This window comes from Vigna umbellata, chromosome 5, assembly GCF_029865625.1.
Source record: "Vigna umbellata cultivar VRB3 chromosome 5, Vumbellata_1.0, whole genome shotgun sequence".
Taxonomy (NCBI): Eukaryota; Viridiplantae; Streptophyta; class Magnoliopsida; order Fabales; family Fabaceae; genus Vigna; species Vigna umbellata.
This window is the reverse complement of record NC_142169.1, coordinates 23747193-23808140: the sequence shown is the minus strand read 5'-3', so window position 1 is coordinate 23808140 and position 60948 is coordinate 23747193. Positions and strand designations below refer to the sequence as shown.

The 60948-nt window shown below is 32.4% G+C and overlaps 6 protein-coding genes and 1 non-coding gene across 13 annotated transcripts; 3 read left to right on the top strand and 4 right to left on the bottom strand.

Annotated features, from left to right (window-relative positions):
- The first annotated feature begins 3066 nt into the window (after positions 1 to 3066).
- Positions 3067 to 15435, top strand: LOC124826616 (transposon Tf1-107 polyprotein). Of its 6 annotated transcripts, none has more exons than XR_015779970.1 (4): positions 3067 to 5617; positions 5719 to 6188; positions 6271 to 6359; positions 14982 to 15435. XR_015779970.1 is itself a non-coding variant. In XM_088092174.1 (3 exons), the coding sequence occupies exon 3, from the start codon at positions 8527 to 8529 to the stop codon at positions 13075 to 13077; it is 4551 nt and encodes a 1516-aa protein (XP_087948300.1). In that variant the 5' UTR covers positions 6023 to 6188; positions 6271 to 6359; positions 7583 to 8526; the 3' UTR covers positions 13078 to 14286. The 6 variants fall into 6 exon arrangements, 2 of the variants coding, with proteins under 2 accessions (XP_087948300.1, XP_087948301.1); XR_015779972.1 differs by lacking the exon at positions 14982 to 15435 and adding an exon at positions 14300 to 14950; XR_015779971.1 differs by lacking the exon at positions 14982 to 15435 and adding an exon at positions 7378 to 7526.
- Positions 15436 to 16028: 593 nt separating this feature from the next.
- On the bottom strand, positions 16029 to 18900 carry LOC124826617 (DNA-3-methyladenine glycosylase (MAG)). 2 transcript variants are annotated; one of them, XM_047299490.2, is made up of 6 exons: positions 18493 to 18897; positions 18340 to 18411; positions 18123 to 18246; positions 17457 to 17527; positions 16628 to 16685; positions 16029 to 16533 (listed from the first exon to the last, which is right to left on the bottom strand). In XM_047299490.2, exons 1-6 carry the CDS (start codon positions 18835 to 18837, stop codon positions 16367 to 16369), a joined length of 837 nt encoding a protein of 278 aa, XP_047155446.1. In that variant the 5' UTR covers positions 18838 to 18897; the 3' UTR covers positions 16029 to 16366. The 2 variants fall into 2 exon arrangements, with proteins under 2 accessions (XP_047155446.1, XP_047155447.1); XM_047299491.2 differs by lacking the exon at positions 18340 to 18411 and having other exon boundaries at positions 18493 to 18900.
- Positions 18901 to 21320: 2420 nt separating this feature from the next.
- On the top strand, positions 21321 to 22783 carry LOC148197975 (Aha1 domain-containing protein). Its single transcript, XM_088115065.1, has 3 exons — positions 21321 to 22266; positions 22371 to 22450; positions 22544 to 22783. The coding sequence occupies exons 1-3, from the start codon at positions 21373 to 21375 to the stop codon at positions 22635 to 22637; spliced, it is 1068 nt and encodes a 355-aa protein (XP_087971191.1). The 5' UTR covers positions 21321 to 21372; the 3' UTR covers positions 22638 to 22783.
- Positions 22784 to 24045: 1262 nt separating this feature from the next.
- TRNAS-GCU (transfer RNA serine (anticodon GCU)) lies at positions 24046 to 24127 on the bottom strand. The gene has a single exon. It is a non-coding gene; the product is annotated as a tRNA-Ser (tRNA).
- Positions 24128 to 24432: 305 nt separating this feature from the next.
- Positions 24433 to 26039, bottom strand: LOC124826619 (thioredoxin-like 3-1, chloroplastic). Its single transcript, XM_088115011.1, has 5 exons — positions 25471 to 26039; positions 25295 to 25369; positions 24946 to 25012; positions 24827 to 24844; positions 24433 to 24701 (listed from the first exon to the last, which is right to left on the bottom strand). Exons 1-5 carry the CDS (start codon positions 25647 to 25649, stop codon positions 24603 to 24605), a joined length of 438 nt encoding a protein of 145 aa, XP_087971137.1. The 5' UTR covers positions 25650 to 26039; the 3' UTR covers positions 24433 to 24602.
- An 11834-nt stretch (positions 26040 to 37873) lies between these two features.
- On the top strand, positions 37874 to 41083 carry LOC124826620 (protein trichome birefringence). Its single transcript, XM_047299495.2, is given in 6 exon segments — positions 37874 to 38371; positions 38373 to 39208; positions 39426 to 39618; positions 39710 to 39903; positions 40061 to 40219; positions 40384 to 41083. Coding segments are annotated over 6 exon segments (1893 nt in total). The 5' UTR covers positions 37874 to 38215; the 3' UTR covers positions 40739 to 41083.
- A 7312-nt stretch (positions 41084 to 48395) lies between these two features.
- On the bottom strand, positions 48396 to 49849 carry LOC148197974 (homeobox-leucine zipper protein HOX15-like). The gene is made up of 4 exons (XM_088091631.1): positions 49500 to 49849; positions 49180 to 49409; positions 49018 to 49097; positions 48396 to 48937 (listed from the first exon to the last, which is right to left on the bottom strand). Exons 1-4 carry the CDS (start codon positions 49672 to 49674, stop codon positions 48631 to 48633), a joined length of 792 nt encoding a protein of 263 aa, XP_087947757.1. The 5' UTR covers positions 49675 to 49849; the 3' UTR covers positions 48396 to 48630.
- Between the last annotated feature and the right edge of the window lie 11099 nt (positions 49850 to 60948).

The following is a 60948-nucleotide window of genomic DNA, read 5'->3' as shown; positions in this document are numbered from 1 at the left end:
TCCACATTTCTCTATCAAAGATTATTCAACATCTATCTCCTATTTGCTCGCATCAACCAAGTGATCGTTGCAAAAGTTATTCAAAAACAGTTACAAAATATCAAATATACAATAAATTGGATTAAATATAATAGATAAAATAGATACACACAAACAATTGATACTAGACTCAATTATCCAGATACAAACATTAATGTGAAATCTTGGAAGGTATTGCACTTTTGGTAGTCTCTATTGCTTTGCAAAGCCATTACCAATAAGTTTTACCCTAAAACATAAGGTTAGTTTATTATAATCTTTTGTCAAGGTAAAAATCATAGACTATGCCCTCCTACACCTCTCACCACATAGACTCTCACATCAATGCGTACACTAAAGAAATGTCACCATAAAATCTTCCCAAGAGATTCCTAGAATTACATCAAACACATAAGTGCTCAAATTCATTAACAAGTTCATCATCATCATCACAATTTCATACATCCTTATTCGCATGCATATTTATCCATGATTTATCAACAATTTTCAAATAAACATCATAAATCAACTATCATTTTAACAACACACAGTCCTACATTAGACATATAAAATAGTATTAGACTTTTTTATTTCGCTCAGTGAGAACATCTACATTAGACATATAAAATAGTATTGCACTTGTGGTAGTCTCTATTGCTTTGCAAAGCCATTACCAATAAGTTTTACCCTAAAACACAAGGTTAGTCTATTATCATCTTTTGTCAAGGTAAAAATCATAGACTATGCCCTCCTACACCTCTCACCACATAGACTCTCACATCAATGCGTACACTAAAGGAATGTCACCATAAAATCTCCCCAAGAGATTCCTAGAATTACATCAAACACATAAGTGCTCAAATTCATTAACAAGTTCATCATCATCATCACAATTTCATACATCATTATTCGCATGCATATTTATCCATGATTTATCAACAATTTTCAAATAAACATCATAAATCAACTATCAATTTAACAACACACAGTCCTACATTAGACATATAAAATAGTATTAGACTTTGTTAATTTCGCTCAGTGAGAACATCTACTCGCTCAATAAGTAGTGCCGAAAGGCCTAATTGCTCAATGACCAAATGGCTCGCCTAGTGAAATTATCACTAGGACCCACATATTTAAATCTCTCTAAGTCTCTTAGTGAGACTTGTCTTACCCAATTACTGTCAAATGAGTGAGCTCGTTGACTTTGGATATGCCCAACGAGTATATTCTCACCCAACGACCACCAAGCTAGTATCTTTCTGAATTTAACTTCGCCCAACAAGTATATCCTCGTTTAGTGACAATAAAGTAAAAAGCTCTTTGACTTTGGTTTTGCTCAACGACAACCAAGTTAAAAGCTCTCTAACTTTGGTTTCACCTAGCTAATACATTCTCGTTCAGCGAGTTTGCATAATTCTACAAAGCGTAGTTATACAAGTATATGTCATTCCAAAACTACAATTTTAGTTCAATAACAAACACATATGTCAAAACATACCAAATTCAAATTACACAATCTTCACTAACTCGATTAATTTCATCTACCATTTCAATCAAACAACATTCCTAAATTTCATCATATAATCAATTAATTCAATTTAAGAACCTAACCACAATTCAACATATCATAGTCATGACACAAAACAATCATTCAGAGAATTTATTATACAATCATAAACTTAGACCTTTCAAGGTATCTATAACAATGCAATTAACTTTCCTTACTTGGCTAATAGCTCACAAGACAACGAAACTTCTCCCAACTTGCATGACGCTCTATCTACACATAGAAACATCACAAGAATGATCAGGACATACCGTTATAATCATTGATCAGCAGGACATACCGTTATGATCATTGATCAACTGAGACTCATATATATAACTAAAAAGACACATGCAAGTAGATGAAGACTCACATGCAACAAATAATAAAAAACAAGAAAAATGACTAAAACTTAACTTACATAAACGAAGAATCTGATCGGTCCAAATCGAATAGCTCATCATAATGATCAATCATACGATTTTGATTCTTTAATCAAACAAACAGAGAAAAAAACTCTTAAAAAAAGTTAAAAAAACTATATAAAACTGATTTATATTTGATAATGTGTTTTAAAATAATTAAACTCGCTCATAATTAAACTATTTATATTAAAATCTTTTTAATATAAAATAATAAATTTCGTTATTTTTAAATTATTATCACTTCTAAAATATATATTTTTTTAGGTATTTACATCACATACTTTCTAAATTAATGTAAAAAGAACACAATATAAGTGTTTTAAAAAAAGTAAATTAAATTTTGTAAAGTAACCCCTAGGTAGTTTATTGATTTGAATCTAAGAGGAAAATGAATCCCAAATCTATTCATGGTCACATGGATGAATGAATAACAAATTAGAACAAAAAATGAAAGAAAAACATTTTTTTAGAGATTGGACATGGTTCATGTTATTCTCACCCATTTTGAATAAGTTTACATCTCCATTTCTTTTGACCAAATATGCTTAATGGAAACTGGTTTCTATGGTGTGTAAAGAATAAATAATAAATAGGTAATAAAAACTCATTTATATATTTTTTATAGATTGTTTGGCCTATGTCAAGGAGAACAACATACATAATTACTATTCAATTAAAAAAACTATTTTTATAATATAAATATTTGTTATGAGAGAAGTGAACAATGTTTCATTGTAGTGAAACAATATTCCTATGAACCAATTTTTTTTCTCAAAGTTGAGGTAACTGCAAATTCAGAACTTAATTAAAAACCAATCATTAAAAGGAGCAGTGCGAGCATACAATATACTTTATTTATAATTAAATGATAGTGTAATTTGCCTACATTATGATTCCATTAAAAGTAAACTCTTTAAATGGAATGAAATTCATACATAACCAAACCACTAACCAAGCCGTGTAAAAAAGAAAACTTTATATCTCAACCAATCAAAATTGAAACCTAAGTTTCTTTCTCTTGTTGTGTTGAACACAAGAGAAAAGGTGAAACCTAGTTAATTCGTGGTCACTGAGAAAAACTTGTCAGGGAAAACATACACTAAGAAGGGGAAAAAATTGATGTGAAGAAGAAATTGAACCCTAGAGTTGAGATTTGCAATTTCACACTGTTGCTTTGAGAGTGGAGTTGAATAGAGAGATTTTGAGGTTTCAAAAAATAAAGGTGCTCACGCCAAAAGCATTATTGCATTTGCATTTGCGTTTCATTTCCCCGCCCATAACAAATCAAAAAAGCACTCCTATTTTCCACTCAGACTTTCTCTCTCTCACTCCACAATCCATTGAGAAAATTAACAGTAAAAGGAAAAGTTTGTTGGCAAAGAAGCAGAATGATGGAGGAAGAAGAAGACCAGCAGAAGCTTCCAGATCTGGTGAAGGAGCTAGTTCACCGCTTGCTCTCCCAAAACCTCCCATCCAATTCCCCTCCTCTAAACCCTAACTCACCCGAATTCCGCAACTCTCTCCGCTACGCCCTCCGCATCCTCTCCAGCCGCCTCACTCCCTCCGTCGCTCCGGACGCCGCAGCCATCGCCGACTCCATCAAGCGCCGCCTCGCCACTCACGCTCGTTCCGCGGACGCCCTCTCCTTTGCCGACCTCTTCTCTAAATTCGCCTCCAAAGCCCAAAGCGTCAACAACAAATGGGCCGTCATCTACCTCCTAAAAATCATCTCCGAAGATCGCCACAAGACCGCCGCCATCCCCGCCACCACCACACCTCTCTTGCCCAACCTCGCTTTCTCCGAACCCGCTTCGAACAAGGGCTGGAGCAACGGCGTTTTACTTGTCTCCAAGGATCCCGAGAACCGCCGCGAAGTCGCGTTTCGGGAGTTCGTGAATTTGGTCAAGGAAGAAAACGAGGTGTTGGAAGAGGTTATCGTCAGGGACGTGCTCTATGCTTGCCAGGGGGTCGATGGTAGGTTTGTGAAATTCGAGAGTGATAGTAAGCGTTATGTGATACCCGATTCGGTTAGGGTTCCGAGAGCCACTAGGAGTATGGTTCATAACCTTTGTGAATTGGGTGTTTTGTTTCGGACGGTTAGTGGTTACATTTCGCAGAGTATGGATCGGTTTCCCAATGAAGACGTGGGAACCGTGGGACAAGCTTTTTGTTCTGCTTTGCAGGATGAGCTTAGTGAGTACTACAAATTGTTGGCGGTTCTTGAGGCTCAGGCTTCGAACCCGATTCCTCTGGTGTCCGAATCTGCGAGTTCTGGGAACTATCTATCGCTGAGGAGATTGGCGGTTTGGTTGGCTGAGCCAATGGTGAAGATGAGGCTGATGGCGGATTTGGTTGAGAAGTGTAGGGTTTTGCGCGGCGGGGCTATGGCGGGGGCGATTCATTTGCACGCACAGCATGGTGATCCGATGGTTCATGAGTTTATGAGGAGGTTGTTGCAGAGAGTGTGTTCTTCGCTGTTTGAGATGGTGAGGAGGTGGGTTTTGGAAGGGGAGTTGGAGGATATATTTTCTGAGTTTTTCATTGTTGGGCAGCCTGTTAAAGCTGAATCACTTTGGAGAGAAGGGTATAGGCTTCATCATGCGATGCTTCCTTCGTTCATTCCGCCTTCACTTGCGCAGAGGATCTTGAGGACTGGCAAGTCGATTAATTTTCTTCGCGTTTGTTGTGAGGATCGCGGTTGGGCGGATGCTGCGACTGAGGTTATCACTGATAATGAAGTGACAGCAAGAAGAGGTGGTTTTGGGTATGGGGAAACCGATACCCTTGAGTTATTAGTAGATAAAGCTGCAAAAAGGATCGACAAGCATTTGTTGGATGTGATTTTCAAGAGGTACAAGTTCAAAGAACACTGTCTTGCAATTAAGCAGTATTTGTTGCTTGGCCAAGGTGATTTTGTGCAGTATCTTATGGATATTGTGGGACCTGACCTTTCTGAGCCAGCTAACACTATTAGCTCTTTCAAACTTTCGGGATTGCTGGAAACTGCAATTAGAGCATCTAATGCTCAGTATGAGGATCCTGACATTTTGGATAGGCTCAGGGTTAAAATGATGCCACATGAGAGCGGTGATAGAGGCTGGGATGTATTTTCGTTGGAATATGATGCAAGGGTTCCACTTGATACAGTGTTCACAGAGTCTGTGATGGCAAGGTATTTAAGAATTTTTAATTTTCTTTGGAAGCTTAAAAGAGTGGAACATGCGCTTACTGGTGCCTGGAAAACCATGAAACCAAACTGCATTACTTCTAATTCCTTTACAAGATTGCAACATGCAGTCAAGATGCAGTTAGTTTCAACATTGAGGCGCTGTCAGGTTCTTTGGGTTGAAATTAATCACTTCATTTCAAACTTACAATATTATATAATGTTTGAAGTGCTGGAGATATCATGGTCAAATTTTTTGGCGGAGATTGAAGTAGCCAAGGATCTTGATGATCTACTTGCAGCTCATGAGAAATATCTACATTCTATTGTAGAGAAATCTCTCCTTGGAGACCTTTCCCAGTCTCTTTACAAGTCACTACTTGTAATATTTGATCTTATATTACGTTTTCGGAGCCGTGCAGATCGATTGTATGAAGGTATTCATGAGTTACAAGCAAGGTATTCATCTTTTTAATTTTGTAAATCTTCTCTCACCTATTCACCCCTGAAAAACAAAAATATATTGCTACGCGTGACATTTGACCTTGTGTTTGTTTCAGAATCACTGAATCCTCCCTATCCTCTCGAGACCAAAATAAAACACGATCACGGAAGCAGTTGAATGATAAAAATGCAGATACAGGATCCTGGATTGTTGATGGGAGAAAAGCACTAACACAACGTGCTGGTGAATTTCTACGAAATATGGGACAAGATCTTGATGCAATTGCTAAGGAGTATTCATCATTGCAAGAGGAATTCATTTCTCAGTTGCCTGTACAGCAGCATGTTGATCTAAAATTTCTCTTTTTCCGTCTTGACTTCAACGAATTTTACAGGCGGTTATGTCCTAGCGTGTAGGAAATTTGTGAATAAGGCTGAGGGTCAGGCTGAGCATTGTTTTCTCATAAGGATACGGCATTGAAAGCTTTGCGACCAGCTAACTTCCATTGTGTGTTTGAGTGGAACAATTCTATTGTTGCTAACTTCCTTTGGACCAAGCATTCCATGGGTCATTATTTGACCATAGGTATGTTGGAAACCTTGACCTTCTCAATTTCTTTTTTCTTTATGTTTTCTTTGGAAAAATGTGACCTCTTCCTTCTCTACAGGTAGACACATTTTGAGATTTGCGAGATTGTTTGTTGCAGAAATGAAGCTATTAATATTCGATTGGATGCACGATGTGAGTAGTACAGACGTAAGTATCTGAATATCTAATGATTTAGCTATTTTTTGGGCAAAATTTTCAAGCTGTGCTTTTGGAGATTTGTTCATATGTATCCTAGATTTTGGTTGATTTTGGTTGAATGAAGGTGATTGGAAAATCTAGTTTTTGTATTGTGTATTTCTTCTGGTCTACTATCTCTTCTCACTCTGCAGAGTGCTTGAGTTTTTTTGCCTTGTAGCAGTTAATATAAAGCCACATGTGAATCAAGTAGCAAGATGCTTACAATCGTTATACTTTATACCTGTTAAGGTAACATGAAAGTGCTTCTTTTTTATTTTCTTTTTGCTTTGTCTCTTCCAGTGTTGAAGAGTGAAACCGCATTTTGTTTTTTCAGTAATAGCACTTACCACTAAATGAAAAGAGTTTGAGTTGAATAATTGCTTTGACTCATACTTAAGTATCAATGTAGTCATATTTCAACTTCGAAAACTGAGTGACGGAAACTCGTTACATTGCTTTTTAAAGAGTTCTTTATTATAGAGATTTATAACAAATCGGTATTTATTAGAGCTGTTGAATGTTTAGTAGGAAATTGCTGATTTGGCTGAAAATGTTGGAGGGGATTAAGCAACTTTAGGTGCTTGAAAATGTTGTGAGAATGTACAATGTACATGGTAAATGAATTATCATAGAGGATACTCGATGGCAATCGACTTAAGCCACTGATTTTTTTATGTTTTGGTATCATTAAGCTGCTGCTGATTGTTAAACCGAAATTTTATTTTGCCAATCAGTGATATTCTTTCTAACTTGGCATAAAGATGCTTGACAAAAACTCCAGTTAAAGCAATTGACTAGTTGATAAAAAATGGAGTGCTTTTTGGAATTTTGTTGTCAATATTATAAGTTTTGAAGGTAAATATTTTTGGAAGTTTGAGTTAGCTCAGTCTTGCACCAACACAAGGTTGAGTTCTTAACGAAGGTTCAATAAAAGCCCATGTTATTCGTGATTCAGATATTGTAGTTTTTGATTCCTGTTCTTTTGCAGATATTATGTGGATGAAGCAAAACCTTTCTCCTTCCCTAGTAGTAAATTAGTTGTTTGGACTAAAGTGAGATGTAAAACTAACTTGCTTGGTAATAATCTTGTTATGTTGCATATGCACTACCAAATACTTATTATTATCACTGTACAAGATTGACAGCTGGCACGTTGTCCATTCAATAAATAATATTGCTCTTCCCGTTTCTAGTACTTACAAAGAGAGCATATGATAAGCCAAGTTGTCCAGATGAGTATTGGGAAAGTCGTAACTGAAGAAAGGAGTGTAAATTGCATATAATCAAGCATCAAATCAAGGATATGTACGAGGGAATCAAAATAGTACGAGGACAAAAGGCGGGGTTCATAACAAATTTTTCTGGTGACTAAAGGATTATATCAACTCAAGGGTAAACTAGGAGTTCGTATCCTTTTAGCGTGGTACCGAATGTGTTTACCAGGCATGCTCTTTTGAGAGAGATGTGGACCAGGTGTCAAGTTTTAGAGGCACTTCTTTTGTTCAAGTGGTGGAAGTAAGGTGAAGTCTGTAGAATGTAAGTTTAGCTACAGGCTCGTTAATCCTAGCTGAGGTTAAAATTGGAAAAGTGCATTGAGTATTATTTGTAACAAAAAAAAACTATTCAAGCATAGGGGGATAATATTCAAATGATGTTTTACGGTCTATGTGGAAAAAGGGTCAATAAGAAAATGAGTGGGCATACTATTCAAAATAGGATTTAGATGAATGAATTCTTGTGAGAAAGTTAAGTTAATGCCTATTTCAGAAGACAATGTGATAGGAATAAGAAAAGGTGGTTAGTGTATGAGAGAAGGAATAAGTGCAACTGACTATAACAAACTAACTGTCTAGGACAGTTAAGGGGGGGAGCGTGTAAGATTGTATAAATACTGGCTGGTTAGAAGAGTTATGGGTTGTTGATTGTTTAGATTGTTAACGGGTACTTACCTGTTGAAGAGGGTTATGCCTCTGGGTGCTGTTTGTACAAACCTTTTACTGTGAATACAATTGATTTCTTCCAATCTTTCTGTGTTTCTTGGAGTGAAAGTGAGAATTGATATTAGGTTCCCAAGTCTGGAACCTAACATTTGGTCCGACCTGCCGGATACCCAATCGGAGTGTTATCGCACGTAGAGATGGAGGGAAGAATGGTGGTAGTCGAAGGGCACTTAGAGGCGGTCGAAGTGGCAATAGCAGAGACGAAAGCTGATACGGGGGCGTTGCGACAAGAGACGGCGGCGATACGCCAGGATGTCCAGGCAATCTTGAAGGCGCTTGGAGAACGTCACCGCAATAACCACGGGAGGCAACAGGGGGAGAGTGAGTCGTCGGTGAACGATAATGGTGGTGGTCCAAGCGGCGGAGGGGGAAGAAATGGAGACGGTAACCAAGGAGGTATGAGCCAATGGAGGAAACGAGTCGAATTACCAGCCTTTGAGGGGGGCGAACCTTGGGTATGGATTGGCAGAGCAGAGAAGTTTTTCGAAGTACAGAAGGTGGCGGAGGAGGAGAAACTGGAACTGGCCTTTATCAGTATGGATGGCTACGCCGGAAGCTGGTTCCGATTCTGGCGAGAGAAAACCAAGAACCTTTCTTGGGATGGGTTGAAGAGAGCTCTTGGTATCCGTTTTGGAGGAGGAACACGAGGAACGGTGTATGAAAGGCTGTCAACCATACGACAGTCGGGACCGGTGGAGGAGTACATACGCGATTTTGAAGTTCTGGTGGGGCAGACGACCCAGATACCCGAGGAGCAGATCATGGGGTATTTCCTGTCCGGTCTGAGGGAAGAGGTGGGCGATCATGTCCGGCCACATGATCCACCGGATTTGATGACCGCCATGCGAGTGGCGAGGGATGTGGAGAAATTATGCACGAAGACCGGAGGAGGGTGGTTATCCAAGAATCAGAATTCTTGGGGGAAGGCGTCGGGTTCGGTGACGGTGCGAGGAGGAACGGCGGAAAGTGTGGGGTCTGTTAATAAAGACGCGACACAGGGACGGAATAAGGGGCTGGCTACTAGCGGCGGAGGTGATCGGACTGTTCGCAATCTACCTTACCCGGAGTATCTTAAACGAAGGGAAGAGGGTCGTTGTTTCAGATGCGGCGGACCCTTCAGTCCCGGCCATCGCTGCCCAGAGAGGGGCCTCAAAATGCTAATTGTGGTTGAGGAAGAGGAGGAGGTAGAAGGCGAAGAAGTGTCGGAGACGAGCCTTGCGACAATGGAGTTGTCGGCACTGTCCGCCGGAGGACTGACGACACCCAAGACAATGAAGTTACGAGGACACATCGGACAAAGAGAGGTATTAATTCTAATTGATAGTGGCGCGAGCCACAATTTCATTGATCGACGGTTGGTGGAGGAACTGCGGATGACGGTGACAAAAACACAGCCGTATTTGGTGAGTCTGGGGGACGGGCAGAGGAAGAGAATCAGTGGCTGTTGCGAAAAGGTAGCGTTGGAGATAGGAGAGGCTCAAGTTGTGGAACGTTTTTACATCTTCGAGCTCGGAGGGGTGGAGGTCATCTTAGGGGTAGAGTGGCTAGCAAAGCTTGGGGAGGTGACGGTGGACTGGAGAGTTTTAACGATGAAGTACAGACAAGGAGATAAGAGGATAATTGTACAAGGGGATCCCACGTTAGAGAGGAGGGTGGTGGGCCCCGAAGCTTTAAAAAAAATAGATGAGGTGGCAACATGTTTTTTGGTCTGGGAGTTGGGCCTGTGCGAGACCCATACAGGCAGCCCAAAGTGTTCAGGCCTTACGGAAAAACAGAAGCAGCAGATGGGGGATTTACTAGAACAACATGACGTGGTGTTCACGGAGCTTGAGGGGTTGCCACCTAGCAGGGAGACGGTGCATCAGATACACCTTAAAGAGGGAATTGGTCCGATCAATGTCAGGCCGTACCGATACCCACATGTAATGAAAGATGAGATCGAGCAGCAAGTTTCGGAGATGCTCCGATCGGGGGTGATCCGTCCGAGCCATAGCCCGTACTCCAGCCCAGTAATTTTAGTCAAGAAAAAAGATGGCAGTTGGCGTTTCTGCATAGACTACAGAGCCCTGAATAGAGCGACGGTGCCGGATAAGTTTCCCATACCGGTGATAGAAGAGCTGTTGGACGAGTTAGGGGGGGCTTCCTATTTTTCTAAGGTGGACTTGAAGGCCGGGTACCACCAAATCCGCATGGCCGAGAAGGATATCGAGAAGACGGCGTTCCGCACGCACCAGGGACATTACGAGTTTGTCGTGATGCCTTTCGGGCTCACCAACGCGCCGGCAACATTCCAGAGCACTATGAACCATCTCTTCAAGCCCTATTTGCGGAAGTTTGTGCTCGTATTCTTCGACGATATACTGGTCTACAGTCGAACTTGGGAGGAGCACTTGGAGCACGTTGGGAAAGTCCTGTCAACACTGAGACGGGATCAGTGGGTGGCCAATCGGAGGAAGTGTGAGTTCGGGCAAACCCAAGTCAAATACTTGGGACACATTATCTCTCACAAAGGCGTGGAGATGGACGATGAAAAGATAAAGGCGGTGGTGGATTGGGAACGGCCAAAATCAGTGAAGAGTGTGAGGGGATTTTTGGGTTTGTCGGGGTATTATCGAAGGTTCATCAGGGACTACGGCAAAATTGCCAGGCCTCTAACGGATCTATTGAAAAAAGGAGGATTCACCTGGAATGAGAAAGCAGAGGAGGCATGGCAAGCGTTGAAGACAGCCGTCACGACAGCCCCGGTATTGTCCCTCCCAAATTTTCAGCAACCCTTTCACATTGAGTGTGATGCGTCGGGCAAAGGGGTTGGCGCTGTCTTGATGCAGGGGAAGAAGCCGATAGCCTTTTTCAGCAAGGCCTTATCTGAAGGAGCTCTCAGCAAGTCCATTTATGAAAAAGAACTGATGGCTCTGGTATTAGCGATCCAGCATTGGCGTCCTTATCTTTTGGGACAGAGATTCATAGTCCACACTGACCAGAGGAGCCTCCGGTATCTCTTGGAGCAGCGCATCACGACACAGAATCAACAAAACTGGATAGCTAAATTGCTGGGATACGATTTTGAAATCATATATAAGGTGGGGACTACCAACCGAGTGGCAGATGCGTTGTCCCGAAGAGATGAGGGGGTGAACGACGAAGATAAGGAGTTGTCGGTGATAGCCAGGCCCTATTGGCAAGATTTCGAAGAAGTAATGAAGGAGGTAGCCGAGGACGAGAAACTACGTAAGGTGATAGAAGAGATAGAGGTGGACCCAAATTCTCACCCAGCATACACGATAGAACATGGAAGACTGCACTACAAGGGGAGGTTGGTGTTGTCGGCGCAGTCTTCGTGGCTACCAAGATTGATGGCAGAGTTTCACCTAACACAGATGGGGGGTCATTCAGGAGTTTACCGGACGTATAGGAGGATAGCTCAGTCCTTATTTTGGGTGGGGATGAAAAAGGACATTACAGAGTTCGTGGCTAAATGTCTTGTGTGCCAACAACACAAGTATTTAGCGTCATCACCGCAAGGATTACTACAACCCTTGCCCATTCCGAATGCAATATGGGAAGAGCTTAGCATGGATTTCGTGGTGCGGCTACCTAAGTCTCAGGGGTACGACGCTATTTTAGTGGTGGTGGACCGACTGAGCAAGTATGCCCATTTCATACCACTCAAGCATCCTTATTCGGCAAGGACGGTGGCTGAGATTTTTCTAAGAGAAGTAGTACGGTTGCATGGGATTCCAAAATCCATCGTGACCGACAGAGACCCCTTGTTCTTAAGCATGTTCTGGAATGAATTGTTCAAAGGCCAAGGGACGCAGTTAAAAATGAGCACCGCGTATCACCCGGAGACGGACGGGCAGACAGAGGTGGTGAACCGGGTGTTAGAAGGATATCTCAGGTGTTTCTGTTCAGAGCAGCCAAAAGGGTGGATGACTGTGTTATCGTGGGCGGAGTTTTGGTATAACACGTGCTATCAAGGGGCAATCCGATGCACCCCTTTTGAGGCTGTCTACGGGCGAGCACCTCCCTCCTTGCACAGATTCATTCCTGGTGAATCTCTAGTGGAGGCTGTGAATCAAGAGCTTCAAACAAGGGACGAAGCTTTGAAACAATTGAAGTTTCATCTTGAGCGCGCGCAAGATCTTATGGTGCGACAAGCTAATAAAAAGAGGAGGGTTGCGAACGTGGCAGTAGGGGACTGGGTGTATTTGAAGATACGACCCCATAGGCAATCCTCGATGCCTACCAGACTCCACCCAAAGCTATCAGCCAGATACTTTGGGCCGTTCCGGATAATTCAGATGGTAGGGGAGGCAGCCTGTAAGCTGCAGCTGCCAGAGACAGCTCGAATACATCCTGTGTTCCATGTTTCACAGGTGAAAAAGGCATTAGGAGAACATCCGGCGGAGAGGGAGTTACCACCGGACCTGCAGGCAGAGGGGCCTTCGTTTTGGCCCATGAAAATTTTGGGAAGGAGGCAGAGGACCGAAGAAGGCAGAAGTGTGCAGCAGGTGCTGGTCGAATGGCAACAAGGAGGGCCAGAAGGGGCCACTTGGGAAGATGAAATAACAATCAAGGAGCAGTACCCTGATTTCAACCTTGGGGACAAGGTTGATGATGAAGGGGGGGGTATTGATAGGAATAAGAAAAGGTGGTTAGTGTATGAGAGAAGGAATAAGTGCAACTGACTATAACAAACTAACTGTCTAGGACAGTTAAGGGGGGGAGCGTGTAAGATTGTATAAATACTGGCTGGTTAGAAGAGTTATGGGTTGTTGATTGTTTAGATTGTTAACGGGTACTTACCTGTTGAAGAGGGTTATGCCTCTGGGTGCTGTTTGTACAAACCTTTTACTGTGAATACAATTGATTTCTTCCAATCTTTCTGTGTTTCTTGGAGTGAAAGTGAGAATTGATATTAGGTTCCCAAGTCTGGAACCTAACACAATGGTAAAAATGTATGGAGATTCGGGAGAAGACAAATACAACCTTGATTTGGACAGTAGGTCAGATAGGGTAAGCCCTACTGCCGGATGTACAAGTACACAAGTAACCACTAGGTGAAAGTAAAACCATTCAGAAAGATTTAGAGATCTTAGTATTTTGTCTTTATGTCTGAAACATGATTGATATAAAATATCATGTCAACATTTGATCGATGTAACCAGACAACCTCGTCCAATAGAAAAATGTCGAATTTCTATATAAGAGCCAAATTAGCTAAAATCCCATTGATATCTACACGTGTTTCCTCTTTTATTAGTTTGTCTCCTGTATTTTGCTTTCACAAAACGTCATAATCTTTTACATCATAATAACTTGTGTAAATAATATCGTTCCCAATCCTTTAAGTAAAAGGGAGGAATATTGACGGTAAATGTCACCACCAATTGATACCTTGGATGAAATAACTACCTTACGAAAAGGTAGAACTGTATTTGGAATCGGAGAATGTAATCAATATAAACTTCGTTCTGTAAAACCTCATTCTGTATTTGTTTGACATTGTATTTCTATATATTTTTTAGATGATGTCGGAAAAGATTAGGAGTGAAAACTGTAATTACGACTATTTCAAGGTAAACTAAGAGGTGAAGGGTTGGAACGTGGTCTACCTTTCTTTCCTCCTATGACTATTCGTCATTCGTTACCATTTTGGGGCTATCACTTTCAGCCTTTTTAGAAAGGTGTATTATTTTTTATGGTGTCACCAAATATTTGCCTGCCTTAAGTACACGTTCTCAAATTTACCGAATTTTTTACCAGCAGTAATAGATATGACATCATCCTTATTTTCTTCAGAAGGTATCCCTTTAATTCATTTTCCTTTTTTTTTAGCAGTTTTTTTGTAGGTTTAGTTCAGTCCTATTATAATGCGCCTAACAGTTTTGTTTGTTTGTACGTGATTAGCCGTGGTGCAAGTGAGGGAGTAGATGTAAAAGGAAAGGGTTGGTTTGTCTAATGATTTGAGATGAAGAGGAGTGAAAGATATTATGGACCACCATTGCAATTATATTACACCTTCAAAGAGAAATGCAAGGAAATATTCTGTTTCATTCAAGTTAAAAAAAAGTATTTAATTTGTAATTTCAAACCACTATTTTTTAAAAGTAAACTGTTGACGGTTATCTAAGAACTTTTTTCTAATTAAATTTATTATGTTAGATATCGTTGTCCAAGGATTTTTATTTTCAAGTATAAAATGATTTGTCACTATTTGTTGGCCAGTAACCCATGTAGTAACAATGAATTTTTTTAGACAAGATGTGATGTATTTAAATATTCATTCACACTATATATTTTCATAATTGTCTATATTATTAAAATTATACATTATTTATTATATCATACTAAATAATCATTTAAACTTTCTCTATGTTTTCACTCTTTTCATTCTTCTATTTTTCTAATTTAAACAATTTTACTTCCTACTCTATTGATTTATTTTTTATTTTCTCGCTTTTTGTTCTGACAAAAATAAGAGGAAAAGGTAAGAAATAAATATCTTATCGCTATGTATTTACTGGTGCATTTGAAAATGGTTTTAAGCCAAGTTACTGAGTCTTTGTTTGCTTCCATTGATTTCCTTTAGGCGAGGAAGGAACAACAATTGAGTGGATCGTTTGAATAAAATGATTTGAAGAAATTTGTGCGGACCGATTTGTAGGAGTTGCAACGAGGACGTCTTTGCTCAAGTGAGGAGAAGCCATCTTACATGATATGCAAATACGATTTGGTACTTTAATGTTTTCATTGAAGGACCAAATCGGTTGTCTTCCCTCATGTTTTCATTCCTAGATTTCTTTTCTTTTTTTTTTCTTTGGGAGATGATGGATTGTAGAAGGATAAAAAGGGCCAAAAATCGATTCTGCAAAAGTATAGAATCCATTATCTTCTATTAATTTGAGAAAATTGATTGTGTTGTAATATTAAAGCCAGAGAATCGACTCTCCTCTTTTCTCACGGATTCTTGTATATTAGTAAGTCATTTTAAGAAATATGAATGGAGGATAATCAATTCTCCTCCGAATCCATGCTATTAAATTGTTTTGGGAAATATGAATAGAGAATAATCAATTTTCTTTTCTTCGAATTGATTCTCCTCCCATGTCGGTACGTGCCTATCTTGGTTTTATACATGTATAATAATAATGATAGTAATAATAATAATTATAATAATATAATAAACATAATAATATTAATAACTCACATTCATTTTAATATAATTAATAATTATATTTTATTTTAAATTACTTTTTCGACTAAGAGCAAAATGATAATTCTTTACTTTTACCCATTAAAATAATTTTTAATCTATGAAACTTACATTTACTAATTCACTAATTTTCAGAAGCGTTCATCTGTTTTTCCCAACAAATCCATGTTCCAATTCAAATACAACCTACGGCTGCTTGGCACTCTGGGAAATATTGATTTCGGTATATATTAAAACAAATGAAATAATACTAGAAAACTATATCAGAATTTTACAATAAGTAAACACCGTATAGATTCATATTCAAAGAAAACAAAAATATAAGTTAAATACATTATAATATTTTGGTTTAAAATTTAACTATACATCAGAAAATATATACAATCAATGTCCATTAACAAAATTATACCTAAAACAAAGAGAAAAACGACAAATAATTTACGTTAATTTGTTTACAATTGGTTAAGATTTATACAAAATCTTAATTATGTGTCTCGTTTCTTACTAAATGAGTATTTTCATTAATAGTAGTGTGTCAGAAGGATTGTGTCGGAAGCACTCCTCTTACATATTAATATAGCTAAAATAAATTTATGTTAAACTTTAGGATAAAAATTTGCCATACCTTAAGTAGAGTTCAAAGGTGATGCAGGATCAATCTCCAATCTATTTCTAAGGTGAAAATATATACATAGGGAATTTAAGTAATCAGTTGATCACGATGAAACCATTTTTCCTCCCTTCTTAAGCAGCTATTTTGACTACAAGGCCGGCCTGAGAGTGTTTTTGGGAGCACTAATCCAAGGGGTACCTGCAATGGCAAATCTCCACAATGCATTGACATGCTCTGGTGAAGCATATTGGATACCAACACGTGGACCAACCAATATGTTTTCCGGCTCTGGACCATCCAAGAGTTCTAAACCACCTGCATCATACACTTTTCAGTTTTCAAAAAACAAATGGATATCCATTTGTCAATTTTACATTTCAGACGCTTCAATTATAACTTGTAAGCTTACCAGCTGTATAGAGAGGATGGTTGGACCATTCCGTCGATAGACCCAATGCCTGACCAACCTAAGATTTGGAAGAACATTCACATTATTCTTATTAAAAAAATAAACTGAGATGTTTTAGATGTGCATGGACACTTCACAAGAAAAGAATTGTCATTCCCAACAATTCTAAAAGTCCTCATAAAAAACATGGAAATGGTCAAGAAAAAGAGCAAAAATAAATGATGAACCCGTTTTCCTCCTACCCTTCTATCCTTCTCTAACTTTTTCCTTCTAGCAAGAATATGATAAATAGTAATTCTGCCATATACCAAAAGGTTGTGCAAATACAAATTAAATTTCACAAATGTTGAACCTTTCTAATCCATCATGTCATGTGAGATTTCTATACACTTAAAGGAGCCGAAGCACAATCTTTTAAAACTTACAGAGTCGGCCTATTTCAGAAATAGCCAAAATATGAAACATAACAAACTGAAAACAAAACAAGCATGTACAAAATCATAATCCATGAGTATCTACTGAAAATTATTAAGGTACAATTTCCATTTCCTTCTTTAATCTCAATGATATTTGTCAAGAAAGACGACATGTCTGTATTGAGCCAAGAATCCAATTTCAATCCCCGTATTCTCTTACGATATTCAGAGTTAGCTCTTTCCATCTGCTTTCAACTGTCATGATTACCTTTTCCATTTCGTCATTGCAGGTGAAGCACTAGAATGTTCATATCTTTAGCTTGACAAGTCAAATGGCAGCGCAAAATTTTTAACCAAAACATCTTTCCTTAAGCATCTAAACAGGTGAACAGGAGGAAAGGAAAAGAACTAACCTTCCCAGGACCGGTAAGAAGTATAGGTTTCTCAGTTTTCAGACCTCGGCGCTGTTGAATGACATCGAATCCTGTGACATTGTCCAATAGTATAAAATAAATCTATGAATAACTTTATGCAGGCTTAAGTTATAATGAATAAAAGTACAGAATCGTCTGAAATGTTAGTGTTACTAATCTGAGGACCGAGAAGGGGAAAAAGAATGCTTAACTCACACTAAAACCTTCACCTTTTCAACTGGCCAGCCAGCTTCTTGCTTTAGATTAACAAGAGCGGTTGCATATACATTTTATCCACACACTTCTTTTGATAGTCATGTGTGATACTCAACCAGTCTACAGTTTGTACCCAACCGAAATAAGCCAAAAGAATTTACAAGCTTGTGATGATTTATTCTTTTGTAGGCAACAAGACCAATACTCGGTCATCTCTCAAAGATTTCGTTTTCTTTCCCTTTTTTAGATAACTTGAAGAAAAAACTCCCTATAATACGTCACTTGAAAGACCAAGAACACCTAATGACACTTTATCCCTTTATTCACTCATAAACTGAATCGGTAACACAAAAATCTAATAAAGTGGCCTTGGAGTTACGACACACCAAGCAACAGAATGGTTCATTTCATAGTAACCATAAATAACCTAAATACAGTATTTCACATTACCACTAATTGGAGCACAAGAGCGTATCAAAACAGCAGCGCCAGCTCCTTCCTTATCCGCCACCACATTCAGCATCATGTGAAGACCATAGCAAAGATAAACATATGCATGCCCACCAGCTCCAAACTACAAAATAGACACAAACATACACCAATCTTACTCTAGACAACTCTAATCAGCATTTAGAGATTCAAGGTGAGAATAAAGGCGCAATCTTACAACAGGGGCAGTTCTTGAAGTGACACCAAAACGACCGTGACAAGCCGTGTCGTTTGGTCTATACGCTTCAACCTGTCTGCCATTGATTCCGCGTTAAATCGCAATAAAGCCAAACGACAAAGTTGCATGCTTCGTAATGGGAATAGTATATACCTCGGTGATCCGAAGAACGACGTCGTCTCGGCGAAGAAACTTTCCCAGTAAACGTGGGGCAAGGTCCAGGGCATCGATTTGGAAGAAATCGCGTGGCAAGATTTTCATTTCAACGGGAGAAGTGTCTGGTTCCGGTGATGGGTTGCGTTTGACTCGGAGCGAACGCCGAACCGGTTCAGTTTGTTGAACCGGTAACCTGGATTTGGCAACCCGTTTGAAACGCTGGTTGCGCTTCATTACGGTGCCACGGAAACGGAAGGAGGCAAATACGTCAGAGTCAGAAGACGGAGAAGCTGAGTTGCGCTCCAACGGCGTTTTGGTGGGGATGGAGAGTGCCGACGACATGCCGCATATGCCTTTCTTTACTTCTCTATCTCATTCTCTCCTTTTCAAAATAATAATAGTTTTATTTGTTTTTTAAAATTGTTAAATTTGTTTAGGTAAAAAATCAAAAAAACATTAGAAGAAGAAATGAATGCATTTAAAGTTTGTATTGTTAAAATTGTTGATGTTGACACATATTGAGTTGTGTTTGGTTATCCTTACTAGATGGAACATCATTCTTTATACTTAAAAATGTTCTAGGGATATAAACACGCCTTTAGTCATTTTGCATTTGAAAATATGAATTATATGATTTGTCTTAGTGAAAATAAAAAATATGTGAATTTTTACATTTATATGAATGAGATAGTTGATGTCTAGTTTATCGTATCTAATTCCAAATTTTTATTTTATAATATTGAATAATGATTGGTATAAAATATTGGTAAGCAAAATAAGACAATTAGGTAAATTATATTTTTATAAACATTAGAGTAAATATTCTTCTTGAACTTTGAATTATAATTGATCATTGGTAAAAGTTAAAAGTTTTAGGCTTATTTATGAGGTAGAAAAGCTAACAAAACATTATTTTCTAAGGCTTGTAGTTTCATTATCCTTAAGGTCGTGGTGTATTACGCAAGTTTATCAAGCTACAACATGAACTTTTTAGAATTTTTTAGGATCTCAGAACTAACAATCATATCTAAAAAGAGTATTAAATAACCCATAATAATTTTAAAAAGAGAAAAAGATGATGAAACTAAGAAGAGAGGATAATGAGAAAGAATGAAAAGAGGAGAATGAGAAAGAATGAATTTGGTGTGTCTCGGAACGGAGGAAGAACTCTCTAACTCTCTATTTATAGAATTAGAGAAGAATCAATTAAATAAAAAATATTATTTATCATAAAAACTTTAAACATTGCAACAATTAAAATAATTTAAACGTTACTACTTAAAAATATTATTGTTTGCCAATTAATAAAAATACGAACGTTGTAAAACTTTCAAAACCAACCTTTAACTTTTGTAATATTATAACACTTTATTCAAATATTAGTCCTAAATGTTAGTCCTAAATGTGATTTTTACAAACAAAAATATATAAGTGTTGAAAGGCATATTTGAATATTTTCTTTCATTTGTATAGTTTTACTTAAAGGAAAGTAAATAGAATTTTTGTCCATGTAAGTTTAGTTTTGTATTCATAAAACTTTGGTTTATATTTTTTTTTCTTAAACTTTCACTTTTTGTGTATAAATAATATAGGAGTTTATCTCTAATTTGAAAATGAAAATCATCTCGATATCTTATAACATAAGAAAGTAAATTGAAAAAAGGATTTTTCTAAATTTCGCATAATTGACATGAAACATTCTTTAAAGAAATCATTAGCTTTAAAAATAGAAGGTTTAATTAGAGTTTTAAAATATTTTGAAAAACTTCGTTAAACTAAGCCAATTAAACATTGATAGGATTATATAATGATTTTAAAATCAACGTAGAAGGTAGAGTGTTTTTCATAAATACCTTTAAAATGATAGTCAATGAAATAACTTAAGTAACAGAAAAAAGTTCATATTAACTCACCCGAAGTGTGTCTGACCTTCACAACCAATAGATGGTTCCATTAATTACACATAATTACAAGTATTATCTCTTGTAACTTCTTTTGAATTTTAAGTATACACAAAAATAACATATTTTCTACTAATCTCCTTTGAGATTAAACGACAAATACACAATATTTTTTAAAACTATATGATATAAACTCACTTTTACTGTGTGATTATGTTACTTCTAAGTCTAAACTTTACTAAGTGAAGAATCTACAAAGAAAATCTCTTCATGTTTACTAAATGCATTAATTTAAACTAATACTTAGAGGATTTAAAGTTCTCTTTACATGCAATATTTATTTAAGATATATGTACTTTATTTCATTTCACTAGCCATTTTTATACACATTTCCTTTTACATGCGTCTTAAATCAAATTATTGAAATTTGTGATTTGTTTATTATTTTTGTGTCATCACCTTTTAAAACATATTTGACTTTAAATTGATATTTTTGTTGTTGTTATACTTAAATGCCTCAAAAGGGATATTTATTTTTGTTACTTATATGTTGTTTTGAAAACACCAATTTGAATATATAAAGTAGGTGGGTTTTTTCAAAATCATCCTTATGGTGTGTTTGAAGTAATTTTGTAACTTTTAAATGTTTTCGCACTTAACTAATGCACAATATTTTTTCTGTAATAAAGATTGGTTAGTTAAAGTGAAAGATAGACATGGTTTAGTTTTAATTAGCCACAAATGTAAATAAAAGCATTTTTGAAATGAAAAATAATTTCATATAAAAATGAAAAGTAGTAATGAGGTTGAAGTAAAACTGAAATGTAAAGCAACCCAGCCCAATAGAAGAAGAAACTAGACCCTTCTCTCAAGTGATTCTAGACCTTTCCACACTTTTAAGACGTTATATAACCATAACAACGAAAACCCTTATTCTCTAACCATTCATTACAACAAAGCAAAGCACGAAATTACGATGGCTCGTTACGGCGAGGGCGACAAACGGTGGATCGTGGAGGACCGCCCCGACGGCACCAACGTCCACAACTGGCACTGGGCGGAGACCAACTGTCTCGAATGGTCCAGAACACTCTTCTCTTCCCTCCTCTCCAACCTCACAATTCTTGACGGCGAGGGGAATCTTTTCATCAAAACCACCTCACTCCGCTCCCTCGACGGCGAGGCCTACATCAACATCCGCAAGGGAAAGATCATCCCCGGCTACGAGATCAGCCTCACGCTCAATTGGCACGGCGAGGCCAAGGACTCCAACGGAGCTTCGCTTCTCCAAGTCGACGGCGCCGTCGAAATTCCCTACATATCCGACGAGAATGCCGACGAGGATCCCGAGCTCAGAATCACCGTCAACGACGAAGGACCGGTAGGGAAGAGGATCAAGGACGCAATGCTTTCCAAGGGGAAGCCTTTGATCTTGGAGAAGGTTAGGGTTTGGGTGCAGAGCATGGCCAGAGGCGGTCCTGTTAAGGACGAATTGGAGAAGAAGCCAGCGCCGTCTCCGTCTCCGTCGCCATCACCGGCGCGGCCGGCGCCGTCTCCGTCACCGCCCACTACGGCTGCGCCGAAGAAGGAAACTTCGACGTCTACGAAGAAGAAGGAGAAGAAGGGAGTGAAGAGTATCAGTATGACTGAGAGGTTCAATTGCAGGGCGAAGGACTTGTATGAGATATTGATGGATGAGAATAGATGGAAGGGTTTCACGCAGAGCAATGCGAGGATTAGTAAAGAGGTTGGTGGTGAGTTTAGCATTTTTGATGGATCGGTGACTGGAACTAATTTGGAGTTGCAGGAGGGTAAGTTGATTGTGCAGAAATGGAGGTTCGGAAGCTGGAACGATGGAGTTCAATCCACAGTAAGTATTTTGCTTTTTATGTTAACTATTAGGAAAAAAAAAGCCAAATAACTAAATTTCACACAACTTACAGTATGGTAATACCGATACGTGTGTATTTGCAGGTGAGGCTTGTGTTTGAGGAGCCTGAAACGGGTGTTACGGTTGTTAAGCTGACTCATTCTGATGTGCCTGAAGAGGACAGGTGACTGTTTGTGTGCTTGGAATTGGTCTTATGGAAGTTATGTTTTTGTTTGGTTTGATTTTGCTAAGTTGGTTTGGTTTCCGATTGATACAGGTATGGAAATGCAACTGTTGCGGAGAACACCGAAAGGGGGTGGCGGGATCTTATCTTCCAAAGGATACGTGCGGTTTTTGGTTTTGGAATTTGAGATTTTGTGATTGTATTCCCTGCATCATGGAGCTAGCTGATTTTCATTTGATATTCATTAGTAAGGAAAGATTAATTCATGGATAATGTGACATTAATGGATAATGCATCTTCGTTTGTGCAATTACATATCTGGTTTGAGTGTTATCTGTGACTAATGTCAGTTGTCATACGATGAATAAGTTGAAATCTGAGAAGTCACCTTGCTTCAAGTTATACCACACTCGAAATATAGAATTTAGAGACTATTGTTTTCTTGTGTTTTTGACTGGATCAGATAATCCTGATATAGGAAATTTTGATAATTTTACTATGCTTTCGTGTTAATGTAATGGCAGTTCTGTTTTTTGTATTTTGGCATTTCGTTTTCTGTGGCATTTGGATATGCAGTTTTAGAAATCTTCAAGTTGCAGATAGTCGGAGACGTTTTGTTATATGAACCATAGCTTTAATGTATAAGTGTAAAATAAGTAATTTAAGCAATACTAAACACTGTTAATTAGCATCAATCATCCTTGGTAAATTAGATGATATACTATGAAGGTGATTAGCAGAAGATATTGTGAATTGTGACTTTTTATGCCTGGTGTAATGAAATAAAGTGGCCCTTTTCTGTCATGCTGCTGTTGGAATGTTGGTGCAGAACGTCTGCGGAAGCATATCATTTAAATCTTTGTTTCAAATCTCAATTTGCTCGGTACTTCTGTTTGTCAGTACAGAGCTATGCAATTTCTGAATGTTGAATATAATCTCAGTTGACAAAGCGTAATGCCTAAGTCTATTTTAGTGACACATATTAACACGACAGTTCATTAATATTTAAATGTTAAATTAATTTTAATAATTGTAAAAGTAAAACCTACCCAAGTAACTAACTCGTTGAAAATGATTCATGAATACGGAAACAACACTGCAATTACCAAAGTATGATTTTCATAATTGAAGCTCCTCAGACTGGTTCATGAACATATAATCTTTCGGTATTGGTTTTTGGTATATGCTAGTGTGCCTATAGTGTAAAAAAAATTAAAGAAATATTTGCTTTACAAGAATTATTATTTACTAGTGTTTTTTTGTTGTTGATAATTATTTTACTTTAAGATAATGATTAAATTTAAATAAATAGTTATTTGAAGTTTACAATGAAAAAAATAATTATATTTAATTTAAAAGTAAGTAAATTTTAAATAAATGTTTATTTATATTTAAAGGGTTAAAGATGGTAAAAATGTGTGTATACCAAAAAAAAAAGAAATTTCTATATTAATGAGATGGAGGAATAATTTTTATTTACTATTCTAATCTCAACCTGAAGAAAATGTATGTTAAAGTGTGAATTCATTCACAAAAAATTAAGAATTAATATTTTGAAAGGAATTTAGCTCAGAACGAAAGTAAAAAAATTCATTCGTCGCCTGAGAGATTCGAACTCTCGCGGGGAAACCCCATGTACTTAGCAGGCACACGCCTTAACCACTCGGCCAAAGCGACTTTGATGAAAGATTATTCTTATATGCATACTTGACGCTTGGGTATTCAATCACCTAATCAAACTAAGGACCAAAACCAGATTCAGCTCCAAATCCACCTCTTGAAAGTAAATAAAAAACCAATTATTAAAACATGAATTTTTAGCAATCATCACAATCAACAACATGTACAAGGTAATTGTCAATGTGCTTCCCTCAACTCCATTTTTAATAATATTTTTCTGTCACTGATAGAAAACAATTGTAAGTTTTTAACTTGGTATTATTCCTCTAATGCGTGAGAGGGAGGGACAAACACCGAGCATCTTCTTTTCCCAGTTAAATTTCTTTCAGCTATGGTACATAATTCCATTAATATATATATAACCTACAACTACATGCAATTGCCAACATACAAAAAGTATTAACAAGAAAGATATATAAATTGGAAGACTAGTTTCTTCAATTGTAACTTTGTTGTCTCTTGTTTTTCTGAATCATAAGAACTTTTGGATCATTTCTCTGACTTCTTCAGTAACTAGCCAGGCCTTATGGCCCCCAATCACTTCTGCCTTCATCTCTCCATCTTTCCACAGCTGCAAACAATTCAAGTTCTCTTTTTTATTTTCCTATGCATATCCAAATCATCCTTTTCTAGTCACAAAAAATACTTTCTTTTAATGTTACCACATACAAAAATTAACTTAATGAGAGAGCGCACCTGAATTGTTGGCATTTTCTGTATTTCAGAACAACAGAACAAACAACAGTCACAACGAGCACGCAACATCATGGAACATCCTTTTACTGAAATAATTAAGAATGAAGATCCATACTTACAGATATGTTTCCTCTCTTGACTAGAGTCTGGGGTACTTTATTCACATCCACGTAATAAAATTTGACTCTGAAACATCCAAGGATGAGATAACAAAGGAATGATTAGCAGCATTAATTTGCTTTGGATTAACAAGACACAATGGATTCATAGACAGTCTTTTCAAATGTCATATTTTTTGTGAATAATGTTCGAACAATTGAGAGCAATAAACTTCTATTTAGCTGAGTCTAGTGTTCACTTCAAATGTTAAATGCAGCTATACAGGACTGATATCAGATTAACATAGTTTTGACTTAAAGGAGAATATTAAGAGTCATCTAACTGAAGAAGACACAATGAGTAGTTTACTTATCGAGATATTCAGCTGCTAATTTTTCCAACTTGGGCTTCAAATAGATGCATTTCCGACACCAAGTAGCCATCCTGCATTACAAAAATAATCAAAACAACATATATATCCTCGAAATTACTGTATAATTTACTTTTTACTTGAGAGAATAACACAAGTTGTTGTGAGTAGGAACCAATCAATGAGGATAGGTTGTGAGTTGTCGTGGGCAAGAAGAAGAATTTGATCGAGGTGGTCGGAATCAGTGATTTCTTCCATCTCCACTTCACTTGGTCTTGACAAATCTGGCCACATAGCTTCCACGCGAAAATTTCTCCTTTCATCTTCCTTTCTCTCTTTCTGCTTCCAACCCATATGTTCCCACACCCACCACTCCTGCGACAAAACAGATACCCTCTCCCACTCACCAAGCACTGTGCCCACTGTTCATCTCTCTGATAAACCTCTCCGTAAAGAAACTGTGAACACGCCCCTATTACTGACATACCCTTTTGCACTCCAAGCTTTGATCTTTACAACGCACAAGCCGATCAAGAAAATGGTCTTCTTTATTGCTAAGGGAAAAGGAACACTATCATTCTACCTGGTTTCTTAGGTTTGGGTTACAGAGTATGGACTCAGGTGCTGATCTGGGATTCTGTGAACCTGAATTGGTGAAATTCAATAAATAGTGTTTAGTTTTAATAAGAAAAAGTTGGGAAAAATGGCGCAACGCAAGGGGAGGCTTATCCAGAAGGTGTGTTAAGAAAGACATGGAAAAAATATATATAGAAATTCGAAGGATAAAGAATTTTTGGCCCAAGCATTTCGGATAAAGCTCCAATCTTTATTTTATAAGGCATTTCAATGGGGGAGTTTGAAGATGTTGATTTCACACTTTCTTATTTTGGTACATCAAGTAGAGATCCACACTCTATAATTGAAACTTATTAAGTTTGAGTTTGAATTTAGGAATGATTTTGGAAGTGAATTTGAAGAGAAAGAGAAGTGAAAGTGTAGTTGTTTAAATTATAAAAAGATAATGAGAGATGAAGAGATATGAAATGAAGTTAATAAATAATGTGATAGATTAAAAAAATAATAGCAATAGAATAATTATGATTTTATCATTGAATATAAAAAAGTGACTTAAAATAAAATATAATATTACAAAATATGTTAGAATGAAATGTGATATATTTTTTAAAATAAAGAAATTGAAAAGCATGAAATTATATTAAATTAAAATAAAATGTTGACAATTAGTATAAATAAAATGAAGTATTAATTTGAATTAAGGTCGCACACGATGTTTTAATATAGTTAATTGTATTTAATGGCTATTTCAAAAGAATGTAGGAGTGTAGAAAGAAAGTATGAGTAGCAGAAAGTACTTAATTTCCTTCATTGTAAGAAGTTGGCCTTGTAGAATTGCTTCGATTGGGCTGCTATTGCATAACAGTTTCCCACTAATAACTAACACTAGTTTAATGGGAACAAATTGTTTTATAGTTCAGCATATACTTCACATTCTTAATAACGAAAACAATCTTTTCACAATCAATTATATTAATATTTCATTAAATTTTTGAATTAAAGCATTGATGTGTATTATTATATTATTAAAATGAAGCAGTCAAAATAAATGCTATTTTACACAAATGTAAAAATATATATTTTTTTATTATTCATTCATCTTGTTCGTGTCAATCCTTAAATTTATATACATATATATAGAGGTTTGTTAACGAGCGTAGGCCTGTTTTGAAACCTCTAAAACTCTTATTCAGCTCTCTCATTCCTCTTAACCCTTTCTCTTTCATCTCTCTCACTCTAACCTTTTCTCTATCATCTCTAGTGTAGCCTAATTGAAAAAATCAGAAACACTTAACATATTCACCTTTAGGCAAATGTTCATTCAAGATCTCTTCAATTTCACCATCTTCACTACCTTCTCCAATTTCATCATCTGCATATGTTGAATCATCATCTCTAAAAAAAATCCCTCCAGGCCAATTACCAATTCCTTCGGATCTCATTATGCTTGTGAAAATTAGATAAAATTATATACGATAAAAATTATAAAATGAAAATTCATTATAAAATCATTTTTTGTAAGAAATTGTTCTGATTTTTTCCAGACCAATTACCAATTCCTTTGATGTCATTATGCTTGTGAAAATTAGATAAGACAAAAATTATAAAATGAAAACTCATTATAAAATCATTTTTTGTAAGAAATTGTTTAACAACGAGTATTTCTGATTTTTTCCAGATCAATTGCCAATTCCTTGTGAAAATTAGATAAGACAAAAATTATAAAATGAAAACTTATCATAAAATCATTTTTTGTAAGATTGTTTAACTGCCAGTGTTTCAGATTTACAGTTGGGGCTACCATAAGATGACAGAGAAAATGTTAGAGTGAGAAAGATGAAAGAGAAAGGGTTGAGAGGAACTAGGGAGGAGAACAAAGGTTTGGAGTTTCTTTTTTTTAGTTTTGAAAATGAAAATTATTAAAATACCCTTAACCTTAAAACTTAGAACCCAGACGTTAACAAACCCATATATATATATATATATATATATATATATATATATATATATATATATATATATATATATTCTTGTTTAGGTGGAACAACCATGTATTATAAATATACAACTACCGATAATCTAGTGAAAGAAATAAGAGATTAAACATTAAATTATTATATAGAACGATACAAGGATATGAACATGCAAAATTTAGAGATCGCTAAAATTTAATGATAAATAAACATTTGAATTGAAGATTCTAAACTCTGATTGTTTATTATATGAATATATTTGTGCTAACTTAACTTATTTGGAATCGTGTGAGTTTAGAGATTATGTGTAAAGATAATATACTTTAGCAATATTTTTTGACAACATTTTAACATCATTTACATGTCATTCTGTTATTGGTTCATGTTAGTGTTTATAATTATTATTATTGATTGTGAAATAATTTTTGATAAATCACTTAATGACACGTATTAAAATGTTATAAAAAAATGTTGTGAAAGTATCATTATCCTACGTGTAATCACAGTCAATCTAATAGAATCTTAGGATTGTTTTGAAATTACATTGATAGCCAAGTGCACAACTATTTAGTCCATTAGCTTCAAATATTGACTGATGTCATTTGATTAGTTGACATGTTAATTGAAGTTTTAAAGATATTTCAAATCATCATACAATAAATAATAGACTGTGTTAAAATACTGATTAAGATAGTTTAATATATATTTAACAGTATTAGTAATATCTTTTGAATCCTTAATAAATAAAAACAAATCGTTGCATATTTTACAAACCCACTATCAATTTTTGCTTATAATTAATGAGAGAACAGCAGTGGTCCCTTCTGTCTCTTTTAGCATTCTATTTATCATATTGCAATTCAATCATTGCAATAAGCTTATCTGATCTCCATACGCTCCTGATATGTAATTACAATAAAATAAAACTTATTTTGGGACAAAATAATTTCAAACTTATGATTAGCTGTTATTAAATTAAGGTATCGAAGTGATAGTACATAAAAGAAAATTAAGTAAAAAAGTGTTTGAGAGGAATCTAAGAACTAAAGCAGTGTAGTGATTCGAAAGTTGAAAAAGTTAAAGACATGGCCACCTCAGTCCTGATATGAAGGTTCTCCAAAGATACATGGAAATGAATACCCTAATTCTCTCTTTTTCAACCTCTGTAAGTCTTTTCTTTCCTTATTTACAATACCCCAGGCCTTTTATAACTTTTTTTTTTCTGTGTGGGGGACATAGGAAAGATTTTGGATATTCAGGAAATTATTTTTATTTTGCTTTCTGGATTACTTATTCTAGAGTTAAATATGCTTTGATTTTATATTTTTAATAAAAATTGAAATTAGTTACTTGAAATTTTGATTTGATTAGTCTTTCAATTTTAAAAACATGTGAATTTAATTATTTTAATTAAATTTTGTTAAATTTATTTAATATTTTAAGCGTATTTTACAATAATATTTGAATTGTTCACATGATAATTTTTGTTTTAATACTAACTGATAAACATGTTTGGAATATTAAATAAACATAATAAAATTTAGTTAAAAGAATTATATTTATACAATTTTTAAAGTTGAAAAATTAAATTGGATTAAAATTTAAAAGATGAACTAATTCAATTTTTTATTAAAAGTTAAAAAATTAAAAACATATTTAATAATTTATTTTAATGATTAATTTTAAGTTTAACTCAATTTTTTAAAAATAATTAATAAAAATATTTATATAATATAAGTTTTTTTCAGTGATGTAAAACTTTTAATACTCTCTTTTCTTATGACAGAATATATATATTTTAAATATGAATTATCAGTTTAATAATATTATGTAACATTCTAATAAAGAATAAATTTTATTAAAATAAACTTTGAACAAGTATAATACTATCTCAACAAATTAAATTTTAAATTTAACTTAATCTTATTAAAAGAGTTTGTAAAATGTATATACAATCTAATAGATTATATGAGATGTTGATAATTATAATGTTGAGGTAGGAGAAACAGGTGTGTGCATAAAATGATTATGCAACAATTGGTGCATTTTGTTTGTGGAGCTATGCATAGCAATTGATGGGGGGTTTTGTGATTGATATATAGAGGGAAAAGGTAATTGGTAAGTTTGCTTAAAAAGGAAGAACAGAAATAATAGTAATTTTCTGCATGCTTGCTGGAAGTCAGAGTGTAAGAGTGACTCACAAGCATGTGATGTTCGTCTATCTCTTACGAATAATAAGGTCGGTCGATCCATCTTCCTTTCTTTCATAATGATTATAAAAAATCAGGTGTTATGGTATTTTTATATACATTTATTATGATAATAAAAAATAGTATAAATATATTATAATATATATTTTGTTGACTTGTATAGTGGACTTGTTGGAAAGAAGGAATGGTGGGAAAGAAGGAAAGTGGTTGGGACACGTAGGCTATGATCACGTTATGTCTAATGGTGGAGTCCAGTTGGGTGTTGCCTTTTCTCAACCACATTAAATAACTCTTTTTATAAATATTTCTAAGAAACTGTATTTATTTAAGTAGAGTTTCTTATAAATATAATTAAAGAAATAATATTACAACATTTTTATAAGTTAATTAATGTATAACCTACATTTTAATATGTCAGATTACATATGTTTATCAAAGTATTTTTTAAATACATTCCTGCTAGCATTGTTCCTGTTGTCACGTGAAGGTTTAGAGATCTCACACGTCTCTAATTTATCATTAATAATGCCAGTGTACCAGATCTTTAGCTCTTATTTTTTTTATAGGTTTTATTCTTTAAATATATTTAAAATCGTGTCTCAATATTATGTATTTATTAAATGTTATATATTATTAAAAAGATTAAATATGTTTAGTTTTTCAATTTTAATACAAAATTAGTTTTTAAACTTTAATATTAACATAAATTTTTCTATTCCAATTTGGTGATTCGTAGGTATTTCTAGAGTTCTTTACGCAGAAAGCAAATGAATATGTTCTAAGAGCTATATAGTTTTAGTGTAAAATAAAAGAAACTAGATATTGAACTTTAATGTATGTTTATTGTATAAGTTTGGCATATGTTAAATTGAATTAAATTAAATTACAAAATTTGATGATGATTGTTCATTTAAATGAGTATATGTGCTTGTTTGAGAATTGGTTTATGATGAAATATGTTGGGATGTTATTATGATGATGAATCTCATGTTATGAAGTTGCATTGATGATTGAAATTGGCTGTGTAAAGGCTAGTAAAAGGTCAAAATTATGTGCTTTATAGTTAATTTAATAGGTTCGAGGGGTGAATTATTGAAATCTTGGTTTATTGGGATGATTGATGATTTAAGACCATTTATTTGATCTTTAGTAACTTAATTAGGATCAGAGTTGGTTGATATGTGATTTAGAATGGGATGATAATGATTTTAGCATGTTTACAATGTTGTTTCAAAGGGATTTAAATGTTTTAATATGTGAAAGTGTAAAAAAAACAAGTTTGTTGTAAAACAGAACTTTTAGGCCCATCCTTAGGTGATTTAAAACTGTTTGAACTTTAAGAATGATAGGAAAACTATTGTAAGACTCTTTAGTAGTTGATATATTGAATTTGACTTGAATTGCAACTAGTTTTATGGGATTTGATGGGTGAGATTTTGAATTAGAACGTCCGGGGTAAAAAGGATGAATTGGGGTCTGTCATAGAGTCATTTATATGTACCTTTGGTTGATTGAAATTGATGTTAGAAAGAGTAGAAATGATTTGGTTTGAAGTGGTCATTTTGACTTAGAATGGTGTTTTGTGAGGTTTCTTGATGTCAATAGGGTCCTAGGGATTAGTTGAAGTGGTGTAGGAAGTGCCCAAGGTCATAGAAATAGAGTTTCAAGTTCTGATATGGCGCTAAGCACCTCTGTCATGGCGCTTGAGTGCCACTTTCCAATGTCGCTGGGGCTGAGCGCTAAGATTCTGGCGTTGAGCGTCAGAATTCCAGTTGTTGTAACGTTGAGCGCTAGTTTATGGGATTGAGCGCTACTTCTGTAAATATGAGTTAAAAGGGTTTTTGTGTTGTTTAGTGATTTTTCTTGGATTGATTCTTATATATTGATGTATATGGAATGCTTTCGTGTGATTTCTTACTATGTTTATGTGAAATATATGTATATGATTATGTGGATTGTATGATGATGTTTACATGAGGCTATATTGTGATACAGTATGGTAAAAATATGGTAGACATGCATAAAAATGGAAAAAATAAAAAAAAAAAAAAAAAAAAAATATTCAAATGAAATGGAAAATGTGGATTCAAGTATGGTGTGAAAAAGGAATTTCAAGGAAAAATATCCTAAGTTGGTTATGTTGTGTAATGTATTGAAGTAGGAGTTCCTGGATTGGGGAATGATCCTAACACTCATAATAACTTCATCTCAAATAGAAATGGATGATTATGTCGTGAACAACCATAAATATTTAACGAATTAACATTGGTATATGACGTTATTGTTGTGGTTGAGGTTATGATTATTATTATTCTGAACAAGTTGTTCCATCAAGCTGCAAGTTTTCCATGAGTTAACATTATTCTATAAAAAAAAATTATAAAAGTTAACTAGATTCACAAAACATTTCGAAAAATTCTAAATGTGTTTTTTTTAACTGTTTTTCTCTCCTCCTAGACTTTATTATGCATCTTTTTTGTCTTTGTTTTAATGTTTTCTCATTCTTTTCTTCCGTGATTATAAGAACAAAAGATCTTCAAAACAGAGACAAAAACTTTATGAAAATATTTGTTTCGAATATTTAATGATTATAGTATAATTTTAAGTCTAATAACAATATTAGACATTTTTTAAAATTATTTTATAGCTACATGAATCAAAATCAGGTTAAAATGATCTGACATTATCGAGTAAATTGTGTTGTAGAACAAGTTTAGCTTTTATATTTTGAATATCCATGTTTTGGTTAATCCTCACATGGTCGTCAAGTTGCATGTGTGTGTTTATTCTTTAGTATATTTATCTTTAAAAAGGGGCATTGGTGTTGCATTAAGGCTTTCTTACATTACAGAGAACTTGATAGCAAAAATTAACTTAGAGGAAGAGTAAAAGTTGAGGTTATCGGAATCTGTGGCGGCGCTTCATAGCGGTGACGGTGGTTTGGAACTCGACGGTGGCACTCTCCTATAGCACTCTCTTTTACTTTCTCCTTCCATATCACACACACACATCAAACAATATATAGTTGAAAACAAATAAAACAATACTCACATGCATATTGTAATGACAAATGGGATAAACAATATAGGATTTCTTTTTTTTTATCCTTCACCTTACTAAACGCATGAATGAGAGAAAACAACTGTTGAACCGAACATGAATTTATGATATAGGTAAACTACAACATCACCAGGAATTCAGTCTGGCACAACGAGTTCATCTATCATAATGATCAATTATCATTCAAATAAATCATATTAAGACATGTATATTTAATGGCCACATGAAGTAGTATATGGGGGATATAGGGAATAAGAAAAAACAATAATTTCGAACAAGATCCTAGATTTCAAATTGTTTTTACCAACGTTAATCTTGGTTTCTTCCTTTTTCCAACGGAACCTCGAAGAAAACACGTGCCTACTTGAAACTGCTGGGGTACTTCCCAAGAATTTGTTAGAACAAAGTCTTGTGTTCGAGTATATATATTTTTACCCTTCTTCTGCATTCATCTGATGAAAGAAAAACAGACCCAATCAATGCAATTTATTCAAAGATGCCCTAAAATTCACTAGTTAGGTCTGATTGATTTGATTATATTCGTTTTGACCCTTACGTTAACCTAACATAATGAAAAAAGATAAAATTTCAAAGCACATCTCATTTATTCCGTAGAAAATAAAGCTTGAATATTTTTTTATATGCTACGGTACAATAGGAGAAATGAATTGTACGTGCGGCATGTGTTAAAGATGGGTACGTGTAGAGAGATTGAACAGTGGTCTCCCTGGTGCACTTTGGAGGTGGATTTGAGAAAAAAGAATTGGAGAAAAAATTGCATGGAGTGAAGAAACTACAGTACTGCACTACAAAGGGTGATGACAGAGTAGGAATTGAAATTGATGGTGATTTGGTTGGGCATGCATGACCTAAAGTTGGGACAGTTGCAGCATAATGTTTCAGTCGGTGGAGAGAAGTTTGGTGCATGAATGTGATGCGAATTTAATGCCGCATTCGGCCAATCAACCACCTGCATTTGAGATTTTGACACTTATTTTTACACAGTTTTGACATATAACTTTTTCAAAATTAATTTTCAATAATATTTTTTTAAGTTGGTAGACGTTGGTACATGTTGAAATTTCAAATTGTAACATTGAGTTTTTAATTTTACCAAATAATTGATATTTTCATTTATTTTTGTCGAAAGAAAACGCCATTCTTTCAATCATCATTCTCATTTTTTCAATTATTATTTTCTTTTTTTATTGACAGAAGTTCAATATGTAGTGGTAATTTTCCTCTTTTACTTACGAAAAATTTGTTTATGGTAGCGATGTAGTAGACATTGCAAAACAATGTGTTGCTTTTTGGTGGCGTTTGAGAGTAACAGTGTGATGAACTTGGTAAATGAGTCATGACACAAAGGTATCTATTTGTATGATAATGAAGATTTTTGCTGATTTTTTTTTACCTAAGTTTCTTTTTGCATATTGCTTTTCGCAATTCTTGTAAATAGAAATATTTTGGTGTTTAAAATGAAAAGTTAAGTGTGGAAAAAAAATGTTTATTGAAGACACACTATTTGAATGGTTCGCCATGTTTGAACAATTTTATCATGTAAGTTAGGTACTAGGTGGGTTGAAAGAAGTGATGTTTTTTTTCTTAGTTTAGAAGTAGTTTGATTTAATTTATTATATGTATGTTGAGGGTTGGAACTTAGAGTAGTCAAGATAAAATTGATTTAAATGAGATTGACGTAGATAATGAATGTAGGAAGTATTTTTGTCTGAAAAAAGTTCATGTTTATGTGATATATGATTTTTTGTTGGAAGAACATGAAAATACTTCTATAGAAGATTTTTGTATTATTTATATTTTGTTTGGAATTGATATGTGGGTACATATTCAATTGTATGAAATTTAAACAACAAGTTTATGTGTTTTACTTTAAGAAATTTGTTCAAAATGTGTAAACCAACTCGTCACTAATGTAAAAGGGATTTATCACTTTCTAATATTGTTGTCTTTCAAAGGAAATACTTTTGTATTTATCATATTTTGGTTTTTATTAGTATTGGTTCTTTATTTTGGTGAACTCATATGTGGGTAACTAAAGAGCTTGAAACATCTCTCTTTACTATTAAGTTGATACGATCTCAAAGTCAAAGAACTCATTTAGTATATGAATTCCTTCATTTGTTTAAGAAATGAAAACATAGTGTTAATTTTCTGTTATATATTTCGAATCCGCATATATTTTTTATATTGAATGTGGATGTAGATTACTTTTAATCCAATTACATAAATTTAAAGATGCCAAATCTCTTTATTTGTAATTTTCTTTACTCACTTTATGTAAATCTTATACCACTTATCTTCCTCGTTCACACTTATAAATCTTCTAAGGCTCGTATCTTTCATTCACATTCACACTCATTTTTTTCACTCACATTCACTTTCACCACCCATACTTATTTCCTTCATCCATATTCATCTTTTTTCATCTACATACATTCATCAACATTTTTTTCTAATCTCTTTCATCTATATTTTTCTCCTATTCTCCTTGGTCAACATTCTCCTCATCTTCTTCCTTCGCACTCATCTCTCAATTCACATCCATTTCCATACATTCATCTCTTTCATTAATTATAATTCTTTTTTATATTTTTCGTTTATATTTGTTGAATATAAAAGTACTGTAGAATATAATTTTTTTAATTTATTTTCATTAGCGTCATCCAAGTCAATGTTCAAATTAGGATATATAAATAAAATTAAACAATTAATATGTTATACGTTATTTTTAGTTATCACCAATAATAAAATATTTATGTTTATTAATTCAAATTTCCTAATAATACTTCACTGTATTGATAAAAAATAAATAAAATCATCAACAAGAATGAAACAAAAGCATTCAAAAGAAACCCTTAAAAAGGTCCTACATTTCACTCTAAGACTAGGGTAGCCACATAATGGTTTTAAATTTGTAAAGTGTATATTAAAAAGAGTGTATGAAGATGATGAAAGAGTGTAGGCTAAGGCAGGTTGTCACGGGAATTATGTGTAGATTTTGGGATGTAAATGTGGTGTGGCGAATGGCAATGCCCATTCACCCAGATACACATATCCATACACGCTTATTTCCTTACAAATAAAAAACAACCGACAACGGCAAATAACAAAATACTATGCGAAAGCGCGTCTGATGCACCACTACAGACAAGACGTAACAGCTAATTCCTTAGATCCAAACCGTTTATAACACTATACCATCGTCAAAAGCAATGACGTACGGAAGTCTACCCGTACTCACAGACGTAGATTGACGTCTCATTTTCTTTTAACCATTTACATAGTTTAATTTTCACAAACATTTATTATCAAATATTTATTCTTTTGCTTTTTGAAAATAATATTTAATATCTACAAATATTTTACGTCTATTTAACATAATTTTTTTACTATTCTTTAATCTCTTTCCTTTTCATAATTTTCTTTGTGATGTTTTCCTCTGTATTTTACCATTAACAACTGCAAACAAAATTCATGAAATTATCATGCCTTTTCAGTACATTTCATGTTATACATAATTCGTTATTATAATATTTTAATTTATTTTTGTAATATAGTAATAAGTTGTCTGACTGTTTCTTAAAATTATCTAGTTTAAAAATGTACCTTTTCTATTAATACATACGGTAAAAAGAATATTTAGAAAAGAATTTGAATTTGTTCATGTATTAGTGCGTGGAGTACATGTGCATATCCAATATTCCAAATTGCAAACACGGCTTCACCGACACCATACTACACTATAGCGGCCTAATGTTTCTACTTCTATTGTTTCTCATCCTTTTGCTATATAGATCATGCATATCACAAATTATAAATTGTTATGTTACTTCTTAATTATTTTCTGTTTTTCTTTTACACCTTACGATTTGTTTCTTCTTACTTTTCTCTTATCACATACATATTTATTAAACGATTCAAAATATACTTTTAATTAAAAATTATAAATAGTAAACATTCTGTTTCAATACAGAGAAAATAAACTATATTTTTCATTATTAAAAACATAAAAGCTTTGATTTACATACAGAAGAGAAGGGTAACAGAAAGAAACTAACTAAAAAAACTATATAGCGTAAAAAAAAAATACTAAACTTCATTATATACAACATCATTTATACCTATAAAAGACAAATGCTATTATCTTTCTGTTACGAGTTTTCAACATCTTCTGCCTTTGAAAGAAAATGACTACATTGAAAAATATTCAACTGTTCAATTTAACAGTATAATCCTTATAATAATGGTAATAAATATCAAATCAATTATTTTAATATTTTTACTCATCATAACGGAAATTTATCTTTCTGAATTAATTTCCAAACATGCTAATAATATTTTATCAAGAGTTTAATCTAATCCTCTCATGCTACTTAATTCCTCTAATCAACCAAGCTGGAAATCTTCTGAATATATATATATATATATATATATATATATATATATATATATATATATATATATATATATATATATATATATATATATAGTTATATGTGATATACTTCTACATAAATTATTTGGAAGAAAGATTTTCGGTTCACCTTAACAAAAACTAAAGACAAGATTAACTATTTTAAATTTGTCTACCCTTTTTGTGTTATTGTTAAAATATTATGTTGTTACTATAAGCGTAATTTAGTATTTACAGTGCCTTTGGAAACTCTACTTTTTATTCATTCATATTGATTTTTACAAGTAATCAAACAAATGGAAGTTTCTGCCCTCTCTCTCTTACACTAATTACCATTCTCTCTCTCTCTCTCTCTGTCTCTCTCTTCTTTATCACTGAACAACACTCCAAATTCTAGCTATGGTATTCTCACACAACATTTTCTAGATTTTGCTGTAGTGTAGTGTTGGCCAAACATAACTCAACAACCCCACCAATATTGCAACTCACTCTTTACTTTCACACTCTCACACACATACTCTTGTTCATGTTCATGTTCATGTCTCAACACCGCTGAAGGCTGCAACTGTGTGCCATTGGAAGCAACAACTTTACCTTTCTTTTCTCTCACCTCTTAACTCTCATCTTCTTCTACCAAAAAAATAGGGACACAAATCTCCAATCTCCATGGCTGATGCCACCAAGTATGTTCCCATCGGTGGTGCCAACCTCTCCTCCGACCTCAAGAGCCTCTCAGCAATTCTCAAAACCAGAAAAACTGTGGCTTTTGCATACGCTTTCGTAATTGCCTTCGTGGCTTTCACTGTTTTCTTAGCCTTTTTCTCCTTCTCCAAACGCTTCCTCTCCCTGGTTCACCAACATATTCTCTTCCACATCCTCCCCAGATGGTTCCTACAAACCTCAAATCCCTTCCATTTTCTCACTCCTTTTCCCAAACTCTTCTTCACCCTCCAATTCCTCTGATCCACTGCTCAACAACACCAACACTTCTAGATCTGCAAATATTAATGCCACTTCTCTTTCTCCTCGTCTCAACACTACCTCACAAACTCAAACACTCAAAGCAACCTCCTTTATAAACCGAACACAATCCTCGGATGTTTCATCCCAAGGTGCGGTTCCTTTCCCAACCGCAAACCAGACCACGAATTCTCACGCTCCAAGTCTGGAGGTGAAATCGCCACCACCCCTTGTCCCTGAGGAAACATCTGGGGGTGAAAAAAATCACACTTTTAACACCCCTGAAGCTAAAGCTATAACCACTAACCAAACTACAAATGCTACTGCACCTGCAACACCTGCAACCAATGTTTCAGCGAGTTTCCCTGTCCAGAAAGTTCCACATCAGAACTCAAGTTCTAATTCTTCTGTGAAGGCTGATTCGGTAAAGGGTGTTGCTTCGAATGGTAATTACACGGCTTCTCTGGCGAGGAAACGGATTAATGGGAATAATCACACTGAGGGGAACGATGAATCGATGGAGTCTCTTATGAAGTGTGATTTTTTTGATGGAAAGTGGGTTAAGGATGATTCTTACCCTCTCTATAAGCCAGATTCTTGCTCTTTGATAGATGAACAGTTCAATTGTATTAGGAATGGAAGGCCCGATAAGGAATATCAAACGTATAAGTGGAAGCCTAAGGGTTGCAGCCTCCCAAGGTATTGGAAAATATTGAATTTTGTTGTTTATAGTTTTAGGTGGCAAAGTTTTTAATTTCATGGATGCTTACGTTAGTCCAAAATTGACAATATTTGTCTGCTTCGTGTTGGTGTTTTGTATGGCTAATGGGAAGCTGCTGTGTTTTGTATTGTACTAGAATTGATCCATTGGTTGTTTGTTTTTGGGGTTCCCAATTTGGTTGAATTGGTAATGTAGGTTGGATGCGCATCGAATGCTGAAATTGTTGAGAGGGAAGAGACTTGTTTTTGTTGGTGATTCGCTCAATAGGAACATGTGGGAGTCTCTGATTTGCATATTGAGAGGTGCTGTGAAGGATAAAAAAAAGGTTTTCGAAGCAAATGGAAGAGTTCATTTCAGAGGCGAAGCCTCTTATTCATTTATATTCAAAGTGAGTATTGAACTCTCTTGTGTTTTAGCTTTCCGTAATTGTTTTGATTTGTTATTCTTTGCCTAACAGAACTCTGGTTTGGTGTAATCAGGATTATCACTTTTCTGTGGAGCTTTTTGTGTCTCCATTTTTGGTTCAAGAAGGAGAAATGACTGATAAGAATGGAACAAAGAAGGAAACACTTCGTCTTGATTTAGTTGGTCAATCTTCGTCTCAATATAAAGATGCAGACATTATCATCTTCAACACTGGCCACTGGTGGACTCATGATAAAACCTCTAAAGGGTATGACATGACACTCAACATTCCTTTCATTGCAATGGATAACCACTAACTGTTTGATTTTCCACTTGTTTATTATTCATCACTGATTCTTAAGTTCCAAGATTAGAGGAATCCTTGTCATGAACGTGGACTAAAAATTGACCCTGACAATTTTCAGGCAGGACTATTACCAAGAAGGTAGCCATGTGTATTCTGAGTTAAACGTTCTTGAGGCATTCCGAAGAGCTTTAACTACATGGAGCAGGTGGGTTGATGCCAACATTAATCCATCCAAGACCGTGGTCTTCTTCAGAGGCTATTCTGCTTCCCATTTCAGGTAAAATACAAGTAATTTAGTTTAAACACACTTTTGAAATCTTACTTAGGATAATTTCTGTTTCAAGTTCATTACTTGCAAGTAGAGAATACATTTATGGAGCACCCCCATATGATTATGGTGCTAGAAGACTTAGTCATAACTAGAAACTTGTGAAACTGCAGTGGTGGACAGTGGAATTCTGGTGGGCAATGTGACAGTGAAACCGATCCAATTGAGAACGAGAAGTACCTAACTGAGTACCCAGATAAGATGATTGTTTTGGAGAAGGTGCTAAAGAACATGAAAACCCGTGTGACCTACCAAAACGTGACTAGAATGACAGATTTTCGAAAGGATGGTCATCCTTCCATATACAGGAAGCAAAATCTAACTCCCGAAGAAAGAAAATCGCCATTGAGATACCAAGATTGCAGCCACTGGTGCCTTCCTGGTGTTCCTGATATATGGAATGAGATTCTTTATGCCGAACTTCTGATGAGAGAGTATCGGAATCAGCATAAGCAGAAGAGAACATAGGTAACGAATAAACTACGAGATTTAATGAGTTAAGTAACATATGCAGTATACCATTTTTGTTCCTACGCATAGAAAGAAAGCATATACAGAAAAGGCTTTTATATGAAGGTTCATGATATTAAGTGGACCCATATATACACCATTTGTGCTGCAATAAATTTGTTGATATGGATGAATGACATGAATTTGTGAAGAGGAGAGAATACAAGGGTGCTTTTGTTTATCAGTGTAAATTATTATCCTTCTTTTGGATCTTCATTTCTTTTTTAAGCCTCCAATTCCTATTGTAAATCTAAGTTCAATTACATTTTATTTATTATAATCAAATTATTGAATTTGAAATTATCTGATTCACTGTGCTTCTTCATGTAATTGTGAATTATTATATAGATAGGAAAAACTTTACCTTGCAACAATTCAGTTCGAGAATGAATTAGATTTAAATTCAATTTTTATTATTTTTAATATGATATCAGAGTCTATTTTATTTTATCATTGATTGTCAGATTGTTATTTAATCATGTTTCGATGTGAAGAAAGTGTTTGAAATTTTGACATTATTAGGTTTAAATTTACTTAATATAACGAGATTTATTATACGACTCATTGTTGAGTTGTTTTTCTAATCATGTTTAGGTATGAAGGGAGGGTGTTTGAAATTTCATATTCTTAGGTTTAAATTCAATTTTTTATTAACTTTTGGTGGAATGGTTGGAATGTTGTGTTTATTTGATTTTTAGGTAGGTAACGTGTAATGCATTAAAAAACAATATGAAAAAAAAATGTTAAACAAATATGATATATGACACTACTATTTGAAAATTATGCAATAAGAAAAATATGTATTAATAACTAATTTTTTCGAATATAAGTCATATATTAGTTGAAAAGATGTATTTTTAACGCAGTATAATATTATTGGCTATATTATTTACTTACTATCAGCATTTTAATAATTATGAGGATAAAAAAGGAGAATGAAAACAAATTTTAAAAATTTGTAAGAAAAAAATAATTAAACAAAAATGTGTAAATGAATAAGCATTACTAATTTATATGAGTAAGAATCCAAAAACACAAGAGAAGGTGACCACGAATCCTAAAGACAAGGCTAATCCTAAAGACAAGGCTGGTGTTGTTGTTCTCTTTACATGTTCTTTTTCTTCTTTTGAAGTCAGGTTCATGAAAAATCTATTTCTTTTATCTTCTTCACATTTATGTTACTTGGTACCACCGAAATCCTTTTCTCTTCCCAAAACAAATTCCCTATAATCATTTCTTTTTAAAAAAACTTAATATAACTTATTTAATATTAAAAAAATCCACATTTAATTGTTTTCCGAAGCTTGACCTAATTTTTACATTAAAGTATGGCCATTAAAAAAATGACTTATGCATAACAAAACATGATGTTGATAGTGAATTAGTGGCTTATAAAGGTAATAGGTTTTCACTTAAAGAACTTGTGTTGAACTCTTTATAGTTATGCTTGAGCATATTAAAGAGGTCTTTTATTTAAAATTACAATAGAAATTATTATGTCTATGTTGGACCATCATTTTTATTAATAGTCAAAATCATTTTATGTTCCGTAAAAACAGAGCTAACTAAAATGAATTTTTATTAAAAGAATACAGATTGTAGTTCAAGTTCTTATCACTTTCATAAATATACTTTGCCACAATTACCACCTTTTTGATCCCGCCATCGTCCACCACAATAATAACCACTTTTAACGGCTATATTTCATTTAGAAATTGTAATTATATATATATATATATATATATATATATATATATATATATATATATATATATATATATATATATATATATATATTCTTGTATCTTTTGCATGGATTTTATAGATAATTTTTATCAATATTTAAGTGTTAGTTTTAAAATTAAATTAATAATTTTTTTATTACATCAGTAGTTTAATTTTCATAAAGTAAAGACTTTTTTCTTGTTATAGATCATTTTTTAATTTTATTAACATAAGTAGATGATTAGGATTTTTTTTTTTCAAATTATACTCTTTTACTGTTCAAGTGTAACTTTTTCTCTTTTTGCAAAAAAAAAACTAAATTCTTATTACGTTTTTTCTATTTTTGTAGGTTACTTACTTATGAAATTCTGTTTTTTGAGGAACGAATTTTTAATAACATATCTTTTTAGTTTTATAAACTTGTATATTTATTTATAATAAATTATTTTATTAAAAATTATAATTTTTCATAAAATCATGTGAATATAAATTTAAAAACTATATTGAATTTAATATTTATAAATTAATTAAAAATATTTTTTGAAAAATGATAATAATAAATAAGATAATTTAAATATATTTTAGTTATTGTAATAGAAAAATTATCGTAATAAAATATTATAATTATGATTGTTTTTTGTAAAATTAATTTTGATAAATGTATATTTATTTGGTTATAATAATTTATGTAATAATTTTGTGTGTAATAAGTTAGAAAAATAAAATTAAATAATCATATGATTATAGGTGGAAATATTTAAAAAGTAAAGTTATAAATTAGTAATACGAATGCAAAGCATTTAGGTTTATTCATAAAAAAATTATTTTAAAAAAATATTAAAATTATATTGATTTTTTTTAAAAAAATTATTTAGAAAAAATATAAATTTAAAATGTAGAAAAATATAAATATTCTTAATAGAGTTTTATAAATTTTTTAAAATACAAAAGGTATAAAATTCAAAAATACATTCAAATTAGATAATTATTTGTTGGAGTTCTTAATTGTTTAATTTTAAATTTAATAACTATAAATAAATAAATTACAAAAAATATTCTATACTTTTTAAATATTTCTTTTAAGTAATTTTTTTTATAAATAAACCTAAATGTTTTACATTCAGATTACTAATTTTTAACTTTACATTAAATTTCTTTTCAATTATTTCTACCACAATCATAATTTTTAATTTTATTTTTCAAAATTATTACACACCAAAATATATTACATAACTTATTTTAACCATATAAATATACATTTATCAAAATTAATTTTACAAAAAACAACCATAATTACAATATTTTATTATGATAATTTTTTCTATTGCCATCATTATAATACATTTAAATTATCTTATTTATTATAATCACTCCTCAAAATTTTTATTCTCAGTAAATTTATAAATATTAAATTAAATATATTTTTTAAATTCATATTCACCCGAGTTTATAAAAAAATTATAGATTTTTAATAAAGTAATTTATTATAAATAAATATACACATTTATAAAACTAAAAAAGTATTTCTATTAATTCGTTTTTAAAAAGTAGAATTCTAATAATAAAAACCTATAAAATTAAAAAAAAAAAACTTATGAAAATTTAGTCTTTCGCAAAAGAAATTGTACATAGTGAAAAATTCTAATTTAATTAAACGATATTCTGGTTGTTTTATTCACGTTAATAAAATTAAAAAATAATAATAAAAAAAAGTAAAAAAGTAAATATTATTATACTATACTAATATGTAAAAATTAACATCATAGAAATGATTTGATTAATGTTGCACACTTTCTTTTAGTCAATATAAAACTAGATAATGAATATAAGCTATAAACATAAATAAATATTTATGAAAGTATCATATGAAAAAATAAATTTAAAATTGAAAACAATTATTTTCTTAATAATACTATAAAATATATTAAGTTAAATATATAATTTTAGTATATTTACAGATTATAAATATCTTTAAATAACATTTTAAGTTACTTACCACCCTTCCACCACTGTTCGCATTTTCAAATCAATATGTAGGATAACCCTAGGTACAGGTTGTAACATCCCAAAAATATAACAAATATATATTATGATAGTCCACAATTCTAATATAGGAGAACAATTAGGAGTCAAACTTGCAGCTAAAGTCTTAATAATTACAGTCATCCCAAAAATGACTATCATTTAAAACTTTAAACACCCATAAGAGTACTTCAAGATAGTATAACTTAACTAAGAAATCCTAAACAAACTAAGCTGCAACATCAACACCATCCAGGGCCTGCTCCAGGGGTACCTCATCCACCTCTGCTCACATCCAAGTGGATGATCATTGCAACAGAAACACGACACAAACAACAGACAAACACAAGAAGAAGAGTGAGCTAGTTTTACAACAAGCATACTATATTAGAATAAACAATTCATCAAATACATACTTTAAGCCGAGCAAGTTAAATAATCCCAAGAACATGTCATAAACTAGACTTGACTCGTCCGGAATTAGAATGATTACCGAGCTATGGCAGGTCATGCACTCATGGTGGCTTATGAAACTTGGGTTCCCCATCCTACCACACTCACGAGGTTAGCCTGTTCCGGGCCTTGAGGCATACTGGAAGCCTCCAAGATTAAGACCTCCTGCTACTCCTCACCACATGGTTCAATCCTCTCTACTTGAGAATGAAAGACCATTGGAGAGTCAGGATAACCCCCAAGACTGAGCTCCCATGTAGATCATTCTAAACACTACTGCACCACCATGAATCTTCTCCTTGAAGATCATGGAATTACGTCAATCCACCATACTCTTAACCATATATCTTTTTTCTTTAACCATACATCACATTGTTGAATATTCTCATACATTCACGTACTTCCCACATAAATCACATCATACTATGCATTCCAAGCAATTGATCAAATCAAAGATATCAAAAGAAAAGACTTGACCCGACAGGAGTCGCACAACGCACACCTTAATTCACATAGCAAATTGAGTCGCAGCATACATCAGACTCCAAACCTCTCGCATAGCGCACTCAGGTCGCTATGCGAGAACTCAGACAGAGACCAACCTCCCCAAAGATCTCGCTATGCGCCCCACTCGCCCTTCGAATTAAATGGGCAGTGATCCCAGACCACCACCAGTCGCCTAGCGACAAGATTCGCCATGGCGAGTCCATAAACAGTGAGCATCACCCCCTAGTAATTTGCACGACGCACCAACTCGCACAACGAATTACCAAGACAGTGAGCACCCTCTACAGGGTCTCGCTATGCGAGACAGCTCGCATAGCGAGTCTGCATAATCTGCATGACGCAGATTCTGCATAATTATGAAACTCACACATCCTTTACCAGTTTTAGTTATTTTCCCCAACTTCTAACCCTCCTAATTCTTGTCTCACACCTAATTAAACTTGTCTAGATGATTATAAACGTTCTTAGCATGATTCTAAAGTGAGTACTACCAAGTTTTCCACTTAAATTTCCAAGTTCCTTAACCCAGGGACCCAATTTTGATTCTACCATTTTAACCATGACTTTACTCAGTTTTATGACCCTAACCTTCTCTAATGGACTCATCCAAGCTAGCCACACTGTCCAATTGCACTCAAGACCACCTATGCTCAAATTCCCTACCTCAGTTCCTCTCACAGGACCAAAAACAATACTCTCTTAACCTTTTCACCTCTAACAAGACTAACACATGATTTTCCACCTCAACAACACCTTACTAACCCAATTGGTCATCGAAGAAGAATTAGATGTCTGAACGCATCAGTCTCACCTTCGACGCCAGCACATATGACTAGTCACAACTGACTGGACCAGGCCAGGGCTGCTCTATGATCAGGGATGTGCCAACTCAGGTTTTTAAAATTCCTCTATCCTACCAACACAATACTCTCAACAAGTCACCAGTTATTTATCTAAGTCACCCAAACTGCCCTATGGTACTCTAGACCCCAATTGCCCAATTTTTGATACTCCACTCCCCTCACAGTAGCCTAAAACAGTGCTTGTACCCACTCAATATCCATGTTAACTATTTTAGAGAGTTCTTATACCATTCCAGAAATCCAGTACAGCCAACACACACTCATCCAAGTCAAACAAACCTCCGTATACCATAGTCACACAAATTTCACATATTCATCAATGCAACTCAACATGTTCATCATCAAAATATAGTATAACAATAAAACCATCAAAATAAATCAAACAGACACCTCATACAGCTCCTAAAATATAACCAGCTCCCCTTACCTTAAAGTTGAACATCACAGCTCACACACGCGTCTCTAAAGTACCTTGCACTGTGAAAATGACTCAACAGAACCCTACGATTCACCATTCAGTGATCAAGAACGGTTCTCAAAACCTAATTTGAGATAGAAAGTGAAGGAAGAATCGCTAATCACATGCAAAGTAGAATACTTGCATGTTCACAGCCCTAGAAACCATAGAGAAAGAGAAGAACACTCACTAGCTGAAACGAGAAAGTAATCGGTGATACTTGAAGCTCTCGGCGTCAGGAATACCTAGGCACCACCTAATCGAACATGCAACGGCTGAATGAGAAGGAGTGGTAGAGAGAAGGAGGAGAAAATGAAAAACAAGTGATCTAGAGAGAGATAAGGGCTGAGCTAATGAACCAGTTGCTGGAAAATTTGCTTTTTAACCTTAATGGGTTTTAAGTGCCTGGCTTCATTAATCCAGAGTACCTATCAGTGCCACCTATTTTCAGGTCCTCACACATATAAAGTAAAGGAAAATATGATTTAAATTGTCATAGTTTATTTTCAATTAGGACTTCCGGTTTTTTTTTTTGGTAACTTAGTTGAAGTCATAGTTTATTTTCAATTAGGACTTTCAGTTTTTTTTTCGGTATCTTAGTTGAAAGAATGAAGGTTTTAAAAAATTACGGAATATTTTATATCATAAAAAATGAAAAAAATTAAAAATTTTATAAGCATATAAGAAGTATTAAATGTTATTTCGTTTGATATGAACTTTATGTATTTTTGTATAAAAAGATTATAATATTTAAAATAAAAAATATGAAGAAAAATTATTGAATTTAAAACACAAGAAACTATATATCTTCTTTCTTCTTTGATAAATTTTTAACACAAAATACATTTGATTTATAAGAATTATTTTCAACAACTATGATTTAAAAGTAGTCTGATTATGAAACATTAAAGTGAAAACTCGTTGTAATTGTATTTTTTTATATACATATATATTATAAAAATAAACTTAAAATTACGTGTGTAAGAAATGCAACTCCTAAAATAAAGGCATTGATCCCTGAGAATTATCCTTAAAACACTTTCAGTACATGTTGCTTAACTTGTTTCTACAAATAATTAAAAAAATAATTAATGAGTTTCAACCTACATACCCTTTCTTTAGTCACTTGATTGTTTTGTAACCTTTTCGTCCATGTGTATGACCATGTATAATATGTTTATATAAGATTTTAAAAATGAGTTATAAGTATGTTTCAAAGTATTTAAACTGTAATGCGATAAGACAATGATATTTTTGACACCAATTTTTTTTTACTCCTATTTGGTATTATCTTTTTTTTTTTACTTTTTTTTTAGAAATACAAAACATCACTTTTGTTAGAACTAATTTACTTCTATAAAGATTTGTCAAATAATAGTAATGGGTGATAAATAAGTATTTTTCCTACATTATAATCATCAAACAACCTAATATAAGACATTATAAAAAAAGAAGTAATGATGTGTTTCACATTTCTACTGACAAGATAACTAGAGAAATTATAGTCGTGTATAAATTATGTATATGTTGTTTTCTTACATATAAAAAGAAGAGAGAAAGAAGTTAAGTGTAAGATGGAAAACATTATAAGAAAATTATTACAACTCAAATAGTTGGTAGTTCCTCAAAGGTCTAAAAGAAATTATCATTCTTCCCATTGAATAAGGAGAAGAAGAAAAAGAAATAGAGAAAGAATAAGTAAAAGTTTTAGAAAATGTGACATTTTATACATAAAGGAAAATAAGGGATGAAGTTGAAAGTCTTTTGTCTCTTTGATACACATTATTGTTATGATATATACCTAAACAACAAAAATAGGCCAATCAGAAGAAACACTCCGATGGGCCATGTGGGCCTGCTTCGTGTGGGCCTGACAATATTCTGGGCTTGTTCAGAGAAACACGATCATTGTTGTTGGCGGAAGCAGCGGCGGAGGTGGTGGTGGCGACGCGTTCACAGGAGGGACACATGGTGAGGGTGGTAGCCGGAAGTTGCATGAAAAACGGTTCACAAGTTTTCAAAGCCCTCAGTTCTTGCAGTTCCTTCTGTAACCTCTTATTCTCTTCTGACAGACTCTCACAGCACCTCTTCAAGTACTCACAATCCACCTCTGTCTGCTTCAACTTTGTTCTGTAATCATCGTGTTTTCATCAGAAAAAGAAAAAGGAAACAAAAAGCAACAAACATGGTTTCAGAAAGTTCTTAATTACCTTGCCCTTCTGTTCTGAAACCAAACCTCCACTTGACGGGGACGCAGATTTAACTCTTTTGCAAGAACGAGTTTCTGTTTCTGCACTTTTTTACAGAAAGAATAAGAACTATAACAGTACCTTGGTTGAAACAATGAAAGAAGGAAAGCGAGAGTTACTAACGGGATTGAGAGTGGTGTGTTCTTTGAAGCTGTCTTCTAGAAAAGCTGATTGTGTTTTGGAGAGTCTGAGTTTCTTCCTTGTTGACCCGTTTTCGTCTTCTTCGCTGTCACCCTCAAAAAACTTTCTACTGTTTCTGCAAAAAGACGACACTGCACTGTTGTTGGGGGACGAAACTGCAGCACCGTCGTCCGTGTCATCAAGCGCCCTCACCGGTGTGTCTTCCATGCCTACTGTTATAGGAAGAAACATGCAGACACATGAGACGATGAAAGAAAGAAGAGATTAATTAAGACGAAGGGATATGATATGAGTGTTTTTACATGCATGGGAGAGCCATGGAATGGGAAGGCGTGGAGAAGGAAGAACCGGTGTTGAAGGAAGAAGGTGGTGGAGCTGAAGGGGTGGATCTGAGGAAGCTCTTGTGTCGTGAGACAGTGCCACGGAAAACCCCATTGAAGCGTTGTTTGTGTGGCCTAAGCTCAAAGCCAACTCCATCTGAAAATGGAAAAAAGATTGTGTGGTTTGAGAAATTCCCAAGAGAGAATGAGTATTTGTAATTCTATGTATTACTACTACTGAGTATGATGAAGGTTTTTAAACGAAAGTGAGAGTGTGAAAAGGCACACACCAGAGTGGTGCAAGAATGAATCCTATGACATACAATGTTTTCTCTCAAGACATTTCTCTGTCAATAATCACTCTGTCCTACCACATCATATTCATTTTTTCTTGTCACCTAAATACTACTTTTTTTTTTTTACTATTTTCTACTTTATATGTCAGTTTTATAATCAACAACGTTAATGTATGACTCTTGCCTGTTCTGTGAGTGTCTGTGGAGTTGCATTCTTAATATGTGGAGGTAGTTGCAACAACGTTTGTCATGCCCTGATCCTTATATTGTTTTTCCTTTCTGAATTTGGTTTGGTTCTTCTCTTCCAATTCTTAAGTCCAAAAAACTGAGAAATAAGTGGTCAATGGAAATAAAATAACCAATCACACAGGTGGCTTCCAACAGTGACCACAACCTTCTGTGTAAACTGAGAAATAAACTTTCATTAACAAAAAAACAACATCATGAACATTGTGTCTGTTTAGTGTTTGGAGTTTGATAACCCATCATCATAAATATGATTTTCCTTATCTTCACGCTTCTTATTTTGATAATTATCAAAATTTATTCTCGTGTCTACAAATACCTATTTGGATCAATATATTGTAGTCTTTTTAATAAAAGAATGATAAAACTGCTCTTTACTTAGCTTTGTTTTCTGTGGAATTAAAATCAATTATAAAATAACTGAAAAATCGATTTTAAACATCAACTTCATGAATGCAATTGGTTATCACACAGTATGGTGTTATTGTTATTTGATGTGATTTATTACACTGTTTCCGAACACGGGTAGTCATTACCAGCATGTATAAACACGTCAATCTTCCTTTTTATCATGTGATATTTTTAGATTATACATCATATTTAAAATATTTTTAAAAATACCACATTCATCCATTTAAAAAAATCTCAACTCCTTATTTAGCTTGTGTTTGGATTGAAAAGTGGGTTTGAAGAATAAAAATGAGTGAATTTGAGATGAATAATGGGATGTATTTAGTAGATTAAAAAAATATCTTAATATGGATAAAAATGAAAGTTGAATGGATAATTTTATCTTGTCTTTTGTGAACTGTTGTGTCAATTTTCTAACTTTCTTTGCATTTTTGTACTTACAAAGTTTCTATATGCAGAAACAAATACGTCCTTAGTGTTTTTTTTTCATTATTCTTTAATAGTCAAATTTTTACATGATTTTTTGATTATACTCTTAATTTAATTAATATAGAGAAAGGAGAATTACTTTTGATAAAAAAAAATATAATATCACACAAATACAGATTTGAAATAATGTTTGTGTTACATATCAATTTAAGAATTGGATTATAATTTTTTGAAATATGAAATAAGTAAATACATTTGTTATGATATTTTTGCATCCTGTGTTATCATACGTATTCGGAAAATACAGGTAAGGATTGCAGTTTGCATAGAATATTAAATTTTTGATCTTATTGATATGTTTATTTGTAAGAAGAGAAAAAGAATAAGATAGAGAAAGTGAAGAGATGCAATATATGGTGGTTTTGAGATGATTGCAATAATTGAAGTGATGCAGACTTTAATGATAAGGTGTAGTGAGAGAAGAAAGAAGGCTTGAATTATTGGTTAGGACAATCTCTGAGAAGACCAACAATGGCAGAAAGTGAACATCGTGTAATCATTGTTAATGGAATGTATAGCCCAAATGAAGGACCTGTGTTTTCTTTTTTGTCTTTCTGTCACAAAATATCAACCTTTTCTTTTTGGTAATTGTTTTTACTGCATTCAAAAAGAGAAGACTTTGGTTGATTTCCCTTATGGAATATGTTTAAGGCTTTAGTATGCATTTATTAAGCACTTTTATTTGCTTTTTTATTAATAATTTGATTAAGGTTTGAGGGTTTTAGTAGTAGTATCTCAGAATCACTTTTGAAGTCGTGCTTATGGAAAGAGATTAATCTGGTGCAGTAACCAGTTAGAATGATCACTCACGATGTGTTATACAAACACAGTGCTGCATTGATGGATTTCAATAAAAAAAAATTGAATTGAATTTGAATATAACAAAGAAATTATTGACACTCTCTAATTGATTGATCAAAAAAATCAATAAATATGGATAATAAATAATTACAATATATTTAGAATCCTGAAAATTAGTAATATTTAATGTATAAAACATGTAAAAATGAAGCAGAAAATAGCAAAGATGTGTTATTTTGTTGTTGTTCCTTCAGTAGGGAATTTCTTTACCAAAGTACTAGTTCTTCCTTCCCCATTTTGGGTAGGAAATATTTCACACAAATATATAGGAAAATATAAATTTATGAATTAAATTAAAGTTATAATTTTAATTAATTGTTAAAAGAATTCATTGGGAGTCTTTTCTTCACTAATTTGTGAGAAATTTTAACTAAAGTATAAATTAAATTAAAATTATTTAGATGATAAATTTATTAATATTTATAATTTTAAAATTATAAATATTTTACAGATGAACAAATTCATTGATAATAACATTAGGATTAAACTATGCTCTACGCTTTTTATATATATATATATATATATATATATATATATATATATATATATATATATATATATATATATATATATATATATATATATATATATATATATATATATATATATATATATATATATATATGAGGTTTACTAACGCGCCTGTTTGTTTTTTTTTAGTTGGTACATTTTAGCACTTTTACATAACATGGTTAAGAGTATTTTGTAAAATCATTTTAGCACCCTTATATATATATATATATATATATATATATATATATATATATATATATATATATATGGATTATACATATAAAATCATTTTTTGTAAAAAATTGTTTAACAACGAGTGTTTCTGATTTTTTCCACGCAAATTACCAATTCCTTTGATGTCATTATGCTTGTGAAAATTAGATAAAATTAGATAAGACAAAAATTATAAAATAAAAACTCATTATAAAATCATTTTTTTGTAAGAAATTGTTAATATTTCTGATTTTTTTCCAGGTCAATTACCAATTATGCTTGTGAAAATTGGATAAAATTAGATAAGACAAAAATGATAAGATGAAAACTCATTATAATTTTTTGTTTGTTTAAAATACCCTTAACCTTACAACTTAGAATCTATGATATATAAGGATATTTTTGTCTACTAAAACCCGGTACACATTGCTAAAATGTACCAACTGAAACAGGGCGTTAGCAAACCCCATATATATATATATATATTAATGAAATTTTACTAACTAACGAATAAAAATTTCTTAGAATGTAAAGTTTATTGATGGACTTTAAAAATTTTACTATTGACAAGTATTTATGTAAATAATTTGGAATTTTTATTATTGATAGATATTGATGTCGTAATGAATTTGTTAATAAATTCTATTTATGATGAATATGTTGATGAATATGTTGGTAATTGAATGATTTAGTTCGTTAATAAATTTCATCGATAAAATGGATTTTAAATTTTTTACAATTTCTTTTGAACTTTGATATTTTTTTGATAAAATTCATCAATAATTTTGATAGTAAAATTTGTTCTTAAAGGTTTTATTAAAAAAGAATTAAATTATGATAATTATTAATAGATTATTATTGTCAATGGTTATTGATGAATAGTTTCAAACAAATATTTGGTAATAGATAATTATCATAAGATATCTCATAACTATTAGTATATTTTACTGACAATTTTTTCCATCACTTTTCTTTCAAAATTTTGATTTTATTGCTGAAATGTTGTTACTATCGATGAATCCTCCATCATTAATTCCATTTTTTCTTATAATGATTTTGACTCACATGAAGTAATAATTTTTAACAACATTATTATATATAATAATATGCCAACTAAAGCGAGAGGAATTAAGTATACTAGAGGAAAAGGTATGACTAGATGTAGAACACCCCATCTTTAACACATATTCTAATCATGAATCAATTCTTATATGCAACCCAATATCCGTATAGGCTTCCATATTAATTTCTTCAAATTTAGCTCTCCAATCAAAATCTAATGGACAATTCCATACCATGCACAAGCTAACCAAAATGTTGAATCTACTAAGAGTTGTATTGCATCATTATCTTATTAATAATCAAATTACTAGATTAGTTGTTATATTTATTTAAAACTTATTAATTTGTTACACATGTCTCATTTTATAAGCTTGATGTCTGTATTTAGTCAATGTGTGGAATTTTATAGGTAAGAAAAGGGAAATTTGAAGGAAGTTAATAGACTTACGAAGAGGTGGAAAGTGATAACCCACAGTGACAACGATGTGATTTCAAGACTTTCAATATAATTATATTATTAACTTTTTTTTCTTTATGATGATTGTATAAAAATGTTGGTTATATGTTAATAGTATTAAATATAAGTAGTGTTGTGAAAATATGTGGTTTCTTGCATATGACAAATTAGAAGAACACAAGCCTCAAAAGGATTTTCAAATGCTATGTATTTTGGTTCCACATGGTTTTGATTGAGAGATTGGATTCCTATTACGATTATATATTAATTAAAATAAATATTAGACAGCAAGGATTTACAAGATAAAGTAAATACTAATGCCCATATTAAAAATTCCTTTTTGATGGTTTATTGTATATTAGATAATCAATCTCTTTAATAAAACAAATTAAGAGACTAATTAATATATAATACAATAAAATTACAAACACAATTAATTTGATTTTTTTTTCTTAGAAACAAATTGTAGATGTCACTCTAATATGTTGGGATATTTTTCAAGAAGACCCTTAAGTCTACTAAGACTAATGCATAAGTGTCCTCTAGTCCAAATAATTGTTATCTCACTTTTATATCATTTAAAGCTTTTAAATATTTATTTCTTTTTATGAAAATCTAAGTGATTACGGGTTTAAATTTTGTATTTTTAAACAATTGGTAATTTAAGTTCCTTCGTCATAAAATCACTTGCATTAATTACATCTATTTATTATTGAAATTCTTTTTCATTTTCTTGGGATGATTTTGAAAAACTTATTGTTAGTAGAATTGTCAGAGGACACAATGAATGGAAGATGTCATGTCCAATTGTACATATGTAAATGACATCTTCTATGATGTCATAAAAGGAATAGACAAAAAGAATAAGACTTGATTTTAGATAACAGAGTTCAAAAAGTCAAACTCCTTTAACTTCTTCAAACGTTGATTGAATTTGAATAAATGAAGCATGTCATGTGAAACTTATACTAGGCAAATTAAGTCCATGAAAAACATGATAATTTTTGTTACAATAAAACAACACAATTTAAACATAAAGTTTTATTGGACTAAACATCTTCTTTAATCCAACCTCCTTCTGAACAAATGCATGATGATTAATATGATGAATGAAACAAATAATCATTTAAGTTTTATGATATATGTAATATTAATACATGGAAAATAATGCTTATGGAAACAATATATTATGACTTGTATGTATTTTGTTTCTTTTTTAAAAAATAAGGTCAATTTTAGTTTATCTACATATTATAATTGATATGTAAATGTTCATACATAGTGTTTAATCTATCTATAAATTTATATTCGTACATAATAATTAATAGATAAATCATGATTTTGTTGTAGTATTTAATAGTTGCTATAGTAATATTGATACCCATTCTAAAATATTATGACTAAAAGTTTGTATAAAAATAACTAGAGGTTATATATTTTTCATAAGACAACAAATTAATAAACAGGCACAAACAAAATTACACATATATGTTATTATTACTCTTAAAGAGACAGAAATATTACACCGAAAAAAACTTATTTTAAACGGAGTTGTTTATATAGTGACAACAATGTGCTTATAGTGACTAATTATTTAAATTTGAGTTTAAGTTCTTATTTATGATCCTAAACAACTAATACTCCATTTCGTTTAAATTTTTTGTGATAAAAAAAAGGATTGGTGACAATATATTTTTTATTATTATCAATTATAAGTGAAGCTTTTTGTCATGAATGACTAAGAATGTTTTTTATTCTGTAACTACATTGTATTACGCTAAGTCATTAGTACAATATGCATGTCAAGTTTGATTGAGTTGAGTAAATTAGATTGGAAACTCTTTAATTTGATTACACAGTTCTTTCACATACATTATTTTAGAGATTAAATTTTTAATTGGCTGCTTAATATATAAGGTTATTTGACAACTATATATGTCTTTGTATATATAAATCAATAACCTATTTGAATAAATTTTGGTTATAAATATTTTTTATTTTAAAAAAAGTGCATCGTATATGTCCAAATAAAACTTAATCTTCGCCAAATATATTATGCATCAGGTCTACACTACTTAATCAGAACAAGGTCATACCAATTACATTATTAATCACATTAATCTATAAGTTAAATTAGATTCATAATTAATTAAGATAACTTAAGGTTAAAAAGTAATTAAATCAAAGCTCATCCAAATAAGGGTCTATAAATAATAAATATAAACAACATATTTTACGAAATATATTAATGATGTTCATTTTGTTGCCAAACTTGAAAGTCTATAGCCATAATTTATGTTTAGAAAGAAAGAATGAGTATTATTGAAGAGGATGATTATTAGTTGAAGATTTGAAATGTTTAAAGTATTGATTGAAGTCTTTACATGATATATTTTAGTTTTGTAAGAACAAGAAAAAAAAATTAGTTTTGAAATAATTAGGTACATTTTTTTTGTAAAAAAAATTGTATAGTGTTACTTAACGTAGCATTAAGAAATTTAGTTTTAAAACTTTAGTTGTTAAATCTGAGTTAAAAATAATGATTAATAATTATCTGAAATTTTAAAACATGGTGGGTTGGTGAGTAGAAAATAGAGATTTTTTGATTTTGTTTAAAAATAATAAAAAAGGAAAGTGTAGAGAAGGAATGATGAGGGCATGGTTGTACCTGGCATGCATGATTGCACGCTAACGAAAGAAAGCAAATGAATGACGAAATGACGAAGAGAATAAAAGAGTAACCATGCAATGCAACACTTTTGCTCCCCTCATCAGACATCATCATGGGACATTTCTCATGCTCTTTTCTTTTCTTAATTATGCCTTTCATAATAATTCTCACTTTCATAATCTCATCGTCTTCTTCTTCTATCTGCTGCTGTCAAACTATGCGACAAACTCTTCCTAAAATATTTGCACCACACCAAACTTCTCCACTCACCCTTCTTCAAAACTTTCTTCAAAACTTTCTTCAAAAATTTATTATATTTGAATAATTATTAAATAAGTAATTATAATATAATATTTTAGTTTAATATGATGAAGGAATCGTGTGTTAAGTATTTCACAGCATGAAAAAATTATAATAAGTAATTATATAACGTCAATATATATGATTTTATGTATATGTATGAAGTTTTCTATTTTAAAACTGCTTCTTAAATTAAAAAATAAATTTTTTTAGCTCTGATTTCCACCATTTGTTCTTGGTTTTTGGTAAAGATAGATTATCTTTTGAAAAATTCCCACTTATATTTTAAAAATACAATTAGCCAAAATTCTTTTTAACAATAGAAATCAAAATATATTGCTTCACTTTTAAGATTACAAACAACGTAATTGATTTTAAATTGATTTTTTTTAAAATGTATTTTAAATAATTAAAACAATTAAACTTGAAATTCACTTAAAAAATGAACTTCTACAAATAATAACCATATATATGTATATGTATGTACATATATATGTATATGTATGTACATACATAAATATATGTATGTACATACATATATGTATGTGTACATACATACATATATGTACATACATTTATGTATGTACATACATATATGTATGTATATATATATATATATATATATATATATATATATATATATATATATATATATATATATATATATATATATATATATATATATATATGTATGTATGGGTTTGCTAACACGCGTATGTCTGTTTTTCAGTTGATACATTTTAGTAATGTGTACCGGATTTTAGTAGACAAAAATATCCTTACATATCATGGATTCTAAGTTTTAAGCTTAAGGGTATTTTAATTTTCATTCTCAAAACTAAAAAAAAAAAAAACCCCAAACTCTTACTCACATCTCTCTTCCTCTCAACCCTTTTTTTTCATCTCTCTCACTCCAAACTTTTCTCTGTCATCCTACTGTAGTTCCAATTGAAAAAATCAGAAACATTTTCCGTTAAACAATTTGCCTTTGTAAAGAGTTGAGTCATTGACATATTCACCTTCAGACAAAGGTTCTTTCAAGATCTTTTCAATTTCACCATCTTCACTAACCTCTCTAATTTCATCATCTGCATATGTTGAATCATCATCTCTAAAAAAAACCCTCCAGGCCAATTACCAATTTCTTCGGATGTCATTATGCATGTGAAAATTAGATAAAATTATATACGACAAAAATTATAAAATGAAAACTCATTATAGAATCATTTTTTGTAAGAAATTGTTTAACAACGAGTGTTTCTGATTTTTTCCAGGCCAATTACCAATTCCTTTGATGTTATTATGCTTGTGAAAATTAGATAAAATTAGATAAGACAAATAAAATGAAAACTCATTATAAAATCATTTTTTGTAAGAAATTGTTTAACAGCAAGTATTTCTGATTTTTTTTCAGGTCAAATACCAATTCCTTTATGCTTGTGAAAATTGGATAAAATTAGATAAGACAAAAATTATAAAATGAAAACTCATTATAAAATCATTTTTTGTAAGATTGTTTAACCGCCAGTGTTTCTGATTTTTTTTTGTTGGGGCTACCATAGGATGACAGAGAAAATGTTGGAGTGAGAGAGATGAAAGAGAAAGGGTTGAGACGAATGAGGGAGGTGAACAAGGGTTTGAGGTTTCTTTTTTTTTTAAAGTTTTTAGAATGGAAATTATTAAAATACCCTTAACCTTAAAACTTAAAATCCATGATATATAAGGGTATTTTTGTCTACTAAAACTCGGTACACATTGCTAAAATGTACCAACTGAAAAATAGGCATATGCACGTTAGCAAATCCCACATATATACATGTGTGTGTGTGTGTGTTTAATAGGGAAAAACTAATGTTATCAAAATGGATCGCGCAGCCTGACCCACCACAGATTGACTATTTGACTATTTAATGAGTCAACCCAACTCATTTATTAGCGAACCGAAAAAGTTCGAATCCGGTCTGACCATGAGTTGGTGGATTAAATAGGTTGACCAACTGACTCACTTAATTATATTTTTTAAAAATAAAAAAATGTAATATTTTTGTAATTCAAATTTAAACAAATTTCACTCTAAAATGATGTTAAACTCCAAAGACAATTCAAATTAAAAAAAAGTAACATACAACACAAATGTAATCCAAAAACAAACTCAAAAGGCAAAAAAATAAGTTTATAATATTGATAATTTTTGTGTCACTTATCCATTTACAAGATTAGAGTCTTGAATGGATAAATTTATAATATTTTGCTGTCTTGAAACATCTTTTTCTTTATTCCCTTTTACAATACAATAAAAAAATGTTAACAAATAATATTGAAACATAAAATAATTAATAATTAAATTAAACTAGGTGGGTTGGTGAGCCAACCGAATCATCTGGGTTCAACCTGAGTGAGCCGGGTTCTAAGTGTGCCGAGTTGAAAATTGGTTCATATAAAAAAAATCATTTTTTTCAAACCCAGCCTAGCCCGAACCCGTGGTGGGTCGGGTTTGCTCACGGATTTTAACCCATTTTGACAGCACTAAGAAAAACAAATATATTTTTTCCTACATTGTTGCGTAAGTTTAGTTTGTTGACATGTACTTATAATCTCTCATTTTAAGGACAACATTGTAGTTTTGTTCATTGCACAAATCTTCCCCAACCATTTCAGACATAATGTAATGAATTTTCTTTGTTATATGAGTGTATACTAAAATATTCTCTTTTTTATAGTTCAATTGTTGGACATAACATGTTAAGAAAATCAACTGATAAGGCAAAAGACTTGCTTGATTGTCTTTCCAAGTTTAGTATTTTGGTCCATATATTTATAATTGTTTGATTTGTTTCCTTCCTCGTTTATTTATAATTGTGTTGATATATTGCAGTATAATAAACAAACTAACTCATATGAGTGTCATTACTATGTAATGTAATAAATTACAATCATTATTCGTACTCGTATTACAACTAGTTAAGAAACAATAATAATTGCATTGAATCAAATACTTTGAAATTTTATCTTTTTATATATTAATTCAAATTTTTATCTCTTCAAGAATCCTGCGCCAATTCTCGATAAGTTCATAAAGTATAGTTTGTACAAAATATATGTTGTAAATGTACAACAATATTTAGTATATTTACTTATTGCAAAGATAACATATTGTTATATCTAGATTTTGGTTGTGTATACAATGTGTTGGTTTTGGTTCTATTTTGAATTTATGTAGGTTTAATACGTAGACATAAACAATAAAAACAAAAAAATTATTTAAAAAAGGTGTTTAGACTTCAACTAACCAAACTTGAAGCATAAAAGGAGTATTAGGCTTCTATTACCACGATAACCGAAGCCAAATTCTTTGTTTTTTTATTATTTATTTGTGGTTTTATGTTTCGATTGCTAAAAGAATTGAAGTACAATCGTGTTTTTATTAATTATTTATGATTTCATGTTTTGGTTCTCTCATGACCAAAGTCAAAACGATACTCTTTTTTACTTTACTAATATGTGTTTTGATTATTAAATAAAAATTTAATATAAAAAATATTCGGTGTCAAAATCATTGTGTACAACTTCCTTTCAAATTTAAATAACTTCATCTAATTTTATACTTATTAAAAAAGTTAACTAATTTGTTTATTTTGTTTTTTTATTATAAATTGTATTTCTTAACCTATCTTTAATCATATTAAAAAAATGTTGTTAATATTTAAAATAATTTTTTTTATATTTTTAAACAGTAATTATAAATAAAACTGAATTAGTTAAATTTTTTCTTATATCTCATATTAAAAAAAAGTGTTAGAAAATCCAGCTATAAATAAGTAGATACTTGAGTATGCATGGTTGTTTTGAAAAGGGATGATTATTATATAATTGCAATAATCACAATGATGATTAAGATAACATTGATAAACA

Coding starts and splice junctions, on each gene's coding strand:
- LOC124826616 (XM_088092174.1), top strand. CDS start 8,527: ATGGAGGGAAGAATGGTGGTAGTCGAAGGGCACTTAGAGGCGGTCGAA.
- LOC124826617 (XM_047299490.2), bottom strand. CDS start 18,837: ATGTCGTCGGCACTCTCCATCCCCACCAAAACGCCGTTGGAGCGCAAC. Junction 18,412..18,492: donor TCGTTCTTCGGATCACCGAG/GTATATACTATT, acceptor AATGGCAGACAG/GTTGAAGCGTATAGACCAAA. Junction 16,686..17,456: donor TTCTTACCGGTCCTGGGAAG/GTTAGTTCTTTT, acceptor TCCAAATCTTAG/GTTGGTCAGGCATTGGGTCT.
- LOC148197975 (XM_088115065.1), top strand. CDS start 21,373: ATGGCTCGTTACGGCGAGGGCGACAAACGGTGGATCGTGGAGGACCGC. Junction 22,267..22,370: donor ACGATGGAGTTCAATCCACA/GTAAGTATTTTG, acceptor GTGTATTTGCAG/GTGAGGCTTGTGTTTGAGGA. Junction 22,451..22,543: donor GATGTGCCTGAAGAGGACAG/GTGACTGTTTGT, acceptor CGATTGATACAG/GTATGGAAATGCAACTGTTG.
- LOC124826619 (XM_088115011.1), bottom strand. CDS start 25,649: ATGGGTTGGAAGCAGAAAGAGAGAAAGGAAGATGAAAGGAGAAATTTT. Junction 25,370..25,470: donor CAACCTATCCTCATTGATTG/GTTCCTACTCAC, acceptor TTTGTAATGCAG/GATGGCTACTTGGTGTCGGA. Junction 25,013..25,294: donor GCAGCTGAATATCTCGATAA/GTAAACTACTCA, acceptor TGGATGTTTCAG/AGTCAAATTTTATTACGTGG.
- LOC148197974 (XM_088091631.1), bottom strand. CDS start 49,674: ATGGAGTTGGCTTTGAGCTTAGGCCACACAAACAACGCTTCAATGGGG. Junction 49,410..49,499: donor TCCATGGCTCTCCCATGCAT/GTAAAAACACTC, acceptor TTCCTATAACAG/TAGGCATGGAAGACACACCG. Junction 49,098..49,179: donor AACACACCACTCTCAATCCC/GTTAGTAACTCT, acceptor AAAAAAGTGCAG/AAACAGAAACTCGTTCTTGC.